Below are 60948 nucleotides of genomic sequence, written 5' to 3'. Positions count from 1 at the left end.
CCAGCTGAAGATCTGCAAATCAGAATCAATGGAAAACAACTTCTCATTGCAGTTTTCCACTTGGCTGAGATTTTTCTGACATGCACATACATGTAATCTGATGCCAAGGTTTCTTCTAAACTCTTTTTGCAGTAATATTAACAAATCACTCTCTGTCAGACACACAAATACATAAGGACATTTGCAGTCATGGTATCAGTAAAATTGTCCAATAATTCCTTATTCCTGGATTTATTTGTTTTTTTTAGAAACATGAATGTGAAAAGATAACAAAATACACTCATTCAAACTAAAAGCAGACAAAACAAGCTTTGGCATGACACACTGTACACAAAAAAGGCCTGCCTAACAGAGCTACAAGAGGTATTTAGGCCCTGGTGATGTACCTGGTAAAAGAACCCTAAGAGGAGCATTAATGAATTATATGAGTAAAAGAGCATGCTTAAGCTAGCTGCTGTGCTTAGCAGAGCAGCCTATGTACAAAAAACAAAAAAGAAGAACTGTGCCTTTACTACAGTGCCTTTCAACTGTGCCTTTACTACAGTGGTGTTTTTCTCTCTACAAGCAAGACTTTTTTGCAATCTCATTCATCCTCTCAGACATGTCAAAGGAAAGGTCCCTCACTCCCTCTGCTTTCCAATGTTTAATGAGCTACTTTTTTGTATAGCGCAATGGTCTTAAAGGTACTATAATGAATAAAGGCCAGAGTAAAGTCATCTGCTTCCAGACCCAGAGAAGACATAGCTTAGATAAGAGAATAGTGTGACACTTGAGACATATTGAGGTCTACAAAATCATAGTCTTCTCAGAAGCCCCTCAGACACGTGAAAGATTTGCAAGGGAATGCAAAACATCTGCAGCATTTCATTGGATCTAGATGTCTGTGAAGAGAAACATCCACTTTGTCCAGTAATATGTTTCAAGGTTTGGGTCAAATCTTATGTGCAGTTCCCATTGTATATCCTGGACCAAATTCTACCCTGGCTTACATTTGTGCAAATCTATTCGCCTCACGGGTATGCACTGGGCGGAGCTTTTCACAATGGGAGAAGCATGCTTACAAGTATCGGAACAAGAATTTGGTTCTTAACCAAAGGCAGGAGGAGAGGGTAGTGCAGTTTAAATCATTTTTCTATTGGAGATTACAGGAGGGCATTTCCCTGATTTACCAGGAGTTTGATGAAAAAAAGGAAACGCTAAGAATGGAAAATGTGACATTAATTTGAACAAAGGCAAGATGACCTAAGTTTTCAGTTAAATAGCCTGTGTAAGAGACATTCTCCAATTTAGGTAAACAGAGCTTTATCCATAAGTAGGACAGAATATTGCCAGAAGGGAGCATGAAGGAAAGAGAGAGGAAATGGAAAGGGTTGTAATCTAAAACTGGCACATAAAACTAACTGGAAAATGCTATTTTGTGGGCACTGGGACATCAGAATAAGGAAGACATGACAGGAAACCAAAAGAAGGCAGGGAAGATATTTATCAGTGATCAGCAAAAGGGGTTCAATTTGTTAAGGAAGTGAAAACTCTCTTTTGATGTAGGTCTCCTATATGACGCACATGATGTGCCAGATAACAATTTGGCTTTGTTCAAAATCCATGTGCTTACCCCAACCCAAACAATATTGAAAAATGATTGACCATTACCAAAGCTTTTGCTGGTATCTTGAATGGAACAAGACTGAACTTGGAGTGAGCATCTCTGAGCAATGGACTGGAAGCCAGGGCCTTTTAAGTTTTTGGGGTCATGGTGGATAAACATGAATCTTCCGGAGTGACTCTGCAGACAAAACAATTAAAGTGGTCCTGGGATGCATGAACAGAGGAACCTAGAGTAGGAACAGAGAGATTATTTTACTGGTGCAACCGCTGCTGGAATCTAAAAAGAAAAGGTTTCAGAGTAGCAGCCGTGTTAGTCTGTATTCGCAAAAAGAAAAGGAGTACTTGTGGCACCTTAGAGACTAACAAATTTATTAGAGCATAAGCTTTCGTGAGCTACAGCTCACTTCATCGGATGCATTTTTAAAAAGAAAAGGAGTACTTGTGGCATCTTAGAGACTAACAAATTTATTTGAGCATAAGCTTTCGTGAGCTACAGCTCACTTCATACTGTGTCTCTAGTTCTGGTGCTCACAATTCAGGAAGGATGTTGATAAATTGGAGAGGGTTCAGAGAAGAGTTGTGAGAATAATTAAATTATTAGAAAACATGCCATATAGTGATAGACTCAAGGAGATCCATCTATTTAGCTTAACAAAGAGACAGTTAAGGGGTGACTTGATTACAGTCTATAAGTACCTACATAAAGTACAAATATTTAATAATGGGCTCTTCAGTATAGCAGAGAAAGATATAACACAATCCAATGGCTGGAAGTTGAAGCTAGACAAATTCAGACTAGAATTAAGACATACATTTTTAACAGTGAGAGCAATTAACTATTGGAACAATTTACCATATGTTGTGTTGGCTTCTCCATTGCTGACCATTTTTAAATCAAGATTGGATGTTTGATCTAAAAAATCTGCTCTAGGAATTATTTTGGGGAAGTTCTATGGCTTGTGCTATACAGTGGTCAAACTAGGTGATCGCAATGTTCCTTTCTGGCCTTGGAATCTATGAGTTCTAATGCCAGCACTCACCCCTACTCCCTCTCTGGCGTTGTCACTTGAAACTTCTCTGTCTCAGTTTGCTTATCAATGCAATGGGCATTATACTTGTAGTACTTGCCTATCAAGGAAAAGGGGAGAAATAATTAGTTAATGCTTGGGGACAGTGCTCTGAAGCTGCAATGCACAATGCGAATGTTAAGAAGTGTCACACTGGACACCAAAAATTAAAGTTAATTAAAGCCAAGATTAGCAGGACCCACAAGACCTGAACAGACCCCAAAGAACAAAGGGAAATATCTAAAAGCAAAAAGACAGGAACCTCATGCCTGGACTCAGGCTCTTTAAAATGCATGGAGGGGAAAAAAAACTAAATTGGATGATATCTGAAATGAAAACAAACAGCTTCCCAACCCAGACACATTCAATCTTCTATTTATCTGCCGATTTTTGAGGTGGGCATATCATCCTTTGAAATGTGCTGCTCTCCATCAAAGGTTTCTTTATTTGGAGTTTTCTGTGAGATGGGTAGGATTTCAGGAGAACAATTAATAAATATAAACATCAATCAAGCTTAAACAGGCCAAGAGTATTGGATCCTTCGAGGGAACAAAGCTGGCTTTCATCAATGCTCTAGACAATGCCTAAAGGGGGGCGGGAAAATGAGCTGAGCAGAAAAAAAGAGCAAGTATGGAGATCAAACCGGAACCAGCTTTTTTTAAACCCAATTCCTCCAATTGTCCTCATTTGTGCTGAGCTGTGTTCAGGCCTATCTCCCCAACAAAGAAAAGAGAGTTGATTGAGGCTGGGGCTGTAAGCCAGTGGAGAGGAACAAGGGGGAAAGAGAACTCACTCTTTGTTCTTCTACATGGCTCCTGAAGTCTAGGCACCAATGAGAGTAAAGGGATGTGCAATCTGTCCTCCAGAAATATAAGCCACCACTTTTCACTGGAACCAGCCAAACTGAATGCAAACCCCACAGCAGTGATAGCCTTTCATGGATGTATGAAGGTTTACCCTATGTGCACAACTCCTGTAAACACAATGAATGCAAACAATAAAACACCCCTAGGCCTCCCACAGGATGGAAGTGTAACAATACAAACTCCCGATGCACCAATGAGAGTCAATGATATAGAACTAATTATATATTTAAACCCTGGGAGAAAAAGGAAAGAAACTTCAGGGACTCAAATCTCTCTCAATTAGTAGTTCTCTCCACAGTTTGTCTGATTAATGGCTGCATCTCACACTGTGACTGTGTAATAGGTGCAGGGAAGGTGCTCTAATAGTACTTTACCGCTAATTATGTGGGGGCTGAAACAATGGGGCTCTTTCTTGAAGAGTAAACATCATTCACAGACACAGACACACACACACTGTTCACATTGATAAGCAAGGCTAAAATTAGGGCTGAGTGAATGGTTTGAATGATCATAGCAACATATCTGATCCAGGTTGGTTTGCACCATCAGACAGACTTCACATTACATGACTGAGTTCAGCAGATGTGGTGATAACCACGTGCTGACATCAGCACTGAAGCACCATCACTTCAGGGTTCATGACACTGCCTAAGAAAGAGACTAGCATTCTGGGAACCGATCCCCAAGGCCTGGATGACAGCAAAGGATCGGCCACTTGTCCATCATGTTGACCCTTACACGTCCACTCACACTCCATTCCCAAGGCAGATGGTCTGCTGGGTGGGTGGTGTGCTATGATAATGTTTATAACACACCCGGTGGAGCCCAGGTCCTGGTTAGACTGTAATCCTGTTCCTGACTCTGCTATTGAAAGTGGCCTTGGGTAAATCAGGGTATGTCTTCATTGCAGAGTTCATTCGCATAATCAGCACCTAGTCTGGACACCTGGCTTAGCACAGCCTGGGTGTGAGCAGCCCCCTGCAAAGTGCTACCCAAGTTGCGGCCACCTCATTGGTGCTGCATTCCCCTATGTGTATTGTTAGGATTTGGGGGGACATATCCCATTTTTCTTTTGTTCTTCAGTAAGATGAACTGCTCTATGATTCCTTCACAGCAATTTGTGGGAGAACTTGTCTATCCTTGGCACACGGGGGAATTATGGAAAGCCATTGGAGGGCTATCAGCACTGAGATAGCCTGGCGGGGGGCCTCACTACAAAGTGGGCAGGATACTGGCATGAGTGAGAGTTCACCGGGATTTTAGCCTATAGGCTCAGCCAGCCCATCAGGCCTGGGTTGAAAACACTACTAAACTCAGATGAGAGGGATCTGTGTGTGGATGAGGGAGGAGGTCCAACTAGGGGCAACACCCAAGTAAGAGGCCAAGTTAACTCTACAGGGAAGACATATCTATAGAATCTCTGGGGGGAGTTATTCAGAGCTGAGCCTGGCCCAGGGACTGAGGGTGCTGTATTTTGTGCCGCCATTATCCTGGCACCTGCTGAGGGCTAGTTTAGCCCTTGGTGCATATTGGAGCAACTGTGTGATTGGCCGTAACTTGTCTTGGCTTCAAGAGAACATGTGGGATATTGCATTGCTGGGAAATGTACCCACCCTCCACTCCCTCCACACACTTCGTCACCAGGTCAATCCGTACAATGAGATTAATAACACCCACCCATCCACCTTTGTGATGTGCCACTGGATTCCTGGAGGAAAGTTGCTGTAGGGATACAAAATATATAACTAAATTATGGGGCCAAACATGGTAAATTTTGCCCACCCTTGGTTAAACTACAAAAAACTCATCAATCCCTCTCTGTCTGCCCTCCTTCCAGCCCCTCTCTTTCTGGTAAGCTCAGAGAAGCACATATTCACTGCAAACTAAAGAATGGATTTAAAATACATTTACCTTATAAAAATATCAAATCTTCTTTTGGAAATGAGCACAAGTGAATTATGAACGACAGCACGCAGCGCTTTGAGCCTCTGCTTATCCATTTTTAAAAGCAGCCTTTCATTTCTGATAACACATTTTTAAACCTACTGGACTGAAGTCTATAGTCTTTTGCAAAAACAACCATATGTTTTGCTACTGTATTCCCTGCACTGAAGGGACTCCCAGCTGCTTTGGTGAAGTAACTCCTCTCACCATGTCTCTTCCAGGGTGGAGAAAGGTCTAATAAGTCCAGGCTGAGGTCACTGGAAGTGCAGGAAACGAACATTTTTTGGCTTGGCATACCATCATTATTTACAAGGCATTAAAGTGTATTTAGAATCGAAACAAAGAATATCCCAGCAACAGAGTGCCACCAAGTATCCTGAAGCAGACCTGCTGGGCCAGATCATTAGCTGGTGTAAATTGGTTTAAATCCATTGAAGCCAAGGATCTGGCCCTTTACTTCCACTTAATTTTGATTTTCACTCATGCTAATATCCCACATTTCATCCAAGGATCTCAGCTCACTGTTAACTATTTCAATCTTACAGCACCCTTGTGAGGTAAGCATCATAGGTGGGGAAACTGAGGCACAGAGAGGTTAAGCGACTTGCCCCAAGATGCACAGAAAGTCTGCAGCCAACCTGGGAATGGAACCTAAATCTCATGACTTCCCAGTCACTTATGCCGTCTTAAACTTTATCATACTGATGGGCACGTATTACCCTCTATCACCTCCAAATGGATCATCACAGTCAATGTAAAAATATCAATGTTTTCAAAGCACAGTAATAGCATTTAAGACATTTAAGCCTTTAAATGTCCGGACATTTAAGCACTTAAGCACAGGATAGTCTCTACATAAAAGAATAAATGGACACAAATCAGACGTCAAGAATTATAACATTCAAAAACCAGTCGGAGAACACTTCAATCTCTTTGATCACTCAATTACAGACCTAAAAGTGGCAATTATTCAACAACAAAACTTCAAAAACAGACTCCAACGAGAGACTGCTGAATTGGAATTAATTTGCAAACTGGATACAATTAACTTAGGCTTGAATAGAGACTGGGAGTGGCTGGGTCATTACAAAAAGTACAACTATTTCCCCATGTTTATCCCTTCCCCCTCCCCCTGCTGTTCCTCAGAGGTTCTTGTCAATTGCTGGAAATGGCCCACCTTGATTATCACTACAAAAGGTTTCTCCTCCCCCCACCCCACCCCTGCTCTCCTGCTGGTAATAGCTCACCTTACCTGATCACTCTCGTTACAGTGTGTATGGTAACACCCATTGTTTCATGTTCTTTGTGTATATAAATCGCCCCACTGTATTTTCCACTGAACGCATCCGATGAAGTGAGCTGTAGCTCACAAAAGCTTATGCTCAAATAAATTTGTTAGTCTCTAAGGTGCCACGAGTCCTCCTTTTCTTTTTCTGGATACAGACTAACACGACTGCTACTCTGAAACCTGTCATTTAAGAGGGGAGTTAAAAACGTACCAGTCCTGAATTTAGTAGCAACTAAATTCAAACTATATGAGCAAGATGGAAAAGTAAATTTCTGATTTATCCCATCTATCCTCTCTTGCACAGCCATTTTCTCTCCCCTTCTTTCCTCAGAGAAGTCTGTTGTGTTTTTCTTTTCAATAATACCATCAGCCTCAATTTTTCCAAGTCATCATCAGTTTCACCTTCATTGCCAGACAGTTGTGTTTGGAACAGCAGCATTTACTAGTCTAGAGGTGAATTAGAAAGAACCTCTGGATGATTCCTGATACGACTGACCAATGGGATCTACAAATGAAGTTAGTAATCTCTGGCTGATGTGCTATAAGGAGCTCTGCAAAGGGCGGAACCTACTTTTGACACCAGAATGTAAATCCTGATTAGAATTTTGCAAAGAACAAGTTTTGTTTCACAGGACTTCCCATGGACTATTTCACCATTTTTCATTTTATGATTTTGCAGCCTGATAAATGTTGTTTTAAGTATATATAAAATGGGTGAGGGGTTGCATCAAAAACTGTTGAAAATAAAAAACTGTGCATGATTTGATTCAAAAGCTATTTTCACCTGGAAACTGGACCCAGCTTTGTTCAAAAAATTCCCTCACATTTGTGATATTTTCCAACCTCCCCTGTGGAAGGTTTCTAAAACTGTCGGAAAAATTCTGAGCATTCAAACTCTGGGAGGAAAAAAAACTTTGCAAGGGGAGAATCTTGGGCATGCAAAATAGTTCAAGGTTCAATGCAGTTTAGGGCATTGTCTCTTAAGAAATGTTCACTCAAAAGATACAGAACCTGGCTCTCATTCTAACTAGGAAGTTTTCAAAATAATGGCTTTTCCAGTCCTCAGCTCCTAACAATATGCCCTTCTGCCGCCGCAAATAAAAACCTCACTCGCTACACACACACCCATTAATGCTTTGTAATACATAGGCCTCCATTGAATTCTTAGTCAGAGTATGCCATCTAGAGAAGAATAAAGGAATAACATGACTTTCTCTCAAATCTGACAGGTTTCAGAGTAGCATCCGATGAAGTGAGCTGTAGCTCACGAAAGCTTATGCTCTAATAAATTTGTTAGTCTCTAAGGTGCCACAAGTACTCCTTTTCTTTTTTCTCAAATCTGAGTTGTTTAGGGCTCCTACCTCCATACAATCTGAACTGCCAAACTGGTATCACTGTCAATATAAATCACAGGATGAGATTAAAAAAGAATGAGAATCATTTGGATTCTACTGCACCTGATTTGAAAGTATGGAAACACAGAAAATACGCTATTTATAAAATGTCACTGTCTTCCTGTTCTGTTCGGAGCACTAATACTACTGAGCATTCATCAGCTTCAAAGCAATGTGCACATTCAGAAGACTTTACTGGCATGACAGCTATGGAAGAGTTTCCAAAATGTACAAAGGCATAAACTCCATACACTACATCCAGGGTTCACACAAGGTTAAGACTTCACAATATTGGTTGATGTCCATTTGTCGTTATTGTCCACTTCTGATTAAATGACAAGTTTCTGTATAGCATGCTGTTGTTGTTGCCATCTCTTTCCTTTCTCCTTGTGTCTTGCAGTTTTTTCTTGTCATTTTTACATGAACTGTTTGATCATTTCTCATACTTTTCATAGATTCCAAGGCCAGAGGGGACCGTTGTGATCATCTCATCTGACCTCCTGTATAACACAGGCCAGAGAACTTCCCTGAAATTATTCCTGTTTGAACTAGAGCAGATATTTTAGAAAAAAAAATCCAATTGTGATTTTAAAATGTCCAGTGATGGCAAATCTGCCCCAAAGCTTGGTAAATTGTTCCAAATCACCCTCGCTGCTAAAAATCTCAAATCCAGCCTGAATTTGTCTAGCTTCATCTTCCAACCACTGGATCATTGTTAAACACTTTTGTCTGAGGAAATATATTTCTCACACTCCTGCATATTTAAAAATGGACTCATAGTTTTTAATTTTACTTTAAACACTGGCTGCAAAATCAATCTCTTCTGAGTTTGCACTGTACTGTGTAGATCCACATCTAGCGTATGGTCACTGATTCTACATTGACTAAGAGGCCATTTTACTGTAGAAAAATAGCCTAGTAGCATGAAGGTTCTACATATCGAGCTGTAGCAGTCTAGCCTTCTTTAAAAAAAAAAATCTATTCCTGCCAGTGGCTCATATTGCTGCTTGAAGATTGTGTCTGTTCTGAATGAGGTGGTTTAATAATAATAATTAATAATACCGCTTATCTTTTCATAGCTCAAAGTGCTTTACAGAGCAGTCAGTATCGTTATTCCTATTTTACAATCATATGGGGGAAACTGAGGCACAGAGAGGGAAAGCAACTTGCCCAAGGTCACCCAGCAGGCCGGGGGTGGAGCTAGGAATTAAACCCAGGTCTCCTGAGTTCTAATCCAGTGCCCATCCACTAGGTGAAATTGCTTCCTTTAATAGCAATTCCTCTAATCCAGTGCCTGATTGGTAGAGCAACACATGACCACTAGAAGGACCAAGCAGCATTGTTGTTCATGCAAATTATACCTCAGATAAGTCTTTGTTTTGTAGACCAGTTACAGGCTGATTGAAGCAGGAAAGGGTTCTTCTCTTTTACCTTAAAGCTTACACATTTTCCTGGTGGGTTTTACTGCAAAGGATGTCTTGCCAAAATCAAGGGCAACAAGCAGCTTGTTTCAATCAAGTCCAAAGCAAAGATCAAAAATGAGGTTCATTTCAGCGGAACGCCACCCACTCCAACAACCAGAATCTCCCACCATCCCATCCAGCACAGCACCCCCCGTTATCTTTCTGGAAAGATCCATCCTCCTTGACCTTCATAGTCCTACTTCCTGCAAGCCATCCTTCTCAAAGAGTCCCATGGGGAAAATTGATGAATTTCCCAAAGCAGGTTGAACCCCGGTACTTGGAAGCCCCTTTACTTAGGCCCAGTAATTGTGGTCCTTCCTACACGTGGGGCAGGGTGAGCTTTCCTTGCTGATCTCTTAACTACATAACCCAGCACAAGACCTTTTCAGCTTAATTATTGTGTTTGAGCAGACAGAAATGGAGCCAGCACTTGCATGCAGATTCTTGGGCTCACTTATTTAATATTCACAGTAAGCTCAACAGCAAACTTTAAGTCAGCAGGGAAGCATTTCCCAGTTTGCTGTGTGACAACAGATGTATCAAACTATTAATCAGTTTATTACTAGGCTATTAGCATAGGCTACTTTATTAATAAATGTGCTCTTCAGCTGAGGGATAAATGGTGAACTATGAAATCTTGGATAAAGCTGAGGTCACTTGTGAATCGGGAAATACCACAAGTGCTGGGACAGCTCAACAATGTTTAGGACCCAAATGGGCAAATCCAGTTCCCAGACCAAGGACCAAGCAGCCGAGCTGAGCACTGGGGAACTTGATGGAGCAATGAGGAACAATCCTCTACCTTCTGGCTGTTTTGGTAGAGTACAACATGTTCTAGGAAGAGATGGGCCCTATCACAAAGAGCTGACGAAGGGCAAAAAACACAGAGTGGAGTGAAAGGATAAAATATACAGGAAAAATGGTAATAGGAATGACAGGGACACAACTATGAGGTGTTAATATCTATCTATATGTATCTATTCCTTAACTCTCCAATTATTTATCAAAGTTTTGTCTGATTACTGAAGGGACTCTGCTAATGTCAGAGCACACAGTAATCACTAAGAGCAACAGCCTGTTCCCAATCAAAGCAAAACTCCCATGTAAAATCAAAAAGAAAAGGAGTACTTGTGGCACCTTAGAGACTAACAAATTTATTAGAGCATAAGCTTTCATGAGCTACAGCTCACTTCATCGGATGAGCTGTAGCTCACGAAAGCTTATGCTCTAATAAATTTGTTAGTCTCTAAGGTGCCACGAGTACTCCTTTTCTTTTTGCGAATACAGACTAACACGGCTGCTACTCTGAAACATGTAAAATCAGTGACAATCGAGGAGCGGTTTGAAGCTAGACGCCAGAGCCACATCCAGGAAAGATAAAGTCAAAAACTCTTTTTCTGATTTATTTGAGTGCAATTATTCCAGCCTGAAATCAGAACATCGTCTTCCTTTGGCTTGTTGGAGGAACAAAATTTCAGAAAGTGAGCAAGCTCTAACAAGCTTCGCCTGCAGCTGTTGTACAGCTCCAAAGAACGGGTTTTTGTTTTGTTTTGTGATCGCACACATTTTTCATCTGTGTTAACCCAAGTTCTCAGCAGGAGGAACTGTAGTTTGCATGGAGGAGGCATCACTTTGTTACCACCAAATGGGAGTTTGCCTAATAATAAAGAAGCAATTCGGCTTTTGTGCACAGGGCCAAATCTTGCGCCACCACACAGAGCCTACATTAAATGGACTTTATGCAAAGAAACATTTCCTTAACAGGCTATGGAGCACCAATGCAGCTGCTAATAAAGACCATGAAATGAGCCACAAGACTGCTCCCAAAGTTACCTTCCAGGGTGTGCAGTCTCCCTTGTCTGTCTCTCTGTAGCTGAACAAACCACACACCATTTAAGGCCTTCAGTGCCTGCAAGGGGTAGGAGAGGATTTAGCACAGGGTAATTAACAGCAAGAGTGTGCCTCAATGGGCAACGGGGAAAGAGCGCATAAAAAAATGCAGTTCCTTCCTCAGTCCGTTCTAGCCATTTTACTCCTCTGAACACTAACTGTGACAGCTAGTGACAAGGGCTGGGCTACTGTCACCAAACTGGATGAGGAAGGAGTGGGGCTTTGGGGCTTTTCTTTCCAATCCAGCACTGGGGCAGAGGCACACACTGTACACTTGCATAGGGTTTTGCAGGTTTTGCACTCCATGCAACTCCAGGAGGCACAGTCCCTGCTCTCTTTGGGTGGCTGGTCCACCTCTGCATCATCCCCAAGGGCACACCAGAGCTCTTCATGGTCGGGAAGGTTGCAGTACATTTTCACAGTGACAGAAGCGTGCTGCACAGAGGCAGTTCTGCAAAGTCCTGAATTCTATCCAACACTGATGCTTGAAAAATGACATTGCTGTCAATGACCTCATGTAATTACAAGGCCGCTGATTATTGCATTAGCCACTATTGCGTTAGTCTCATCAAACTGGATTGAGTATTTTGTTTCTTTCAGCTATTTGGCGTGTTAGGCGGCTCTGCTCCTTCCCATCACATTAAATAAATATAACCTGGATAATCAATTGTAAATTTCATATGCTGGCTGCTGAATGATTTGCCAATTGCTTTCTTACTGCAGACTGAGAGGTTTTAAGTATCACTGCAGCTACAGGATCTGTCAGCCAAACCCCTTTTTCATACTCTAAACTAGCACCATTTCATTTTTCATTACTTTTCATTTTCATTTTACATCAAATTATACCCTATTCCATTGAACTGGAAAGCTCTACAACTAGGATAAAAACCAATGTAATTGACAGCCCAAAAGAAAGCAGAACCATCTTCCAAAAGTTGTCACATTGTGGCTCATTGCATATGCAAATTGTGTTTAATGCATATGCAAAATGTATGCACATAACTTGTGCACACAGTTGAAGCAAGTGCACACACAGGTGCATGCACCTGTGAGCAGTTAGACACCTAGTATTAATGACTGGAAACATGTAAAGAAAGGCAGGCAGTCTATTTTTAAAATGTGAGCCAGACGATTCATCTTTTCAGGTGGAACTATGGAAATAGAATCATGCCGCTCTGTAAGAAGTGTATATTCTAATTAGTAGATTACATTGTCACCAAATAACATTCTCCTTTTACGAGGTAAATGCTCAGATGATTATGAGGCCGGATTGTGCTAGCAAGGTGCAGGACAGTGTTGGGAGCAGAATGCACTGTCCTGGGGAAATTTGGAGAGGCTTTAAATCTAATCAGATTTATTATTATAATAATGATAACACAGTTATTTTATTTCAACTAAGCATCACTCCCAAAGACCAATACAAATTCAACTAAGGGACTATCTACATACCTATCTAAGGTATTTATATGCCCCCCATTATTGGCATATCTGTGCACTTCACAATCTTTAATATATTTATCATTACAACAGCCTTATGCCATGCTATTGTCCCCATTTTACAGACGGAGACCTGAGGCTCAGAGAGGCTAAATGACTTTCCCAAGATCACACCAAATATTCTGTCAGAAAAGGGAACTGAGCACATGGCTCCCAAATTAGCATTCTAAACAGTAGACTATCCTTCCTACCTCATAAATATAACTGTGTGTGGGGGCTGTGGTTACAACTGGTTGTACCCTGACATGGTTAAAACATGCTTCTGTTTTGCATCGTAGACAGGATCTCTTCTCTGCCTTCAAATAATGCTGAAGCTTTAGCCTGTCTAATCAGTATTCCCAAGTCATCCATTACAACAATAAATAAATTAAGGATGGAGCCAAGCTGCAAACTTCAGATCTGGATTCCAACAGCCAAAAATATCCAAACACATATAGATTTAATCAAGAACATCTCCCCTTCTAGAGCCTTACTGTAAGGGAAAGAGTCATTCTGTATAAATCTTGGGCTCGTCACTTGATGCTATTCCATCCTGTAGCAAGTAAAGAGCAAGTTGTGAGACCAGAGACTTATTTAGAAGGAATGTCTGCTCTGATAGACTCACAGGAGATAGGGAAGGGTGTAAGCCACACAAACTGGATCCAGGTCTGGATTCTGAACACCCCAAATCTGGGGTTATTTGGCTGCTAGGTCTTCGTTTAGTCTCACTCAAGACAAAGGCCATGTCAAAATTCAGATCCGTGGTCAATGTCAAGCAACCCAGTCGTTCTAGGATGTTCAGCTCCTCATATCTGATTTGGACCAAGTTTCAGTGGCCGGAATTACAGAAGGTGACGGAAAATGTTCTCTGTCCAGGCCTAACTGTTGCAAAACAGCTCAGCCAGGCACACAAGCAGGCTCTATGGCATTCCATACACTGGCGTTTTTCCTGAACAACAGAGCATTACATGCTCACCAGGGAGTGCACAGTACGCATAGTGGCAGGAGTCTCTGCCTGAATTAAGCCATGTTACTAACGCATCCTGCTTCCCGAACAGCATAAGTCTGTCATAATGTCAATATTTAAATCTCATAACTACCCATTTACCTCTCACATTTGGGTGATTCCTGAGACCTGTTTCTATTACATGCTGCCTCTGAAATGTAACCTGCCTTCAGCAACTCGGAATCCAGAATCAATTAGAAGCTTCTTTCTGCATTTTGCAAGTATGCTACATAAATAAGGCTAAGTTCTAACCACAGACAATAATGAGAGCTGCACATGTAGACTAATTCTCACTTCACTTACACCCGTTTTACAGTGGTGGGACTCCTCTGATTTGAGTGGGCTCAGGATTAGGCCCATGTGTCTGAGGGCAGAATTTGGCCTCAGGTGCTACGCAGAATTTGGATGCAGTTGGGCATATCTGATCCCCTAAAATAGAAGTGTATGAATTTAATCCAACAACTCATTTATACCAGAAAACTCAGGTAGACAAGACAATATATAACTAGAACCCTTTTGAATTATGTGGGATTTCAGGAGGAGATAGGGTTCATTTCCTGCTTAACTGGCTATTTCTTTGCTTTCACTACAGCTAATTGGGATGTGAATAATTCTGACTTGTGCAGGAATAAACTGATTTGCTTGCAGTGCTGCAAAAACCAGCAGAGTCAGCAAACGAATGTTCGGGTTCTCTCATAATCCAGATGTTGCATAGGAAGGAGCAGTGCTGGCAGAGCAGGGCTTCCTATTCCTGATCTTACAATGAGCACAGGATGTATTTGGTCCAAGCCCTTTGATTTCTATAAGCTATAGAGATAGAGGAAAATATTCAGGTCTATACTCAGTTTAATATCAATGGCCAGTGCATGGTGTCATGGTGTGTGCCTATGAAGACAAATACAATCCTCAGGACTAGGCCTGGAATGATTAAAATTACTCTATAGCAGTAGTTCCAACCTTATCCATACTGTGACTCCATATTACGTGAGAAAAAAGTTTCAGGACCCCCACCCATCGAGCCATAAAGAATGGGAGAGTGGTTACAATCCCCTAAAACCAGTTCATGACCCCTCTCTGGGTCATGACCCCCAAGTAGAGAACCTCTGCTCTATAGCACTGAAAACCAAACTCTGGCAAAGATTATTTGAAATTCTTATTACTGCCAGATTTCACAATTATATAGAGATACATTGCTGTTATTTCCTGGGTCCTATCATTGCTTCTCTCAGCTGCCCACTTATGCATCACACTCCCAAGCATTTATCTGCTGCCTGTCATCCTTTCTGAGATGTTTTTGTCTGTACATTGTTGGGCCATCTCAGTGGGCTAGTGGTCATGCCTTGTGTACCATTGTGTGGGAAGTAAATGGGGCACAAACACCATACAGTTTCACACTGTAACAGCTCATGCAGTACTTTGACTGCTTCCACCAGCAATGCTGAAGTTTTCAGGTTACAGCTATGTAATAAATTTAAAAGGACAGACCATTGTACATCTTGGCGGCCTCTATTCACTAATATTGGAGTTAAATCTTACCTAATCTGGTTCATGAATATCTTTTGTAGTAAAAGTGTTAACTTTGTTTCATTGTGATTCAGAGGATCATGTTATTTGTTAAGTTTTGAGCAGACAAACAAACACTGAGTCCATGAGTCTGTAAAGTTTCCCAAATTATTATTTGTCCAGAAATTCATGCCAGAAATGCATCATTCCATATTCAATATCTGCTATTAGTCATTTGTTATTCCTATTGAAAATGATTCATTCAACAAATCAGAAATAAAATCATATGAATTAGGTGACCAAATAATAGTAAACATTTAACAAACAGTTCATGAACAACCTTGAAAACTACTGCTCTCAACAGTTAGGTGAATACTTGTGAATAACGAAGACATTAGAAGAAAACCAGGATCAGCTCACAAACAATTCACTAACCCCAAGAGAATCTAACAAATATTATCGAAGCAACCAGCTCACCCAAAATCCCCTAACCTGACCCATACAGAACCATTATAAAATCAGGTTGGACAGAAAATACAACAGAATTTGAAAGTAAGGATGAGAAGGAGATCTTCCACCCTGAAATTAGGAAATGTGTTGTGAACTACCAAGAAGTGCCTGAATAGGTCATGCCATGGGGTAAGTGGAATGAAGTACTGCCTCATCCCAACTATCTGGCTTTAACAGGTATTTAAAAAAAATTCAACTAAAGCTAAGTATCAGAATTATAAAATTCATCTGGTAAACAAAATTTCACATTCTGAAATCTAGATGAAATTTTTGATTAAAAAGTGGGTGGAAATTAAATAAAATGTTTACAATTTCCCCAGACCATTTTTCAACCAGCTCACCTAAAGTACTACTGCAATAACAGAAACATAAGTCATAGCTCACAGCCTTGCTAAAGACTTGCAAACCATGGAGTACATCAGATACATTAATACTAACAGACCTGTGCTAATCAAGAGGAAATTTGCAAAACATATTCCCACCAACTATTGGATCCTCCAATAAAGCCTTAGGGGCAAAGTTTTCAAAAGCACAAATGGGAATTAGACAGCCAACTCCCATTGATTTGCAATGAATGTCCAACTGCCCTCTGTGGCTTTTAAAATCTTCTCCCAGTCTCTAAATGGAACACACATCCTCAGCCATATTCCTGAATGACAATAAAATTAATGATGTGAACACACTGCAGGAAGCAGAGACTAAAGTATTTTTCTTCAGAAACCTGCGTGTACATCACTAATCATCTCACAAGATGAAAAGAAAGGCTACGCAAGCAGGGAGCATAAACTTTCTCAAGGAACCATCAGCACCATGCTCAAAATGCAAAGTTAACAGAGAGTTCTCTGTTGCGAGTCACTTTCATTTGATAGATGATCAAATATCTGAATGATGATAAATGAATATCTGTAAGTGATTATTTTAATTCAGTGGCACAGAAGAAGGGCTGAAGTGTCTGGCATTGGAAAATTTCATGAGGTGTGCCACCAATTGGTGTCACCAATGACACCAGCCCCCAAGTGTTTATTCTGGAAGCAAACTGAGTTCCACGGTTGATACAATTACCAACAAAGGAAAACCGTCCAAAATGAAGAAAAACCTCAACAAGCTAACTTTTTCAAGACAAATACAGCAAATCAGATTTACAGGGCAATGGAGATGGGCTATTGGATAGGGGATCACCTCTTCTCAAACCACCCTAGTTGGTAATGGCTAAAATATACTACGCTCTAATAGCTGTGTTAGTGTAACGGTCTGTCCATTTTGGTGTAACAGTCTGTCCATTTGAAGGGCTGCTGTGGCCTGTTCTACTGTTTAGCCCCTTTATGGGCAGGCATGCTGTGCCTGTTTGCCCTGCAGCTGATGAGGTAGAGGAAGGACGTAGACCTGATTATCTGTGATGCTCTCACTTACAACAATCAAGCTCCAGGGCACATTAAATGGCCCTGATTATTAGTCTTTCCCTGTGCTGGGTGAAGGAGCAGATTGGAGACAGGGGGGCAGTGTTAAGTCACCTTCATGCTCACTGTGTTTGGGGGCCAGTTCACTTAGATCAGGTTTAGGACCATGGGAAGCAGTGAATAGCAGGAGCACAGCACACTCTGGCCTCACCCTCTTCCCACCTGCAACTGGTCCTAAATTCTGGGGTGTGGGAATGGAGCTGATAGGGTTGCTTTGACAGTTAGTTCTATGACAGTGGGGGAGCCCTATTACACAGCAGGTATTCCCGCTGCATCCCCTTTATGCCACAAGAGTGTTGTAAATGGTCTTTAGAGCAATGGGAAATCAACCAGTGACTTTGGTGGTATTACTCCACATTTATGCTGGTGTACGTAAAGCACAGCACTGGGTCAAATCCCACTCTTCTATTCAACAAGAATTACTAGGGCTTAAAGAGAAAGCACTGCACAATTTGTGCCTGTTTCTGCAATTAACAATGCATGAAAAACGGTGTACAAGTGTTATCCAAACTGTTAGTTCTTTCTTTGGATTAATCCTCTCAGCAAAATAACTTAATAAGTAATCGGTACCAAATTGTGTGATGCCTATTTTAATGCAGACTGAGGCAGTCAGCATCTGGAACTAGTTTCTTGGTCCAAGTCATTAGCTGTGTTTAGTTTAGAAAACAAATACTGCATTAGTAAAGGTCTATATCCAAATACGTCTTCTAATCCTCTACCTACACATCCACCCCGCCCCCACTCATGCATCCAAAATTTCAAGGGATTTTCACAGAGTTGGAGCTGGGGGAGGAACAATGCCTCTGAGGCAGCACCCATGCTTTTTGTGTAGCCTTACCCAGATCCACTACATTTTCATCTCATAAACCCACAGAGGCAAAGTGGTTTGGTCCCATATCACTGGTAACGGGGCTACATCCAAATAACACACTGGTGCATTCTGAATCTTCCTCCCATTGGTCCCCAGAAAACTAAAGAATTTGAGACATCAAGCTCTGATAATAAAAATTCCCTTCTGCATTGGGGTTCTCAGGTTGTCCAGCCTATACAAAATCTTGTCCTTGAAAGAAATTGAGAAATAGATCACATGCATAGATTCAAAGGCCAGAAGTCCAGTGTGGTGATCACCTATTCTGACCTCCTACATAACATAGGTCAGAGAGTTCCCTGAAATAATTCCTGTTTCAACTAGAGCAGATTTTTTAGGAAAACATTCAGTCTTGATTTACAAATTGCCAGTGATAGAGAATTCACCTCAACCCTCGGTTACATCTCTGGACTGGAATCCTCACCAATGGCTGATGACAGTTGGAAGGATAGGACTGTCCACAACCCTAATGAAGCCTATAGGATAGTTACTTGAGAAAGCTATTGGCCCTGCAAAATGACTTGATTTTGCAGAGATGGTAATGCCCTGCTCGGGGGAAAATTATCCTGCACAGACACATTTGCCCTGTAGAAGCCCTATCCTCCACCATCCCTCTGATCTCCTGTGATACATGAAACAATTGGGGTGCAGATCATAGTGATGCTGTCAGGCCTGGCTCTAGATCAAAAGACTATGTATAAAGTGGTGAAGAGAGCGAGGTACGTTTAATTAGGAAACCGGAGCCACCTCCACAAAATATCAAAAAGGAACCCGAGGATGCAAATTTCAGTTCAATGAAGTTCCACACAAAAGCACAAAACAAAGAGCAGAACTAAAAGTTAGCTGCTGAGAGAAAACATGGAACCAGATAAAAAGGAGATGTGGTAAAACACTCCTGCAGTCCTACACCATGATCAGCCCAAGAAGCTGCATGCCAGAGGCCAGATCCCTCAGATAATGTAAATGGCTGTAACTCCATTTACTTCCGTTAACTCCCAGAGGAGGATCTGCCCATAAATGTCAGAAAACGAGAGATGCTGTGCAGTAGTATTCAGATCTTAAAAAGGGTGGAGGCAATACAGAAAAACAGAGAAAGAGGAAGTGCCCACAACATGAGACTGTTCTACCTCTGTCCTTTTCAAAATATCATTGGCATTATTTTCTTAAGATATTTACAGTGGGCTAGAATGTGACTCTGGCTCCATGCTCACACAGAGGAGAGAAATCTCCCCTTATGTCTGTCCATTCCCCAAAGCTAGTGATGGGGAAATGGACAAAGACTAGCAGATCCTTGGCTACACCCCTCCTATTGAGTGGGCAGAGTTGTACAGCAGGCAAAGAGGGAGACGTAAGGTACTGTTGGTATACATAGGGTGACCAGATAGCAAGTGTGAAAAATCAGGACAGGGAGTGGGGGTTAATAGGTGCCTATATAAGACAAAGCCACAAATATCGGGACTGTCCCTATAATATTGGGACATCTGGTCACCCTAGGTATAGACCTAGGTCATCAGAGAAGACCTGACTCCAAGTATTGTAGTCATTGGAAATCTTTCCATTGCCTTCAACAGGCTTTGGATTACACCATAAATTTCTACCTGCCCCACCTCCAGGAGCAAGGAGGAAGCAGGATAAGAATTGTGTTTCTGATTCCCAGTGCCTCCTGGTGGTACTCTGGGGTGGTACAATTTACACATCTCCCCTTTCTCAGGGCTGTGTTTAAAGTCCCAATCTCTCCCAACGAATAGACCGAGAACTTCCTTTGTAATCTTCAAACAGTGATACTTGTTTTTATTCTGATATGTTGCAACAATCATCAAAAGCAACATTCTTTGAATTTATGAAGGGTCTCCATTTCAGACATAATTTCCTCAATCTGTGTCAATAACTATAACAAATTTCAAATAATTTTTAATGTCAGTTTAAAAAAAATAAGCAAATCTGACTGACATTTTTAGCAGCCATTTACTATCTCAAATCAAACGGTTTACAGCATTGCATTCTGGAAATATACAACTTATTAAAAAATAGCCTATTAAAATATGTTTTCATGATAACGCCTTGAATGAGTTATAATTACTCTAGTAAAACTATAATGACTGTACAGCTGCAAGACAAAACTATTGTTAACATGTTTTGCCACAATAATCATGGTACCTGCTAACTCTGATATGGCATATTTAGGGGTCTGTCAACATTTCTTTGTAAACATTATTTTCAAGGATTTTAATTGAGCCATAAATGTTAACCCAGGAGTGAAATTTAGCATGTAGGGCCTTAAAATACTCTTGAAAAATATTCAACTATTTTGACATATTTGGATTTCAAAAGGAAGTTTAATAGATTTAATTTATGCTTCTTTTTGTTCTTCTAGGACTCAAAAATGAATTGCTTTGTTCTTATATGTTGAGTGAATTTAAACTGGGTGCAATTTGCCACCCCAGAGACTGAAGTCATAGCCCACTGTTGGCTCTCAGTAAACAATGAATAAGAATAATACTTGTCCACGGAACAGATACAGAAGAGACAGCAGCAATATAAATTTCTCCACAGGCCTGGCCAACATGCCTTCATTCTAACCACATCTGGAAGTGAGAAGGTAGTTCTTTCTTTTTTCTCTTTGTCCTTGCTCCTGAGATTATCAAAGATGCCAACTATGCTGGTTCTTATTATGGGCCCCTGCAAAATGGACTGAAACCACCCCTTCTTTGAATGTAAGGCATCCCAAACAACCAATTAACGGTAATGACTTTCAGTCACTACTGACTGGACTGAATTCAAATTGGCATCCTAGAGGGGAAAGGCCCCTCTCCAAAGCCCGAGCCATTTATTATTCTGGGTCATCCTTCACCTAGATTTTCAAAAATGGTTTCCTAGAATTAGGCTGCCAAGTCCATGTTCAGGCACTGTGACATTTTGGGGATCATCCAAACTGGTAAGGGGTTGTATCACTACCTGCCCTGTAACCTTGGATGCCTCTATGCTGCGCAACTTTGGCTCAGATCCCTGACACCAGTATCTTGCCCATGAGTACAGTCTGACCCAGGCTTCCACCAGCCTAGTTACTCCCTGCAGAGTGATATCATCAGCCCTTCCAGTCCCGAGTCTCCCCAAATATGTCCTCCCTAAGTTGTTAAGACTAGACACTCAGATTTTTCCCCATTTGTTCATCGCTCCCAAAGGCATGAAACCAGCCCCCTAGTTAGCAGTTCTCTTTGGCACATACACTTTACACAGTTTGCACACCAGAGACCTGCTTGGGTAAAAATAAATGAAAAGGTTATTTAATAGAAAAACCACATATTCAAAGATGAAATAGTAAGAGAAAGCAAACATACAAGCAACACAGAAAACAAACATAAAGACACAACCTGATGCTTTGCACTTCTATATTAGATAAAATCCCTTTTATTATCCAAGTTACTTATTGCCTTCAAACAGTCTCCCAGCAATCGCCCTTAGCCATACATACAGAGAGACCATCAGCCCCACTGGCGCAGTGGTAAACTGTAGTAAATAAAAAGGGCTCCTAATGTTATCAAACTAATCAAGTTTTATTACTTTTCCTTAATTCCTTTCTAGCAAACATTACCTATTAAATACTTTAAGTAACTATATGAGAAGTAGCCTTTTGATTAAAATAGATTCTGTTTTAACTCTTTTTTTAATCAAGGCATTTTTATAATTAAAACCTTATTCAATTTTAAACACTTACTAACAGAAAATACAAAATTGGAACCCAATGGTTGGACTCTGTTCCTTTTACATTGGCAAAAATCATCTGTGTGAATGGAAAATGAGGTAACTTACATTAGAAGAGAAGAATTGCTACTAAAAGTTGAACTGGGAATTTACTTGTGCCATAAATCCTTCTTGCCTCCCTTGTATGAGAAAACCCACTGAAATTAATGGCCCTGATTCTCTTTGACACTAATGCCCCTTTTCACCCTTCTGGAAGTGGATGTAAATGAGAATCAAGCTGTACATCTGCTATGCTCTTTGTGCCTGATTCTGCTCCAGTTTAACTCCACAGCAAAAGTCCCACTGAATCCTATGGCAGTAGGATCTGGGTCTTTGCATTAAGGGACTTTTTGGAATCCGCATCTCATGCATTTGCTGATTGTTATTGTAATTTGGGGTATGTGTGTTCCTGATTCTACATAATTGCTCTGACTTATTCTCAGATCTCCTCTGAAAACATCTCTGTACTCCGTTGCTTCTGCTTCATATTTTCACTTTCCCTCTGCTATTACATATTGTTATATATACCTGAGAAAGATCATGATTTTACCTCTTTCAGTATTTACTGCTCTGGTCTGTAAATCTTGATACTCTTAAGAGAAGTTAATATCTGCTTATTGTTTAATTCCGTGAGGGTGAAGTTCATTCCAATTCCCAGGGCTTGCCAAAATCCTACACACTGCTTAAACTTCACTCTACGGCTCTCCTGGTCACTTGAGTGGATTTCACCTAATCCTATTCTTTCACTCAGTAAGGGCTTTGGGGATGTAGTTTGTATGAAAGAGGCAGTAGAAAATAAAGTAATGCTAGCAGTTCTGCTTTTATATTTCCACCCAGGTAACTGTCAGCACACCGATTTGCTTTCGCCCTTCCAATGTGCATCTCCTTCTCAAGCTAGATCCTGGGGAAATAGCCCTCTTCAAATAATGGAATTATCATGTGGCATGCACCTTTTTAGTCCCCCTAAAATGTTGTGTCATGTCTTTGGTTTACTTCACTTGTTGGAAAACACGCCAAAGCATTGAAATACTATTACACTGTTTCTCTATTGGATGTCAACACACAGGGCTGTTCGTCTAATTCATCCTCCAGATCAAAGCCCACACAGGCAGCTCTTCTGCCTACAGCTATTTTCCTTTTACTTTCCTGCTTGACAGTAGTCCCTCGGATTCCTCTGTTCTGCTCTCTTTGAATGGACACAGTTTCCTTTAGTCTTGGGAATATAATTTATGTCTATTATAGTGTATTATAGATTACAGATCAGGGCCAGCATGTATTATTGGCTGGAATGTCTGTTTATTGTATGTCGAGTTCTTAAAATAAATAAATACAAAGCCACCCTGCTGAGCGGAGAAGGGAGCAGGAAGAAACAGGGGAGGGTGAAGAAACTTTGTTCTCAAAGTTTAATTTACAAGAACAAACCTTGGAGCATGATTTATTAACATCGTGTTGTTTGCTTTTGTCACATTGTGTATGTAAAGATGGCAAAACGCCCCTCTCCAGCACAGACCACCCAGAGAGCCGGAGCACAGCTACTGGCAGTACACATCCAAGTTCAAAGGTTCATGGGAGAACTCACCAATTTAATCAGTTATTAGTTATCTTTCCTATAAGCAGATTGGATGCAACAACACCACCGACAAAAGGAATATCTTAACAGACTGGCTGTCTGGGACTGAAGAATTACAAAAACAATCCCCACCCCAACACTGAGGAAGTGTGTGTGTATGTGTGCGTGCGCGCGTGGCGAGAGAGAGAATGAGACAGAGGGGAGGGAAAAAGGGAGGAGGGAACCCAGGCACAGAGAAAGAGAAACATCACTCCATCTCTCTCACTCCACAGGAGCTGAACCAAGAGCAGGAAGATGTTTGATAACACACAGTACCCCTATAACTGTTTTAATTATGATGGGGATGACTATCCAACCTGTAGTTCTGATGAAGAGAAAAAATTCACCAGACCAGCATACAGGTAAGGTTAAGTTTTCAAAGTCTTCCTCTCTCCAGAGAGATTGTCTGCACTGTCCGATAATGGGAATTCCCCCTTGGCGCTCTCTAAAATCCAGTTCAGGTATCCTTCCAAGTAGTTTCCTAAAGGCACAGAGAACTGGGGGGAGGAAGTTCTTTTTCCCCTTGAAATAAGTCTTTTTTTCTTCCATCCCCCACTCCCCCTTCCCCTTCCCATTCCCACTCCTTCACTTTTGGGGAAAGTGAAACTTCTGCCTTTAATGTCCTGGACTCCTTTGTATCATCAGATTTCAACTGTCCCCTTCTGCACCTTTTAGGGATACTGAGGGAAATTAATCCAATTTGTAAGATGCTTATTAAGGAAATAAATGTGGATGTCCCCACAATTGAACAAAGATGCACCGTGTGGGTTCATGAATAGGTCTGGGGAAAGATAACATCCGGTGTCCCTCTAATTAGCCAAAGTGATGAGCTCTTGAGCCCTGAAGTTATAGGAGGCAGTGGAGTGATGGAGTCCCACAGTCTGGTACATTTCACTGGAGCGTAATAGTTTAGGGAAACTTTCCTTGAGTGGTTTGAGATTTTGGTGTTTTTTTAAATCTAAGCACTGCCTGCTGAAAGGACAAACAGCCTGACTGGGTTTCAATTGTCTGTAAGTAATGCTGTATGAATCAATGAGTGTTAAATAGGGATCTTGCTCTTAGACTAAAGCAAAAGGATTCTGAGCAGACTGGTTGATGTGTGTAAGAGCCATCTCAGGTCAAGGAGTGACACAACCAAAATGTAGGACAAGGAGGAATTTTATAATTTTATAAGAATCATATACACATCTATGTGTGAGTGAGTGTGGGAGACAGAGGTAGATCCTAGTTATAAAATATATACATACAAAGCAATGGCATAACTCTGAATTTTCCTTTTTCAGCTACATTGCCTTAATTGCGATGGCCATCCAGCAAAGTCCTTCAAATAAAGTGACCTTGTCTGGCATCTATGATTTTATAATGAAGAAATTTCCTTACTACAGATCAAATCAAAGAGCCTGGCAGAACTCCATCCGACATAACTTATCACTTAACAGTTGTTTTGTAAAGGTAAGATCAGTAACTGTATATTTGCATACATGCTGTGCGCAACTGAAAATATCTGTATGTGGGGAATAGTCTCCCAAAGAAATGTTGGAAAGAGGGGAAGCCAAACAATTCAACTCCAAATAATTGTAAATCTCTCTGCAGCCCACAAGCTGTCATTTGAAAAGGTAATGTGTGTGTTCCTTTCTGATTTATGTTAATATAAAGCAAATTGAAGAGGCTGGATTGTGCCTACAAGTAGTGTAATGAAAGAGAAGAGGCTTAAATGGCTTGTCATATATGTTTACACCATTTCTTGAATGTAAATGAACACAGATGTTAAGCAGCAGTATCTGTAACACATACAAACACTGAACTGCCTTTAAATGAATACAGGTTCCCAGAACAGAAGGGAATGAGAAGGGGAAAGGAAACTATTGGAGCTTTGCATCTGGATGTGAATCAATGCTGGATCTTTTTGAAAATGGGAATTACAGGCGGAGACGGAGAAGAAGGAACATGAAAAGGGAACACAAAGAGCAGAGACCAAGTGGAGGGAAAGATCCTTCCTCCCCTGAATCGTCTTCCATGGATTCTGGTTTATACAGCATCTCCTGTCTTAAAAGTAAATGCGAGCCAGCTGAATCTGGACCCAGACTCTTGGAGCCTCCTGGGTTCTTTTCAAACAACACCTCCAACAGACAGAGCCTAAACAACGCCTCCCTAGGAAAATCTGACTCTGAAATTAAATTTAGCATTGATTACATTCTTTCAGCCCCAGCCCCTTTGCCTGTTCTGAGATCTCAGTATCATATGCAAGATAATAAATGCCAATTACTGGAATCTCAAAAAATTAATCTCCCATTCTGGACAATGTGATATTATTTGTACCTGGTAATAAATTCTGTGATACAGTCTATACAATAGCCTGGTATCACTGAGTATCATCAGTTGGCCATCTTTTTCCACAGTAGTACTCAGAAAGAGTGAAGAGTAACTTGATCAGCCAGCTGAGATGCTATTTATACCACAAGAACTTAGTTTTCTGAGGTTAGAATCTAATATCTAACTAACTACACAGTTGATGACCTTGATATCTTATGAAACTGCAGTTTTATTTTCTAAAATATCACTGACACCAGCTTGCTTTGCATGGATGTTCCTTTCTTCCTTAAATCAATCTACTTTCAGTTTGCTTCTGTCACATCATGCTTTGTAAAAGACAAGGGAGATGTGACTTCACTTACACTGGTGTAAATTAGGATTAACTCCACTATATAGGCCAGATCTTCTGCTTTTGTAAATCCACTGTGGTTCCATTGATTTATATCAGCTGAGAATCTAGTGGGTTTTTCTTAAATTGGGTCAAGAAAACAATTTAGCCCATCCTATTTTGCTACATTTAGTATTATGGCTCGGACTATTTGGGTAGTATATAGCATAGGTCAGTCACCGTGCTATTTGACAAATATGCTTATTCATTGCACGATTATGGATTTTTTTGTTGCAAATCAGGGTATAATTGCATAGCCAGTGGAAGTGAAATCGTATTCCAATTAATTCCATGAAAGTTATTGCAGGGCTGCTGAACTCTGGTAAACTTTGATGGCTGATATTACAGACACTGACAGACTCACAATATCTATGGTTAAAACAATTTTTCCTGAGATGTAAGAAAGCCCTTGCACATATTTTACTTAGTAAGCATAAATGAAGGATTGGCCCTGCAAGAAACTGTATCCACTGACAAAATGTGGGAAAAAGTAAGGTCCCCCTACCTGCTTTGAGACAAGTTGTACATTCCTATTAAGTGGATTTTTATTGATTCTTCCTGCAAGCAATCACCAAAGTGGTACTTGATACAATTTCAGCAAAACTGGTGAGATTTATAATGTAGAAACATTGACATTAGGATCATGAGCTCCATTTAAAATTATTGTAGCTTGATTACCCTATACACTATGGATGGATATTTTTAACAAAAAATTACAATTATGTACAATGATAAGATATGACCAATTTTTTTCAAGCACATTTTGCACAATTGTTTTCCATTCCCTAATGATGGATTCCACAGAACACTTATTTGTGGCGTGGCTTGACTTAACCTTGCAAATAAACAAACAAACAAAAAGCACAGGATACTAGTTGGTGTAATAGGCAATTATATAAAGAACAAAATTCTGTCTTTGTATCATAAATTAAGGTAAACAAAGGTAGCTGAGATGATAAGATTAAGCAAAATTGTGCAAAAGGTATGCTCAGGCATGACTTGAATTTTTATCCAGAAGCTTTGACATTTCACTAAGTTATTTTACATTGTTGCTAATATATACTGTACATTTATACTATATATTCTTATATATTGTTATTGAGAAAGGGAGCAATATCACTGCACTTATATGTTGTAAAAATGCATGATGTATGTCTTCTTGGTGTTAAAAATATTGCCATCTACCTACAGCTTACCAGCAGCAGTATTTGTTACAAATTGGAAATAAATTCTTATTTGTTTTCAACAATATAAAATTTGAAATCCTTAGGCATTTTTATAACTTAGCTAATACTTTTTAAACAAGAAAGTGGCGAAACATGTAGAAGTTGCATCACAGCATGCCTTCCAAAGTTTCAAAGGATCCTTCTTTTTGACCAAACTCTGCCTTCAGATGGGAGCTTGTCAGTCTCATTGAATCAATGAATATTCTATGTAGTCATCTGAAGGCCAATTCATCTCTTCTTTACACTGATGTAAAAACAGAATAAAGCCAGTGGACATGGATTCACATCACTATAAGAGAGAACAGAATTTGCTCCTTAACATATTATATAGGTGTGCAAGGGCATGTCAGTACTTAGTATCTCTATGTATGTATGCACTCAGAGGTGTGTGTATGTGTGCACCTCTATGTTTATACATACATTTATGTATTACCGTTTTATATGCAAAACTGTTTTTCTTACTAGTTTTAAACAGGGCGACAATGCTGTTTAGTTTATAGTTACAGTAAATCTATATAGTATATTTGAAATATATTTTTCTGCTGCTAAATGTACAAATATGCTTCTTACTATGTATTCTTTGTTGGTGACATTTTTAACAAAAGATAACTAAATTGCAGCAAAGGTTGATACTGAGCCCAATCCTGGCTCTTACTGAATACAATGGGATATTTGCCATTGCTTTCAATGGAGGCAGGACCGGACATATGGAGTAACATTTGGATAAATGTGTTAGAAAATGCAGAGGAGGGAAATATAAATGTAAAGATTTACATCAGAGAGCTAAAGCCATTCACAGTACGCTGAATTAATATGTGCAAATAGCCCTTTCCTTTGCACACAGTAAAATGTCTGCTAAGAAAGACTGTTATATTTCCCTAACATACAATCAAAGAAATTTGTGTACAAATGTGTGTTAACATTTGTTTTGCAAAGGATATAAATCACATTTCTAAAAATGAATGGACATATTTCAATTTACCCAGAGTATTGTATTCTGAGTACTTCAGAAAGGTTTCCAGCACTTAAAGTGAATGGCATTTAATATAGAACAACATAACAGGGGTGAGGGCTAGATGTGACCTTATTCAAATGTCGTAGCCATTACAAAGCCATTCTCGATGTAATTATAATTAAATACTTTATGCCTTTCTTGCAAATCCTCTGATCGATCATTGATATTAACATTAATATTGTATTAACCCCCGAGCAAATGTCTCCTACACAAGTGATACGGATCACCAGGTTTCCATTAACAAAGTTATGAGCTATTGCCATATGCTAGTTGTGGATACATTTACGTAAATTACCTTTTCACAGGGAAAAAAATGCCCAGTTATTTTCTGCACATACAGTCCAGTGCTATTGCTTCGGTTCTCCCACACCATCCTTTCAATGATATACATAGACTCATAGACTTTAAGGCCAGAAGGGACCATCATGATCATCTACTCTGACCACCTGCATATTGCAGGCCACAGGACCTTACCCACCCATTCCTGTAATAGACCCATAACCTCTGGTTGAGTTACTCAGATCATGATTTAAAGACTTCAAGTCACAGAGAATGCACTATTTACAAGAGTTTAAAGCTGCAAGTGACCCATGCCTCATGCTACAGAAGAAGGCGAAAAGATGGCAAGCCCCAACAAGTCAATGAATATACTCCAGTTTTAGCTCAGAGTAACCTAGAGCAGAATTAGGTACACAGGTTCATATTCTACGTTGAAGCCATTGGGGGTGGAGTGCAGGGGCACAACATGTAAACGAGGGCAGAATGTGGCCCATAGTAATGAGCTCTGTTCAGAAAGGGATGAATTTTGATGGGACTCCTTGGGGAATGAGGGACTATTCAATGTGAGTAAGGGTATCCCCTTCTGGCTCTAAAAGAGCACCCCTCGTTTATATGTATGTATATTGAGTCAGAATATTCATACAAGTCTGAAGATGATGCTCTAAACAGCTTGGAATTGGGAGACAAGTAACTCTAGTTGGGCCCCACTAACTCATTCCATAGAAAGGGAGTTCCAAAAATCAAATAAAGGTAGTATACAAGGAGCAGCTGGGGTTTGGTGCATGCTGAGGCTTGATTTTCACCTTCCCTTCATCTTATTGTATTGTGTTTTGTTGGGTGTGCTTAGTGTATCACATCTATTAAACACACCTCAAGTCAGTCTTCACACTGGCTATCTGGCTGGGAACTTTAGCGACATGTGATCAAACGAGTGTCTGTAGCAGCAGTTCTCAAACTGTGGGTCACAACCCAATTTTAATGGTGTTGCCAGGACTGGCTTAGACTTGTTGGGGCCTGGAGCTGAAGCCCTTGGGCCCCCTGCCCAGAGCAGTGGGGCTTAGGCTTTGCCCCACCCCCAGGGGTGGCGGAACTCCAGCAGGCTCAGGCTTCAGTCCCCCCTCCTGGGGTCGTGTGGTAATTTTGGTTGCCAGAAGTGGGGCACGGTGCAATGAAGTTTGAGAACCCCTGGTCTGTACGATCCCCAGCAGCTGAATGGCAGCCTGTCTCATTCTCTGTACCATAATCTACCCGTGGAGAATTCCATTGTTGGATGGGAAACTCCCTGCCAAATGCAGGTCCTGGACCTACATCTCACTTCCCCGCTCCTGGCTTAGGGGGCATGTTATGAGAGGAGATGTTCAGCTATTAATTAGAAAAGATGGCATAGGTGCTGGAACTAGAGGTGCTGAGGGTGCTGCTGCACCCCCTGGCTTGCAGTGGTTTCTATTATATACAGGGTTTACAGTTTGATTCAATGGCTCTCAGAACCCCCACTATAAAAATTCTTCTAGCACCCTTGGAGGATGGACCTGCCTATATGGGCCAGCTGGCTTGTTTCCATCCAGAAGTTCTTTGTGTTCCAAAAGGTCCTAAATTTTATAGTTGTGATGGTCTTCTAAGCCCTGATACAAAGTACGGCACACTGTGTTACTATTGTGGAATGCATGCTGCAAAGGGAAAACAAGGAATGAGTTTATCTTTCAAATGAAGACCCTGGAATCTTTCAAGATAAACATGCTAAATAAGGAATCAAAACATGCCATGTTTCTCACCATAGCCGTGAAACTGAAAAGAAGCACTCACAGAATATTGTCAACCATAATAGGGGACAGGGGATGTAACAGACCTGACCAACGTTCCAATTGTTCGGCGCCATTTTGTGTGCACATTTTCACTGGAGAGCAGGAAAATGCACCGAGTGGGGCTGTGAATGACCTCTGATCCCCATAGGGTGGACATTACATTAAGTGTTAAGAAAAATTTTGGACTGGTAGGACTGGGTAATTTTATGTTGGTAAAGAAAAGAGGTAAAACCTACGTTCTTTCTTGGTCTAGGTTTACGCTATGCACAGAGTTCCTCTTCCTGCTTGGAGCAAGGATGGATGTTAGTAACTAAAGCAGCAACTAAGCTTCACTATAGAACTGTATCACTCCTTTCATGACCACAGCAAACAACTGCTCTGATTTCAGTTCCCAGTAGTCTCTCAACTCCTCTCCTAACACATTCAAATATTTTATTTGAACAAGTGCTTGGTCTGTGAATCAAACTCACTGCTTCTCCCGCCAAGTGGTACGTGGGTCCCTGGGTTTGGAATTTATATAGTTGCTAGTACAGGGGCACTGTGTAGACCAGAAAAAACACTAGAATTAAATTAACCTCCCACTTATGCTATGTCTATACTACAAACTGGGGGTGCGATTTCCCCTGCTCATGTACACATACTTGGGCTAGCTCTCACGGACTTAGCAGAGTATAAATAGCAGGGTAACTGTGGTAGTACATGCAGAAGCAGGAGAGACACAGCTGCCTGAAACCAGTGGCTATGTGCTTGCGTGGTTCATCCATTCCTCTATTGCTGTTACCTATGCTACTGTAGCCACACTGCTATTTATATGCCTGCTAGCTCGTAGCTCATTGAACTAGCATGAGTATGTGTACATGAGCCGGGGAAATCACACTGCCAGCTTGTAATGTAGACGCAGCCTTAAACATGGAGGTTTCCAGTGCCCATCAGAAATTAGCCCCTAGCGTATGTGCAGTGGCTGTAGATCCCTTCTTAGGTTTCACATCTCTGCTATTTAATAACATTGCTTCATATATTTATCCCTTTGCCTCAGGGTGTTATATTGTGTAAATATCACATTAAAACAGGGCACCATTGTTCCTGTCCTCTCAATCCCACAATGGTGTTTTCTTAAGTGCAAGAAAGAAGAAATGACTCCCTTGATAAGCAATGGGTGGGAAGCCTTGAGTACACTAAATAGCTTGCCTGGCTGGTGCATTGAGCTATGTTTTCTATCTACTCTGTCTCTGTCTTCCCTAGACTGAGGAACATAAGAGACACTGTCAAACCATGGGATGTAATTCAGGGCTACCTATGCAATAACATCATTCTGCACTATGTCATCTGGGAATGACTTTATGCCTGAAATCCTAGCCCTGCTTTAGCGAATGGAGTTTTGACACAGAGTTCAGTGGAACCAAGATTTCACCCTGTGTTGCCAGGACCAGTGATTTGCCAGATCAACAGGGGTATCTGGCTAACTTATGTATTTAAATATCTGCTGCAGTTATTTGGTGTTCAGACATCAGCACTTTTCTGCTCAAGACAACCTATAGTCTAATTCTACAGTCTTCAACTCAGGCAAAATGCACTGAAGTCAATGGGAATTGTGCCTAAGTAAGGAATGACGGAAAGATCTATTGGGCCATTCCAAGGGCTAAACCCTAGATCCAATATGCAGTCTGGGTAAATGGGCTGTGCACGGGAATGGTCCCCAAAAGCTATAGGGCAGAAATCTGCTACAATACGATCTCATCCATGGGGCAGAGCTGCTGTAGCTTCTTTAGCTGCTCCCTCCACCCAGTCCCTCAGCGGTGGAGAGTCAGTCAGTCATTGTAGTCATGAATCCAGGACCCCAAAGCCTCCTTATCCCACGAGAAAAGAAAGTGAAGCAAGATGTGGAAGTGTATGGAAAAGGAAGCAAGAAGTGGAAATAGTCTACCTGTACTGAGGATTGTATTTAAAGAATGAACCCAAACTGCTCTAAAGCAAAGCACTCATCCAAGGGAGGAGAATGGGGGTTTACATGTATGCAGCTGTACCTGAACATGAGTGGACCAGTGCATCCCTTTTCTTAGCTGAAAAAGAATTTTGTTTCACCTCAGTGAATTTCTCCCAAACCGTGGGTCAGGTAGTAATAGGAGCTGAGCACCCACCAATCCCATTTTGCTCAATGGGAAGCACAGGTGCTCAGCTCCTCTCCAATCAAGCCTTATATTGTCTACATGGCAACGCACAAGTGATTTCATTACCATGTCCAACTTTTGAAGCATTTTTAGCTTGCAGAGCAAAATATACAAAAATGAACAAATGTATTTTGTCATGATTATTACCTTTTTTCGTATTATCATAGCACCTAAAGGCCCCACTCAGCGATAAGGGCCACAGTGCGCTTTCCACTGTACCAGCATGTCACAAAAAGACAGTCTCTGCCCCAGAGATTGCAGTCTTGGAAAATCAATATTTTGCTTCTCTTCCCCTTTCTAAGTTCCATAGACACCTGTCTTGATCTCAGCCTAAGCCCCAAGTATATGGTTTGACCCAATATTAAAGAGGAGGAGATCAGAATAAAGTATTCTTATAGCAGGAGTCCTCAGGTGGCACTGTTAATTATTATTATTATCATTTTCTTTATATTACTCTAGTCTCTAGTCATGGACCAAAGCTAGGTGCTGTACAAACACAGACCAAAAAGACAGTCCTTGTCCCAATAATCCTATGTGTTCTTGTTCTTAGCGTGAAAGCGGTGTCCAGCCGTTGAACATATGCTGTGTGTTGTGCTCAGTTTGTGATTCAGGTTCTTTGGGAGAACTTGTGGTAAACAGTAAGAAATGTTGTTCTCTGCCTTGATCTCTCCAACCAGAGTCAAATCTTGGTGCAGAGTTGCTTCTTGGGAAGCAGACATTGGTGTTTGGTCTGAGATTCCTAAAATGGGGAGTGGCGGGGAGTCACCTGTGTGCTTTTTGTGACCACCTCTGTTCCCAGTCTGGTGTATATAATGTAAACAAAAGTCGCACTGAATTACCCAAACAGCATCATAGATTTCTTCTGCATCAGGAAACCGACTTCAAGGCCCACAGATCATCTAAAGCTTGGCAGAGGGATGACAGTACATTACCTTCTACTTTATTTTGCTATTGATGAAATTACAGGTAAACAAACATTTGCAAAATGATACATATTTACTATCTTTAACAAATATCAAGTGCATTGAAGGTAAATGATGGATACATGGTTTTGTTTGTTGTTCTAAGTACCCATTACCTTTGAACAAAATGAAAAACCTCTTGGATTGTGATACTGCAGACTGTAAATGAGCAGCTCTCATATGCTTTTGTGCAATTATTTCTCTACCAGCTTTAGGCTATTTCAGACAAAATTTTAAAATAAAATATGAACTCACTGAACTGAAACTGGTGGTATTAGATTTATAATAAACAAAGGTAGGTCACATAATCAGGTCATCAAAAGAAAGACTTTAAAATTCAAGCAGCAACATTTTAACCCAACATAGTCCCTGACTCTGGTCGATGGGAATTTTCACATGGCCTTCAGTGGAAGCCTGATTATCCCAGGATGGTGCTCCAGGGCAGTCCAAGCATCCTGTTAACTATTATCTTTTCATCCTCCTCAGCTTCCAGGATCACAACTGCATCGAGTTCAGTCATTGGAATGATGCACCCAGCCATATTCACTGGAATGGAGTTGGTAAAGTGGGGGAGTTAAAGGGAGATAGCTCAGCTAGCAAAGAAATTTAATATGGCCATAGCATGAAACCACTGCTTCTCGCTCCGAAGCTGGCAGTCAGGGAGAGGAGAGTTTTGGGACCTGATTCAGAAAAGCACCTGTTTAATTTTAGGCATGTGCATAAGTCTATCCCTATTCAGGAACTTAAGTACATGCTTAGGTGTTTGCTGGATCCAGGTCTTCATTTCAGAGGTTCCCCATAGCTCCCCAAGGTAAGAACTTGAAGGGTTGGGGCTGTTTCCCTTCTGTGGCAGATTAACTCTTTCCCGGCATTCAGGAACCACCTTAGTTTCCAAGAAGGCCACAGATATTTTCTGCTCGGTACTGTAGTACCTGTAGCTGCAGTTGTTATTCTTTTACCAAGTATTCATTTCAAAGGGCTTCACTGTATAGCCATATGCATGTTCAGTTTAGTGCAGGGAAAGAGAATACAGTATTTTGAAAATGTATTTTTCTAAGGAGTATTCCTGTAAGTGAGTTTTGATATATTCTGTTATCTGGACGGGAGAGGAAGAGGGCACAAATGAAATTGATACTTCAGTCTCAAGTCTTGATTGCAATTACTAGTGAGAGTTTAAAGTTTTTCCAACTGTTTGGCTCACAAGACAAATGAATGTATAGCTACTGAAATTGATTATCAGGCTTCCTGTTTTCTTGGCTGTGATCTAGTAATATTGACATACTGTACAAGAAAATTGCAATCTGAACTACTAGTAGCAATAGCTAGAGGCAATTACAGAAGGAGTATTTCTGTTCATGGCATACAAGCTCCTTTATTAGGTTTAACCATATTACGATTATAACATATTCACGTAAGGGAACAGGAATGGCAATATAGGTATGTTCTGAAACAGCAGCAAACAACAAATTTGCTTCTGTCTCATCTCTGGAAAAGCTGAATGGATCAGCAGATTGGGGGGTCAGGATTCCTGCCTTCTGTTCCCAGCTCTACCTCTACACTGCTGGGGTGACATCACCATTCTGTGCCTCAGTTTCCCCATCTGCAAAATGGGGATAATGATACTGCACTCTTTTGCAAAGGGCGTTGAGATCTATGGATAGAAAGTATTATTATTATCTTCTGTTTTCTGCTGTTTACTATCATCCCTGCATCTCTGCTTTCCTCATCTCTGTGTTTGGGTCCTGCCTACCCAGTGAAAAGCCACCATGTCACCGGACCCAGGTCCAACACCATAGCATGTTTCAGTGTTGCTGTGTAGAGGGGTCTGAGCCCCTTTAGTCGTGTTCCTGAATCATGTGATAGCCATGCAAAGGGCAAGGGCCAAGAATGTCTATCCTTAATAAAAAATTAGTCACTAAAATACAATTTGGAGTGCAAGATAGCAAGATAAATAGATTTTAAGCTAGAAGGGACAATTGTGATCATCTAACCTCTCATAAAACAAGCCATAAGACCTCCCTGAATCAACTCCTGTTTCAAGTCCACTAGCTCTGGTTCACCTAGCACTAGAACTGTGTTTTAGCTGGGTCAAGGGACAACTGTTTTATAACAAGGTCCTGCAACATGGTAGATTGTGCAGTGCAGATGGCACATTTATCTCCTGTTGTCTCACTCTTCTTCCTCCCTATTTATTTCCTCTTTTTCGTCCTCATCTCTGTGTCTCCTTTCTGCCTTCTTACACTTTCTGTCTTCCCTGCCCCAAACATCCCAGTAGGGCAAAGAAACTTCTCTCACCCACTTCTTCAGAGCAGTGTATCAGCCAAATAGCAAATGCTGAGAGGTATGTTGGGAGCTTCTATGGAGGGGGCAATAGACAAAGGAGCCAGTTGTGGCTCCCTGATTCTGGGGCCAGTTCTAGCCCCATGCTGGCTGCCTTTGACACAGGAGACGACATCTAGCAAATACCGAGCTGGGATTTGCAGAAGCACAGTGAACTCAGGTCACACCCCTCCCTGCTCTAACACACTCTCTGCATTAGGGCTGCAGTTCTCTGCCCTTTGGGATTGCTTCATTCTCCAAGAGTGAAGCTGAAGGCAGGTCAAGTGGAACTTTACTGAGCCCCGTGCACTGCCCTGTCCATGCAGCTGAGTTGCTTCCAGCCTAACTTCCGGCATTCCTTATTCCACTGGTGCCCCTCCCGGGAACATGGTCCCTCTGATTCCAGTTCCACTGGTCATGATACCTATTTTATAAACCTTTTCATATAAACGTTAAAAACAAATAATTGATGCCCAGACCCCCACACTGTGTCACTTCAGCCACTGATTATGGTACACGGGTGATCCAGCTATCCAGGTTTCTATCCTTTTTGCACTCCAAGAGTGGCACAAAGGGGTTGGGATGGCAGTGGAGGTTCTGACCCCATGTCTCGAGTCCTCCTGTAAAGTATCTGGCAGCCTTTTGGGTCCCATATAGTAAATAACCATGATACTTTGGGACTGTTGTTATGCATGGTACAAAGTGGTTTTAAAAGGGCTTTATCAATGTAAGATGATTGGCTGATCAAATACTGTATCAAGTCAAAGGAAGAAAAAGAGAGTTCACTACTCAGCCAGGCTGGAGAGCAAGCCAGCTGCCCAAAGGGGAGATGTTAATATAGGACATGCAGAATGAAGAACCTTCTTGCTTTCCTGCCTTTGAACTGTTTTTATTCTTTCTTTCCGTGTTTCATTTTATTTTAAAGAATTGTCAATGAGGCATGAGGAGGGAAAGACAGCTCACAGAAAGCTGATCTCCTAATCAAATTCAGCCCTAAGTTTGTAGTGCCATTCAGGAGAGAAATACTTAGGGTGTCAAAAAAAAGAGAATAATTCCACATATATGTGCACGGTAAAGGTCCTGATCCTAAATCCACGGAAGCCAGAGGGAAAGAGTTCTATTGACCTCAATGGAGTGTGTATAAGGCCCATAATGAGACGTGAACTCAGACCTTTGATTTCAATCTTTACAAAATACGTATGCATCAGACACGTTTCTTGTTGTCTTAAATAAACTGCTGAGGACAAGAAATAGAAAACTCCAAGGATTAATGAATGGGTTTGGATAAAATGAGAGCCTCCTTCAGCCAAACAAGCCTCATCTGAGGCTAAAGCAGTTTGAGAATCTTCAGTTTCCTTTATTTTTCATTTTCATGATCCTCTGCACTACCTGGTTCTCAATGGGAAAATTCTGCCAATATAGTGCTAGAAAGATTTATCATTATCATTATTTCTGTTGCAGTGGAGTACAAGGTGTGCTAGGTGCTGTACAGAGATACAGGAAGACTTGAACTTGCCCAAAGAGATCACAAAGAGTTAAAACCAAAGAGCAGCAGAAAAGGATAAAAGATACCAATAAAATGGTATGGAGATGACATACATCCTTCATGTGTGAATATAGGTACTGCAAACCGCAAGTATTAACAAGTCATGAGTCAGGCCCCTAAAACTCATGAGACTATGTTAAAAATTATGAGCTTTTTGGGTCCCTGTTTGTAAGCTTCCCTCCATAATCATGAAGGCTAGAAACTTTTTTTAACAAAAATGGAGAGTCTCTTTCAATAACATGACTACAGGAGGTGGGGCTTTATGAAAAACGCTGAATATCACAAGAATCATGATAAAATCACAAGAACTGGCTATTCTATTATTATTATTATTGTTACCTTCCATTTTATTTTTAAGTTGAGGTTAAAATACTAATTTCCCACAGCTAAGCCAAAGAAACCTTTTACCTGCACTGCTCCCCTCCATGTCCACTGAGACAGTAAACTCAGGGGGAAATCCTGGCCCCATTGAAGTCAGCAAGATCCAATAGCTGGAAGCTAAAACTAGACAAATTCAGATTGGAAGTTATGTATACATTTTTAACAGTGAGGATAATTAACCACTGGAACAACTTAGCAAAGTTTGGGGTGGGTTCTCTATTACTAGCAATTTTTAAATCAAGACTGGATTTTTTTCCTAAAAGATCTGCTCTAGTTCAACAGGAAATATTTTGGGGGAAGGTCTGATGGCCTGGGCTTTACAGGAAGTCAGACCAAATGATCCTTGTAGTCCCTTCTGACCTTAAAATCCATGAATGGGGACTTTGCCATTGACTTCAATGGGGCCAGGATTTCACACCCACTCTGTCCTCCATAAGCCATCCTCCTGGCAGTCACTTGATTCTGAGTACAGCATGAATTGGGCATTCTTACTGTTTCACAGAGAGACTCCTGGGGGCTGGGAAGGTGCTCTGACAGGCAATGGGGCTCTTGATTCAGTTAAGTGCCTTATAGAGAGGTGAGTAGACAATTAAGAAGTAAGTCTGGACCCAGGGAGTGATTGGGCGAGCCGAAAATGGCTTTCTACCCCAGCCACTGCTGCCCTATTAGCTTCCTATGGTTTTGGCCTGCCTGATGAGCCCAGCTCTACTCTTCATATGGAATTTTCAGCTCAACAGGAAGCAGGAAGTATTTAAAATTCATTAGTTCAGTTGTACAGGTCCAGAAGAAACAAGGTTTAAATGTTGCCTTTTGAGAAACTTCCCAGGCCAAAACAAGCTCATTTCTTAGTACTTTCTACAGTACCCATCCATGGCTCCATCCTGAAGTAATGATCTGTGGCAATCCCTAATTCAGAAATGGCAGACAGTCATGCTTCTTGGCCGGCCAAACTTCTCTAAAGAAAAGTCCATCTGAACCACAAAAGTTTTTTTTTTCTTGCCTGTGTGATTTAAAAGAGGGGAACTTTTACTAATGAGCTCTGGTCTCCTTCCTTCAGAAACCCTGGGAGGGTTGTATATGTAGCTGGTGCATCTAAGTTGCTGGAAAACCTGGTTGAATGTGTGTATATAACACGTTCATGCCGAATTCCAAAGCTTTACTGTGTGTTTAGGGATCTCTTACCTAACACTTCAATGCAACCACTTCTGAAAAGAAATGAAGTAATCACTCTTTTATGGCGTCAATTCATAAGAGTATTTGGAGGTGAAAAACCAAGCACATTTTGTATCTTTGGAATGCAAGATATGACTAGGCACTAATGTAATACGAGTAATAATAAAAATAAGATTTTAGCCAAAATGAATCCCAACTTGGTTGAGGTTTGGAAAACTTCTGTAAACTTAAAAACAAAATGTATATTTTCCTATGTATCCATATTTCCTAGCTTTTACTGAATCAGGAAGCAGAAATGCCAAAATGCTTGAGAACTACTCTTCTTACTGGATTTCAAAAACTCAGCCAAAACGAAGCATAGTGGAAGATTTAAGAAGCAGGCTGTTCTCCCGAGGTTTCTGAAACAAAGTGTGATAAGTTCAGACAAAGTTCCCAAAGCTATCCAAACTTTTGGATGCTTATCTGAACCAAACATCCTAATGTCAGCCTGACACTGATCATGATGAAAATGGAAGGGGAGTTTAGTTGTAAAGTATTGTGGCTGTTTTATATGTGGCTTGCCTCCTATAGATGTGGCCAGATCACGACTTACTTGATACGGCTGCTAAGGGGCTGATCTAGCAAGACAGAGATAAACGGGGACTTTTCATTGATTTCAATGGTGTAGAATCATGCTGTAAATTAACAGTCCTAGTGGGTTCCCTAGGAGGATTTTCTTCACCAAACCCATTTATGTTACATAATTAAAAATCCTGGCTTTCTTGTTGAAATAATGAGTCATTAGTTTGGGAGGCTTATTGGGGGATTTTCAGTCAGTGTTATGTTCTTTTAATAAAAAAAGCTATCTTCCACTTTAAATTTTATCAACAAAATGATGCAGATAATTTGTTAATGTTTTGCACTTCTGATGCTCTGGCATCTGAACACTGTTAGTGTAAGGAAGAACTTGACAGAATTACATGTGAATATTTTTTAATCTTTTCCACGTCAAAGGAAGAATATCTGAAGCAAGGAGGTATGTAAACTTTCTGTTTTCTGCACTGCAAATTATTTCAGGAATAAAAATGGATCCCTTTCAGACTTTTCATTTGCTTTCGTGTCATTTCCTTTTAAAGAAGTTATGCCAAATATAAATGTAACTGAATTCAGTTTGTACAGTTAGGTACTGATCCTGCAAAGACTTATACAACTTGTGTAAATGTACACATGCGAATAATCCAATTGATTCCCATGGAGCTATCCATCTGTGTAAGTGGCTGCAGGATCAGAGCCTCACTTATATTTGTCCTTCATTTTGGTTTCATTTATTTGTGTAAATATTAGCATCCATCAACTGTGTAATACAGACTTTTCATTAGTTGTTTGATGATGGTGGGAAAAGCTATTAATTTAGTCAGTTCCCTGCAATGAGCTCTCGGGTTGCTGCAATACCAGCAACTGATGAAAACAATAAATGTTAGACTGTATTAGATGTAAAGGTTAATCCATAAATCAAAGGGAAATGTCAGATGCCTTTTAACATTGATTGAGATGTAATTTGGTGTTGGTAGTGATATGTTTGTTACATAAATTCACAAATGCACTCAATTCCTGTTAGGAGTCTGGGTCTTGGTAACTTGAAACAAATTAAGTAGATTGTTTTGTTTATATAGCCATAGAAAGATTGATTACCTCATTCCATTTTGATTGCCATATATCACTGATTTCAAAGCAAATGAACATTTACAACAGACTCTTCTGCCAGTGCATTACATGTGATTCTGGATGGAAAGTGCAATCTATCGTTTTTCCCTGAAAGGACCAGCGTTTACTCTACCATTTCATTAAGTGTGCTGTTTCTTTTCATTTTAAATTAACCCATTTTTTAAAAATTACAGACTAAGAAAAAGCCTCTCTATTAATATGGTCAAATATATACATGAAAACAAAGATAAGAAGGGAATGATACAATTTAGACCAGAATAGAATACACTGATTTTGTGCCAAAAATAACAGAAAGAAAAGATTATTAAGGACTGACATCAGGGACCTGAGTCTCACTTATATTAAGGCCCCTTTGCATTGCTCTGGCATTGTAAATAACCTGAGTGTGGGTCCCTTTTCACTGTCAGAGTAGTCTAAAGGGGCTCTAGTGTAAATGAGAATCAGGTCCCCGAGTAAGTAAATAAATTAAACTGCTCAGGCATTATCTACTGTAGGGAAATTTAGAAAACACTCTCATGGGTATTAGTGCCAGTTCTGCCCCGGTGTAAGCACCAGCGAAACCCACAGACTTCTGCTTCTTGTGGAATTTTTACCACTGGTCGCCACAGCTTTTCCTACACAATGACTCCAGTACATGGTAGATTCTCTATCATCTGGAGTTTTTACCATGACACTGGAGGTCTCTGTAAAGAGAGAAGCTCTTGAACAGCCATAAATTATTGGGCTTGAGGTAGGAAGCACTGGGTTAAAATCTATGGGTTATGTTATGCAGGAAGTCTACTTAGAAGGTCATAATGGTTCCCTCAGGCCTTATCATAATGGTTTCTTCTAGCTGTAAAGTCCTTGCATCTATGACTCCTAACCAGTGAAGCAGAGTCAGTGCTACCACTGCTGGGAATTCCCCACCTCTCCTCCCCCCCCCCGCACCCCCCAAAAAATTCCTGAATGCAGGTGAGGGCATAAACAATCCAAACACCCAAAATTCTTCTACTACAACAAAGTAGAAGAGATGAGTTTTCATCCACTTCTAAATCATCCTAAACCTCTTCCCTGCAAAGCCATTGGACGCTTCAAGGCGAGGAAAGTGTAGCTGAGATTTTTAAAGCCATGGAAAGAGCTTGGGTGGCCAGTTCCCACTGGGACCTGGGAGTCCACATCCTTTAGGTGACTTGGAGAATCTCAGTCTACACAGCATAGGCAATATGGTTGTATTGATTTTGATATCTTCCAAAAAAGGGAGGCTTTGCATGTGTGTGGTGGGAGGAGAACCCAGGCAAAACACTGGAGACATGGGAGCATATTCTCAGCAGGTGTAAATGGGCAGAGGTGCATTAATTCAATGGTGTTTCACTCATTCCTACCAGCAGAGAAGTTGGCCCATAATTCTGAGCTGCCTTCTAAGACTTTGACACAAGCCCGGACAAGGGGCGGGAGGGTCATAGTGCTGCAGGGATTCCTGGCGGCATTGCGGCCCATAGGCAGGTGGGGACAGTCTGCCACAACTTGGCCCTCCACAGGTGACTAAACAGTGTTGGGCCCTGGAACAGCCTACCATAAAGAAGGCGCGAAAGTGGCTTAAAGCCACATTAGCCCACAACCCCATCCCAGATTATGAGTTTTTGCTGCATCATTTAGAAGCTCGGAGCAAAATCTTCTTCCTCTTGGTAATCTGAAGCAATGCAGTCAAATATATATCTTCTTACAATATGTTCCATTCTATGCATCCGATGAAGTGGGCTGTAGCCCACAAAAGCTTATGCTCTAATAAATTTGTTAGTCTCTAAGGTGCCACAAGTACTTATGTTCTTTTTGCAGATACAGACTAACACGGCTGCTACTCTGACACCCACTCAGTATAACAATGCATTGCCAGTTAACATCAGAATGCCACATACTGGGGAATGTGATTTTTTTATTTTTTTTCTCTCTAATAAATCTACCTCTCTATAGGTCTGGGGCTCTCCTCTATAGCTTTTTCTGGTATAAGATTAGTGTTTTTTAGATTTTTCATCTAAATTTAATGTATTTACATACATCCTTCTCATTGAATGCTCAATATCCCTGGCTTTCAATGATGGAATTATACTGAGCATCACAACAGCAACTTGGTCCCATGTATTTTAAACCTAAATTCAAAAACTCTGAAATCTTCTGTGTAGATTAGAGGTGCCCCGCTGATTCACGTGGATAGTGTCTCTAGAAATAAATGAAATCATATTAATATGCACAATGTGGTGCACTAAAATTCTAATGAGAAGGGCTGCCATTAAAAACTCCAATGACATACATAAAGGCGTGACTAGGGTTAGCCTCAAGGACATGGATAAGAAGGAGTGTTGGATGTAAAGAGACCTATGAACCCCATCAGTTTCAGGAATTCCTCCTATTCTCCCTCACAGAGACACACACACGCCAGTAAAGGCCAGTTCTCGCTTCAGTTACAGCAGTCACTTTTCTTTCCTGTTTGTGTGTTTTTACAGCAGGGACTATATTAAGACAAATAAAAGGCGTGGGGGGTGGAGACTAAGGATGAGAATCCTTCCTTGCTTGGAGAATACTGTGTGAATGTGACAAAGCAGAAAATTGATGGGGATTGTGTGTTAATGTCAGATTTTTAAAAAGACTTCTGAACGAGAGCTGGTTGAAATTTCCCAAATGTAGAGTTTTTAATTATTCTTTTTCTATAAACTAGGTTGAAATTTTTTCAACAATCCAGACAATTCAACAAAATGTTGACATTTTTCTAAACGAGAATAACCATTGATTTTTAAAAAAAATCATAGCGTTTTTCAACCAGTGCTTCTAACCCTTGGATCTGTCAACTCAAGACAAAAAAGAATGGATTTCTCCTAAAAATATTTGGGCCCTAAATTGAAAAAAAAATTTATTCCCTGTATAAAAATAGTAGACACCAAAATACTGTACAGTTCATAAACCTGATCCTCCTGTCATTCACAATGGTATAAATGCAGAGTAACTCTACTTAATTCAGTGGCATTATACTGCTGTAAAACTGGTGTAAGAAAGAAGAGAATCAGGCCTATTGTACAGCTGTTGAGCAAAGGTCACTGTCCAGGTAGAGCTCCCCATAAGAACTGAACCTTTCACACCAGATGTGAAGATGTGTGGAGTTAGTGAGCTGCATGAAGATGGTGGGTTGTCTCCTACTACGTCATACTGGGATGCTCTAATACAAATGCTTGTTATGCTTTCCCTTTAGACCACATGTACTTCTCACTATAGTTGACTTTTATTTCAGATTAAATAAATCAATAAACAAAGAAAGAACAAAAATATAGTTTCTGCAAGGAAAGGGAAAACACAAAGGGTAGGTGCAGAGCTTAAGGAGAGTACCACTGTATTATGTTTTATAAACTGACCATAGAGGAGATCTGCATTTGGTCTAAATTAGTAACAGAAAATAAAATGAACATCAGAATGACAACACAGCCTCTTTAAAGGTAAGCTAGTAGTTTTTAACTTTCTGAGACCTGGTCTATGTTCAGTCTTCAAGAGCTGATGACGTCCCTAGCACCAAGGACCAGGTCTAAGAGGGCACAGCTCTTTCGATATCAATGGAGTCCCGAACACTCATGACAGCGCTGAATTTAGTAAAGCAGGGAGTCGAATTCCCTACACAGCTTTAGATGTCAGTGAAGTTGCATGAAAATCACAGATTCATGAACTAGTAGCTATGCGAGGGAGGATTGGAAATTGACTCTTTTGTTCTATAAAGGTAATAGTTTGCGATTTTTAAGCCTATACCTGTATTCCATTGGGGTCAAATCCTGCAACCAGTGCACAGCCTGACTCCATGCTGGAGATCTCTGCCTGGCATGGGAGTTGGAATCTTGTCCCCAAGAGACAAGAGTATTGTGGACCCACTATGGCTGCAATTGCAGCCTCTGGGCTAATGTAAACTATGCGGCTATTCCATTTCCCAGAAAAAGGATAGAGAATCCAAAGGATAGTGGATCCATTGAATCACCTTTCCCCAACCCACCTGCATCCTGACACACAGGAAGCCCTCTCATGTACAGGCAAGGAGAGCAAAACCCCTCAGCATCTTCCCAAATCATGCCCTACCTTTCTCCTCAGGAACGCCACCTGTTCTACAAGATTAGCAACCAGGACCTCAGTTTTAGCACTCAGCAGCCCGCTGTCAGTGAATAGCTTACTGAGGCATTGGCTCATTAGATCATAGAATTGCAGAGTTGGAAGGGACCTCAGGAGATCATCTAGTCCAACCTCCAGTTCAAAGCAGGACCAATCCCCAATTTTTGCCCTAGATCCCTAAACGGCCCCCTCAAGGATTGAGCTCACAACCCTGGGTTTAGCAGGCTAATGCTCAAACTACTGAGCTATTACTAAGTAAGGGCAAGAGCCCCATCTACTGAGTCATCAACACTTCTTCCTGAAGCCCCCTGGATTGTCCTCAGAGGGGATGGGGTTCCCATACCAAGCACTAACCACATTTGACCCTGTTTAACTTGTGAGGTCTGACTAAATCGTAGCCTGAGGTGGGATGGCTGGAGGCAAGAGAGATTCAAAATAAACAGTATTCATAATACTTCCCTATAGCTAAAAGAGCTATTGTTTTAACTCTCCCACTGTGCTGAAGGGTCTCATGAAAGTGCACAATCTTAGTAATCATATGTTTTGGCTCCCTTCCAGGAATAAATGGAGTGAGTCTGAAGTGGAGTAATAACTTTAACTCTGAATTTCTTTGCTTTTCCTGGCATGGCGTGTGTTGCACTCTTAATGCTAGTTTAACGTACTTTTTGTAGCTAACTATATATATAAATATACAGAAGAAACACTGGGTGAATCACAGGTTTCAGAGTAGCAGTCATGTTAGTCTGTATTGGCAAAAAGAAAAGGAGGACTTGTGGCACCTTAGAGACTAACAAATTTATTTGAGCATAAGCTTTCGTGAGCTACAGCTCACTTCATCGGATGCATTTAGTGGAAAATACAGTGGGGAGATTTATATACACAGAGAACTTGAAACAATGGGTGTTATCATACACACTGTAAGGAGAGTGATCATTTAAGATGAGCTATTACCAGCGGGGGGGGGGAGAAAACCTTTTGTAGTAATAATCAAGGTGGGCCATTTCCAGCAGTTGAGAAGAACGTCTGAGGAACAGTGGAGGGGTGGGGGAAATAACATGGGGAAATAGTTTTACTTTGTGTAATGACCCATCCACTCCCAGTCTCTAGTCAAGCCTAAGTTAATTGTATCCAGTTTGCAAATTAATTCCAATTCAGCAGTCTCTCGTTGGAGTCTGTTTTTGAAGTTTTTTTGTTGAAGAATAGCCACTCTGAGATCTGTAATCGAGTGACCAGAGAGATTGAAGTGTTCTCCGACTGGTTTTTGAATGTTATAATTCTTGACGTCTGATTTGTGTCCATTTATGTAAAAGAATAAATGGAAACTGTGTTTGCAAACTGGATACAATTAACTTAGGCTTGAATACAGACTGGGAGTGGATGGGTCATTACACAAAGTAAAACTATTTCCCCCATGTTATTTCCCTCACCCCCACCCCCCACTGTTTCTCAGACATTCTTGTCAACTGCTGGAAATGGCCCACCTTGATTATCACTACAAAAGTGATAGAGTTTCTTCCTCCCCTCCCCCCCCCCGTCTCCCTCCACTGGTAATAGCTCATTTAAGTGATCACTCTACATCACAGTGTGTATGATAACACCCATTGTTTCATGTTCTCTGTGTGTGTATATAAATTTCCCCACTGTATTTTCCACTGAATGCATCCAATGAAGTGAGCTGTAGCTCACGAAAGCTTATGTTCAAATAAATTTGTTAGTCTCTAAGGTGCCACAAGTCCTCCTTTTCTTTTTGGGTGAATCACAGTGGAGGTAAAGAAGCTTGAATTGAACTGCTGAAGTTCAGCTGATAAAGAGTAGCAGAAGATAACCAATATTATTCCAACTGGGACAACCACTGAGAGTTTGTCTACACTGCAATAAAAGACCCGCAGCATGGCCACGGCTGGCCCAGGTCAGCTGACTTGGGCTTGTGTGGCCTGGGCTGAGGGGTTATAAAATCGCAGCATAGACATTCAACCTGGGGCTGGAGCCCAGATTCCAAGACCCCATGAGGGGGTGGGTCTCAGAGCCTGGGCTCTGGCATGAGCACAAACATCTACATTGTTATTTTTAGCCCCAAAGCCCAAGCCCTGAGAGCCCAAGTCAGCTGACGTGGGCTTTGATACTGGGTGTTGTGCAGGTTTTATTGCAATACAGATATACCCTATGTTCACTAATACCAGCATTCCTTCCTAAGAAGACTGTCCGTGGGACAGACTGATTCTGCGGAACAGATCAGCTGGTACAAACAAGCTATTCCAGTTTACACCAGGATCTGGCCCAGTGCTTCAGCAGAGAGCTAGACCACCATTATTAGGTTTATAGTATCCAGTGTAAAGAAGTGAGGCCTACGAAAACAAGCTATTGACTCACCATCATACTCAGAAGGAGAGCACATTTTTCCTTTGACTGGTCAGTCTGACATTGTCTGGGTCCTGGCTACCTTATAAATCACTTTTCTCTGTATTCTTCATCCTGACAACTGACAGAAGAGGAGACACTTTTACTGAGAGTGGCCAGATACACTCAGTCTGACTGAATCAGGGAATTAGGGAATCAGGCCCGTAACTCCCTCTCATTCCTCTGAAATGCTTCCCCTATATATGTTACATTGACAAGTTGGTGCAGCAGAGCTATGATGCTGCTAGAGACAGCTGCAAGAATGACTGTTATACAGTTCAGGTTGCATTGTGCTGATTTTATGTTGTCATCCTCATTCAAAATCTTGAATGTAGCGTAAAATGGTGTTGGAGCACATGGTTGCACAACCTTAGAGTCCATATCCTGCTGAAAACAAATGTCCTGGAATTATGCAGGGGGAATTAGCAGAGTAACCTTGACTAGCTGTGTTCTTCTATGTCTTTTGGGAAAATAGTTGAGGGGTGTTCCCCCGTTGGAAACACATTGTGTTGGCACGCTACCCATGACATCTCTAGCCAAAGTGGGATTACCGACAGCTTGAGCTATTTACCAAGAGGCTGGGAAAGTCTCTGGAATGTTGGAGGTTCCCCCTTCCCAGACAGCAGCATGCACACATGCTGCCGAAAAGACATACTTGTTTGTATAACCTTACTATAGATGCGCTGACTAAAAACATTGTGGAGCTACTGCACAGAGCTATCCATCACAGGCCTGCCCTGCTTTGGAAAGCCAAAATAAACTGCAGAAGTGATGTTCTTATTTTTTAAAAATGTAATGGCCTTTAAATCCGTCCAAATGAATTTGATATGAACCACTCCATAACAAGCGGATACATTTTGTCAATGGCATGAACCCTTTCTCTATTTCCCCACGAGGTGGCAGTAGTATTATAGGTTTAAAACAAAAGATTTTTCTGGAAGCTCACAAGCTTTCAGCCGTGTTACTGTTCAAGCTGCTGTGTGGCCTGATATAGCTGTTTTCCCTGCATGTAGACCTCAAGTGCCCTAGCTTCTATATTAGAAATTGAATCCATCTTTCATTCTCACATATCTGGCCAGGACTACTCATGATTCACAGAACTTTTTAGATATTTTTTCTGCCAATGTAATTACAAAAGGAACATGTGACGTGAATTCACTGATGGTTGCTGTACCCCCTCAGAGAATGCAACATTTGAGTTCTCTTTAACGAATGCATAAGGCTTTAAAACACAGGGGTGGTCTAAAACTTCTAGTAAGGTCAGCTATTCTGCCTACCAGCTTGTTTGCAACCTGATAAGCAGCACTATTTTCATGACTTCATCCCAGCAGTACTGTCCTGCCATCTCTTCCATTCAAGGCATAAAAGAATAAAGGCCAAGCTATTGGTCAGTGCTAACTAGAGCTGGGTGAAAGTTTTAGGACAAATAGTCCAACTTGACTAAAACTATTTATGAATTCACGTTAAATTCAGCAGTTTCAGACAAAAAAAAGTTTTAAGTTTTTTTAAATCCAAGACATTTTGTTTCAACATTTTCAAAATGAAACATTTCAATTGTTTGTTTTTAAATTGTTTCATTGTGAAATGTAGCTATAAAAATACTGTGAAATGAAACAAAATGAAAAACTGTTTGGGGTTGAGCAAAAATGTTTCATTCAACCCAAAATGAATTGATTTTGATTTCTGTTTTGGTGAGAAAAAACAAAAAATTGAAAATTTGAATGGAGTTTTCAGTTTGGACTCAGAACTGAAAAATCAGTCATTCTCTCTAGAGATACTGACCAGCACTGTGACATCATTCTTACAAGTAATAATAAATAATAATAATTAATGTATATAGAATCTTTCATGCTGAAGCAACATTACACAGTTTTGAAATGCAGCCATCTCTAGAATGGAAAGCAATAGCTATTCTGTATCACCTGCAATGCACACCAATTGTAGGGGGAAAGGGAGCAATTAGGAATCGCTTCTCCAACTGTCTCCAGAAAAAATTTGAGGTTAACAGAACATAATTATCCATGTTAAGCTTTGTCCAGGACACCATCATGTCTTTTAAGGCCACCATAAAGCAGTAAACTAAGATCTCCAGTAGGGTTTGTGGGGTCAGTTCACTCATCATATAAGTACATCAGTATGCAACACAGTGTGGAAGCTCTGCTTAAATATTATTAGATCTGTTTTCACGTTGTATTTGCCACCATTTAATTCCCACAGGAGAGTTAATGCCCCACTTTTGTGAAAAGTGCCATGGGATCTTTTAGCATCACATATAGTCAAAGTCTTGGATTTAAATCTCATACAACAGAGCACAGTTCCAATATAACAGTGCTTCCTAGCACCTTAGAAGGATGCATCTACAGTATGGAATCAGCAACATCATTTCCTACAGCACCTGTGTTTTTCTCGGAGGTCTCTCATCCAAGTCCTGGCCAGGCCTGATCCTGCTTAGCTTATATCATTAGCTCAAATCACATCTAAAAGTCTGGAGAGAGTGATATAAAAACATAATTCTACTTCATCTAATTTGTAATGAATTACCTGTCAGTAAGCAGTTTATTTATAGGGCACTCAGTCTAGTACCGTGATATTTACAAGTATGGCTATTTTGATTATCATACAACCTCAGCTGTATGACAGCAATTCATCGGTCTATGTGAAATGAGAAATGAGCTGTCACTTGAATCAAATTCTTAGTTGGTACAAATATGACCAACCAAGAAATTTTACATAAACCACGGAGCATCTGTCTGACAGTAAGCAAATTTCACCCACTAATGCAGGCTTGGACCAATGACCTAGAGCTGAAAGTCTCCACATCTCATTATTACATTCCAGCATAACATCCAAATTTCTTTGATGAAGGGCCCAATACTGAAGGAGCTCAGCACCTCTGAGGACCAATTCCTGTAGGCTAGGTCCTCAGCTGGTATAAATTACATTACACCATCGAAACTGATAGAGCTATGCCAGTTTACCCCAGTTGAGGATCTGGCCCAAATGTCAACAGTTACATCTTGTAAGAGGCAATGTCTTACCTGCATTAGCAATTATTGAGTAAGCTACACACTGATGCTATATTTCATAGGCAAGGTGGTGTGCAATTCAAGTGTTCAATGCAATGTGAGTCTCTCAGAAGGCAGCCATCAGTTAAATTGATCTCTGTGTCTGAAGAGGAATCTTGGCTTAAATCTATCTCTGCAATTCCAGCAACAACAGCACATCATTCACTCCAATGGTTTTCATTTCTCAACCCTTTAACATGCAATTCCTGGACAGATGCCCTAAATAAAAAGATGCTCAGATATTAGCCACTTGAGTTGCAACTGAGTACATGTATGACTAGTTCTTACTTCTACTGTGCTTGCCACTGCCACAAAATGTAGGAAATAACCCCAAAAGGCTAACATTTTTATCTGGAGTTTCCTGACCAATTAATATAAATCATTCAAAAAGATCCAGAGAGGAATAACCCTGTTAATGTTCTAGTGAAACTTCCTAATTAACTAGGCTGACAGTTCACACACATGAAAACAATACCTGAGTGCTGAAACTGGTGGGTGTGTCTGCTGGCTTTTATGGCTGCCCTTTGAACAGGTAAAGTCCAAACTGTGCTTGCCTGGAACATCTCTCCAGTGGTCACTGGTTTCTGAGCATTGGGATGTTTTGTCCTAACTCAGCGGTGTGTAACCAACTCCCTATATAAAGTGGAGATAACACTCCTTTAAAAAGGGAACCATTTTCTTTGTACATTTCATTGGCACAGTAGTTTTCTCCCAAAGAGGACTCGATTCAGTCCACTAAGGACTCTGTCATTGCTGTCAATTTTTACATGGAAGGTGCTCAGATACTGCAGGGATGTAAAACCGTGAGATAGATAAGATTGTTCAATGACTCATCATTTATGTCATTCATTTCACATAATACATGATGTTTTTCTTATTCAACACTTCCCTAATTTAATTGCATGTCTATGCAGATGTGAGACAAACACACAGGGTTCCACTCTGCTCCTACTCACATGAGTGTAAATCGGAAATAATGCCATGGAAGCCAATGGAGTTGCACCATCTTAGAACCAGTGGGCCAGATTCTGCCTCATCCTTCGGCAAGTGTATGGTAGAAAATGGAACAGATGCAAGGAGCTTCTTGTGCAATCCATGCAAAGGCCAGGCAGAATTGCACTCTGGATGTGCCTGGTGCCCCAGAAGAGGGGCTATGAGAGAAGGCCAGGAGATGGCCTATGTTCCTGCTTCATTTTTGCACTGGCCAGTGGAGTAAGCTGTGCCTTGCATGGCATTAGTAGTAGACATGTGGTCTCTGCATGCCTGGGAAGTTGGGTAGGAGGTGGGGCCTGGCTGTAGCCCCCATGCACCAGCCAGGGGAGTCAGCTGTGTCTCGCTGAAAGGTTAGCAATGGGCACTCAGCTTCAGCATGCCTTGCAGGCCATAGGATAATATGTCCTGATGCTCCCTTTGTGGCTGGGCAGCTCCACCCTACCACTTATTTTGCGGTGTCCTGAAATGGCACACTCTTGCCCACTGTAATTAAAATCAGGCCCACAGTATGATTTACAGATATGTATTTCATTACTCATGATGTTTGGTTCTGTGCCATGATACTAATGCTACTGCTAATCTCTCAGGTAGACGTAAGTAACTTTATCAGAAGTTTTCATTAGTGACCTGGAAAAGGGAGTGAACAGTGAAATGGCAAAGTTTGCAAATGATACAAAATTATGCAAGATAGCTAAGTCCAAAGCTGCCTTTGAAGAGTTAAAGTGAAGAGTTAGAAAGGGATCTCACAAAATTGGCTGACGGGGCCACAAAATGGGAGATGAAATTCAACACTGATAAGTGCAAAGTAAGGCATGTTGGAAAAAATAGTTCCAACTTCACATATATAATGATGGGTTCTAATTAAGCTGTTGTCACACAACAAAGAGATCTTGGAGTCACCATAGATAGTTCTCTGAAAACTTCAGTTCAGTGCACAGCAGTGGTCAAAAAGGCTAATAGTATGTTAGGAACTATTAGGAAAGGGATAGAACGTAAAATAGAAAATACCATAATGCTACAATATATATCCATGGTGTGCCTACACCTTGAATACGGTATCCAGTTCTGGGTGGCCTATCTCAAAAAGGATATTGTGGATCTGGAAAAAGTTCAGAGAAGGGCAACAAAAATGATCAAGGCTTCCGAACAAGGAGAGACTAAAAAGATCAGGGATGTTCATCCTAGAAAAAAGACAACTAAGGGGGGATATGATAATGGTCTATAAAATCATGACTGGCATTGAAAAAAGTGAATATTCAGCCTTTTCCCCAACACAAAAACCAGGGATCACCTGAAAAAATTAATAGGCAGCAGGTTTAATACAAACAAGAGGAAGTACTTTTTCCCCACAGTGCACAATTAACCTGTCATGGGATGTTGTGATAGCCAAAAGCATAACTGGATCAAAAAAAGAAGAAGATAAGTTCATGGAGGATGAATCCATCAGTGGCTTTTAGGCCAGTGGTCAGGGATGCAATCGCATGCTAGAGGCAGCCCTAAACATCTGACTGCCAGAAGCCAGGAGGAGAAGGCAGAAGAGGTTCGCTCCAACTGTTCTGTTCTGTACACTCCCCCTGAAGTTTTGGTACTGGCCACTGTCAGAGATAGGATACTAGGCTAGATGGACCACTGGTCTGACCCAGTATGGCCATTCTTATGTTCTTATGTCTCACACACCAAACAACATTAATCAGTAACAATCTGCAATGTTATGATGGCACTCCCCTACATGCAATAACTCATTGAACACCTTATCTGATTGGCTGGTATATATGGCTTTAAGAATTCCCTCCTTTGTATCCTTCTTTTAGCCTTTTGGCATATCTATTAATTTTGTTGCACTCTCGTAGTTTTTTGTCCTGGCTGTATTTTACTAGAATGATTTCAGACAGCATGAACTATATAAACCTCCTGAGATGTTTAATTTAGCATGGTGATAAAGAAAGAGACTAGGATCAGGAATACACCAAAACATACGGTGCACAAAATATTATTTTCTATGCTGATTTCTGCTGGGCCCAAAGAGCACAGCCACAAAGGGACAGGATCCAAAATAAACAAAATGATTAAAATACTGACACTAAATAAAAACCAATTGCTAATGCAGCTGAGTTCTAACTCAACACATGGCCACACACAAGCCAAGCCAGTCTCTCAGCCTCTATTACTTCTTCCATTTCATGTCAGTGTTCAATTCCATAGCATGGGCTTCCTTGCCCATTCCCCGAAGCTTTGAAATAAGGAGGTACTAGTATCTGAACAAAGCCAAGACAGCCCATAGTTCTACTTTTCATCTTGCTTTTGAAGACTTGCTTCTTAATCTCCTTCTGAACAAGAGCCAGCTCCAAGACAGCGAAGCCCTGAAGACAAGGTGATGGATGGAACCATGGCATTCAGAGCACATAGTTTAGCCACTTCAAGTTCTTTACTCTAAAGATGAGAATTAAAATTCACTGGATCAATCTTTAGAGGAGACTGATACTGACTGCAGATTGAAAAGTCCTGAAATGTCTTCCATACTTGGAAATCATCAAAATGCCGGCTGGCTCCATTTGCATCCACTGGAATTCTGACTCCATTTGCGTCCACTGGCAATATGATTTTCTTCCAGTATGTTGTTTTGTTTTTTTCCAATAAACTGATTATCTTGCAGAAAAAATTCATTCAAACAATGTTAAAATCATGATATATAGTCAGAGTCATCATCTATGTAATCTTGACACCACCACCTGGTAATATAGGTCGTAAGATCCTGGTTCCACTGAAGTCAATGGCCAAATTCCCACTGACTTTAATGGCCAGACTACATCCATAGTTCTGTGAATGGGGCCAGCCCCTCAGTTGGTATGAATCAATTCCTCAACTCATGAGTCAGATCCTCGGGTGTAAATCAGCATATTTCCAGTGAAATTAAATTAGTTTATTTGGGTATGATCTTGGGGAAATTAATGGAGCTATGCTGATGTACACCAGCTGAGGATCTGTCCCAATAACTCTTTGGACTTTCTCTCTACAATCAACCTATCCCTAGTGATGCTGCATCAGAACTAAAGAAGCCGGCATGGGATATGGATTGTGTTTGCCCCTTGACCGATATCTCACCAGCCCAAATGGCACCCAAAAGTTTTCACTTTAAAAAAAAAGAAAGAAAAGTAAAGAAAATATATCATCATTGCACAGGCTGATGGTTTTCTAACCACTACTAAAACATATAGGGCCTGATTTTCCTCTCTGTTATACCAGTTTAACAAAGGTTTAATTCCACTGAGTTCATAGTCCTGAATTGCTCTAATATAAGATAAGAATCCAGCTAACATCATGTATTTTGTGTGTGTTTTTGCAGTTCATGGGGAAATCGTTAGAGAATACTGAACATAAGCTGCTTTTTTCCCCCCTTTGAAGACTGGCAATGCTATGAGGCGGGCGCTCAGTCATAGATGTCTCCTTTGGTATTTGGCAGCTAGCCATCATTCTCCTCTCTGATCTACATGGTGGTTCTCTTCAAAGCTGTTCAGCTCTGCCCTCCCTATCTACGCAGACCCCTCAATAACATCAAATAGGAATTCTGCCCATGTATGAAGAGCAGAAGAGACATCAAGGGCTTCACAGTGTGGATCAGAGGGGAAAACTTAGCCATTAGGTTTTGAATTGAAACATTGGTCTGGATTTGTGTCAGATTCAGTGCCTGCCCCCACAAGTTGGTGGCAGATTGCTTGGCTGAGGATTATATGGCCAGTAGCCATATTATGCGCTGCAAGCTATATAATTTTTGTGAGCAGCACATGAGCTCTTGGTCTATTAATGGCTTGTTCAAGGGAGTGGGTGGGAGTGGTCCCTGGCCTTTTGATGGTGTTCAACAAATCGCTGGTACTCCTGGACTGAACTGTATTCACAGGGGCTGGGGCCCTGTTTTTGAAGTTGGATCTTGGCAGCAAAGGGGGCCAGAATCTAGGAGAAAGTGATCTTGTCCGAATCAGGGACTTGCTGCTGAATCTCTGTCTCAGATTCTGGAGGAAATGGCCCTGAGTCTGATCACACACCAATTGTACATTGGAGTATCTACCTTGATTGATTCAGACTCGTGTAAATGAGATCAGAACCAGGCCTGATGTCTGTAACCACACAGGGCCTGATTCTGACTCTTTTGTTCATGTTGAGTAGACTCACCCGAGTCGCCCCAGTGATATCAGTGGGGCTTTAAGGTATTGCTCACCACAACTAAAGTTGGCAGAGTCGGGCCTCAAGTGTATGGACTCAGGGATTCATTTTGTCACTCTGGATTGTATCTGAATGTCAGTCTGCAGACAGATATCCCTCCTGCAGTTGTTCATCTGTCTCTGCCTATGAAACAGATCGCGGCTCAGTGTAGTGAGTCAGCAAAGTCTTCATAAAGGGACAACAGTGACAAAATAAATAGAGTTGGTTTATTCTGAAATAACGAGAGCCAAAATCTGCCCTCACCCATGCTACACAGTTTGTCAGGAGAGTTAGAAATGTGCAGCTTTAGGGCAGAATATGGCTCAATGTACTTTTAAAGCAAATGTCCTCAATAGGTCTCCAGCTAACGTGATCGGGCCTAGTCCTCCTCCCAAACTGAATTTATACCCGTTTAGCGCCACTGACTTGAACGCAGTCACTCCTGATTTGCACCAGTGTAAGTGAGATCAGAACTAATCTCACTCATCCTTCCTCTTCCTCAACCTTCTAAACTCTTACAAAAATTAGGTAGAGGAAAAATGGTACCAATAAGTTGGGGCCAAAGTCATTCTTGCAGAAACTCCATTCAAGTCAATGGGATTACACTATGAATGGAGTTGTCTCATGGTGTGTACAAAGCCTATAGCCTTTAGCAGTTCTTTTAAAGGACATTCTTCTTCAGTGACATGAGCATGGAAGATAATGGCCCCAGTGTTTATAAAAGATTAAAAAAGGAGCCAGATTTACTCAGGCAACAAAGTATAGGATGTGAGATGCTAAATGAGAGAAATAGAAATCCTGGTGCAGACTCAGAGTATAGCTCCACCGATGTCCATTGCCGGTTGAAGCCAGTGGAGTTACCTCGGCATATGACAGCTAGGGATGTATCTTCTCCCTTTTCTTTTCTTTCTTTTTTTATGTTTTTTTTTTGCTTTAGGGTTTAAGGCCCATGAACTATGATTTTCTGAGAGTTTTATTTGCCTGTAATAGGACCTTCTATTCCTTATCTACTGTTCTTCATTTCTGCCAATCGATGTCAACTCTATTTAGTCACCCATGCAACAAAGCTAGATTTTCTAGAAACTGAAATAGGCAAGTAGGATCCTGTTGTGATTCAGTGAGAGGAGATCCACTTGTAAGTCTCAGGAACCTTTCAGGGAGAGGGACAGATGTCCCTCTAAAAATTGTATGCTGTGCCAAATAGGATGTGGTAGAATTAGCATTAGAGTAACGTGGTGGTAATGGAAGTTAGGAGTATGCATAGTTGGAAAACACTCTCCCCCATAAACTGGAAAATATCAGCTATTGTGGGCTACTTGCCAGACATTTAGATTCTCATGAACAAGTTCCTCTGAGCTCATTTGAAAAACCTCATGAACTCTGCTGCCATTCATCCATTAGGTTCAGGATGAAAAGAAAGCCTAGAAGTGGCTAAGAATCCATGTAGCTGCCAACCCTCCAAAAGCCAAGCGTGGGATCCAGCCAAGCTCTTCCTGCACCACCGAAACCAGATGACATAACGTTCAGACTTGATCTACCTCTGTCCCTTTCTTTTTTTCTGTTTTCTTGCTGGGGAAGAAGAAAGGCAGGAATACGATTGATTCAAGCCATAAGCATTAATGATAAAAAAGGGCTGGGAGAAATACAAAACCTTGTTCATTGCCTGCTTGCCTGAGTAAGAATCAGCAGGATTGGGTCCTCTGTTTGTCCTGCCACACAACACATTGTTTTCCTGCAAGCAGTCTTTATATTTTACATGTGGATATGAATTTCCTCTTGATGAGGTCCCATAAGAATAAGTGCATTTTGTGAGAGCAGCCCAGCATGGGGAAGTGAGCATGTGCATGCAGAGCTGCCCTGGAGCGTGAGCATGTTTGGGCGAGTGTTTGTGCGAGCATGTGTCTACATATGTGCTAACATATCACTGTGTGCATGAGCATATACAGGTGAAACTTCGCACACATGGGCATGTGCGTTAGCGCACGTGAGGACGTGTCAACGTCTGCCTAGATGAAGTGATGTGAGCATTTCTGAGCTTGCCTCTCTGTAACATGTGTTCGTGCAAACAAACATGGGTGAGCTTGGGACCTCCTGTCACTGAGCAATTATTCAGCTTATTCTAAAATAAAGGCAGAGCTACACGACAAACACAGCATCAGCACAGCTGTGTGGCACAGTAACGCTTGGATGAAGGCGCTCTAAGCCGATGGGAGAGAGCTCTCCTATCACCGTAGTCAATCCACCTCCCCACGAGGCAGTAGCTATGTCAGACGCTCTCCCACAGACATAGCGCTGTCTACATGGGGGGTTCAGGTTGTTATCCAATCCCAGGGTGTGGATTTTTCACACCCCTGAGCAACATAGTTATACTGAAGTAAGTGTGTAATGAAATTCCGGCCTGACCTAATGAAATTCTAAAGCAGAAAGATCAAAACATTTTTTGTGGTGAAATTAAAGTTGAAAATTCGCAGCAAGGAGCAGCCAATCTTTTTTGACAAAGGTCATTTCAAATTTTTAAAAGTACTGAAGAAAATATGAAAATTCAGAATAAAGTTTCCACTCTGTGTTCTCCCCCAAGCACATCCACATAAGAGCTAGCTATGACTTGGCCCACAGTGATTGCATAGACTCCATTATCATACACAGTATGTGAAAATAAATCATAATTTTTAGACAAATAGCATAGTGAGGGCATCTGCTCCTCGCTGTTCCAAACAGCGTATGTGCCACCAAACAGACAGGTTCCATTAATCACAGAGCTAGTATATTTGCAGATCCAAAGTCCTAATCTGAGATCATGATATTATGGCATTCACATGGTAACAGAAAGAGTAAGTGTGATGACAAATCATTACATATAGCACTGGAGACGTGTTCATAGAACCAATTATCCAGCAAGTTTACTGGGGTTCAGATTTTCAACACTACAATGCAAACTGCACAAGTACAGTGTTTTCTTCAGATTTAAGATTAGCTGGGAAGTTTGAAGACTGCCATAGCTATGGGGGCAGAGTTAAGGCTGTATGGATGACCTTGACTGTGCTTGTGTAATTTCTAGAGGGAGGATGCTAAGGGAGGATTTTTAAAGTGTAACATTAATTCTGAATGTCTGTGTCCATAAAGGCAGGGTTGGTATTTTTTTGTTCTGTTTTTTTTAATGGAAACATTCTTTTAAGTCCTTTTTTGAAAGGTTGCTGATGAGCCTGCATAGACCCTGGAATCCAGTTTAAGGAAGTTTTATTTTACTCAGAATAAAGAGAAATTTGCTTTGGCCAGGATGAATCCCACGTACGTTTAAAGAGAAAACCATCTCAGGGTGTTTTTGGTACAAAAGTCATTTGATATTTCAAAACTTGCTTTTTGTTGAAATCCCATTCCCAGTTCTAGAGAGACTAACAGCAGTTCATTTACATCCAGATTGCTTTAGAGAACATAAACACCTGTCACTGGTCTCCTCTGACAATTACAGTGCACTGTGGAAAGTCATTCAGTGAGAGATACCGCTGGGCATTTTGTGAGGTGATGAGCTTGTGGATTTCAATCCTAGTTATATCCTGATGAAGTTTGTCAAATCACACAAGACCAGAACATTTTAAAATGTTGCAGTGGGTGGAAACAGATATTTGTTATTACTCTCAAACTACGCCTCATTAGAAATTCTGCTGAAGTAAATGCTACCTCTCTCAAATGGAAAAGGTGATTTAATGATAAGGTGCAGGCATCAGCTCATTCAAATAGAATCCTTTTTTTTTTCAAAGTCTGCTTTTAATATCTAATTATCTGGGCTAACGACTGATTATGTTTCTCCGGTCTCTTTGACCTTTAATAATTTCTGTACCAACATGCTTTACTGCTTTCCGGGGGAAATGTTATCTGAAGTGTGAAATTAACCATTCCTTTGTTTTGAAATCACCACTTGGCCATAGCGGCTAAATAGTTTCAAACCTGAAACATATTTGAATGGTTTCCAAGTTCATCTAGAGCGTGACCTTGTGTGTTTTAATAATTATAATTTCCTAAAGTAAAGTACAACTCTCGAACGAGGGCAAAAATGTGCAGACAGCTGCAGGGGTGTGGGCTGCCTGACTGTAATGATGAGCTTTACAAATATAGCAGGAGGAAAGCAATAAATCTCCAAAACCAAAGTAACTTCTCATTTTAACCCCTCATGTGCAGCACTGTCCTTAAGACACAAAACACCTGATCTTCTCTAGACACCTTCATTGTGGCAGAGGCAGTCATCTCGGAGCAGGGGTGGAATATCTTTTCAATCTCTTTTTTCCTTCCAGAAAACATTACAACGCAAACCCTAGAGAAAAGTTCCCATTCCAGATTCTTATCTCAGTTGCACAGGTGCAAATCAGCTGAAGTCAATGGACTTACTTCTGATTCACACTGATGTAAAATGAGATCAGGAAAACAATCCACATAAGCAACAATCCCATTGGAGCCAGTTTTCAGAGTAGCAGCCGTGTTAGTCTGTATTCGCAAAAAGAAAAGGAGTACTTGTGGCACCTTAGAGACTAACAAATTTATTAGAGCATAAGCTTTCGTGAGCTACAGCTCACTTCATTGGAGCCAGTGACTGAGTGAGGAGCACTCCCATGACTAAAGTTTTGTAGATTAAGTCCTAGTATCTGGCCCAGAAGTTCAGGGCAAGGAGACATGTCAAGTCCACATAAACAATAAAAAACACTTAGCCCTTAGCTCTCAAAGCACTTAACGAAAGGAGAGTATCATTAGCTCCATTTTACTTATGGGGAAACCGAGTAACAGAGCAACTTGTCCCAAGACACATTAATGACAGAGACAATAGCACACTCAGCTCTCCTGACTTCTAGTTCCCTGTCCTATCCATTGGGCCATGCTTGTTGTGATAATATAATGTCAAATTATAATCTTACCTGAGATTCTTATTGAGCAGACATGGGTTGGGGGAGGCCTAAGGGGGAATTATTCTGTTTTGTGCTATCATATTCTTGAATGAGAACTGTGTGCAGCTGCCTTGTGTAGACTGAACTGCAGAGAGGTTTGGACTGAAGTGACAATCCCAGAAAACATGAATCTCTTGCCTTCTAAGTAGCAATCAGCTCTTAAAGTCTCAATGAAATGTTAAAAAAAGAGAGTGAGCTGGTGCCACAGACCACCCAGCTGAGGGTGCCCTTATCATGTATACATCACCCTAGAAGATGTAGGACCTCTACTTCCCATTTCTGT

At 41.0% G+C, this 60948-nt stretch overlaps 1 protein-coding gene across 1 annotated transcript; it reads left to right on the top strand.

The window, feature by feature from the left end:
- The first annotated feature begins 23795 nt into the window (after nt 1-23795).
- Nucleotides 23796-28771, top strand: FOXL3 (forkhead box L3). Its single transcript, XM_038420008.2, has 3 exons — nt 23796-24049; nt 24971-25139; nt 25512-28771. The coding sequence occupies exons 1-3, from the start codon at nt 23943-23945 to the stop codon at nt 25992-25994; spliced, it is 759 nt and encodes a 252-aa protein (XP_038275936.1). The 5' UTR covers nt 23796-23942; the 3' UTR covers nt 25995-28771.
- Nucleotides 28772-60948: the final 32177 nt, after the last annotated feature.

Source organism: Dermochelys coriacea, chromosome 10 (assembly GCF_009764565.3).
Source record: "Dermochelys coriacea isolate rDerCor1 chromosome 10, rDerCor1.pri.v4, whole genome shotgun sequence".
NCBI classification, from domain to species: domain Eukaryota; kingdom Metazoa; phylum Chordata; order Testudines; family Dermochelyidae; genus Dermochelys; species Dermochelys coriacea.
The sequence above is the reverse complement of the archived record's forward strand: the minus strand, read 5'-3'. Positions and strand labels throughout refer to the sequence as shown.

Coding starts and splice junctions, on each gene's coding strand:
- FOXL3 (XM_038420008.2), top strand. CDS start 23,943: ATGTTTGATAACACACAGTACCCCTATAACTGTTTTAATTATGATGGG. Junction 24,050..24,970: donor TTCACCAGACCAGCATACAG/GTAAGGTTAAGT, acceptor TTCCTTTTTCAG/CTACATTGCCTTAATTGCGA. Junction 25,140..25,511: donor TTAACAGTTGTTTTGTAAAG/GTAAGATCAGTA, acceptor AAATGAATACAG/GTTCCCAGAACAGAAGGGAA.